At 48.2% G+C, this 72089-nt stretch overlaps 1 pseudogene; it reads left to right on the plus strand.

The window, feature by feature from the left end:
- Positions 1-16440: 16440 nt before the first annotated feature.
- Positions 16441-24495, plus strand: LOC133883988 (inactive TPR repeat-containing thioredoxin TTL3-like; annotated as a pseudogene).
- The last annotated feature ends 47594 nt before the right edge of the window (positions 24496-72089 follow it).

Below are 72089 nucleotides of genomic sequence, written 5' to 3' on the forward strand. Positions count from 1 at the left end.
TTGACGGCTAGAGAGTACCGATTAAGATGGGTCACATTTTAAGTGTGTTTTTATTCTTCAGTTCTAGTTCAAGCTTCATTGTAAACTCGGATGCATGAATTTTCTTCAGTTCTAGTTCGAGGAGGAGGGTGAATGGTAGTACCTTGGAGGGCTGCGTCACCCGGCTGGGAGTGATTGGGATGGCTGCTGTTGGTAGATGAACACCGCAAGCGGGGATCCTGAGGAACCCCCTTTGAGATTCGACCGGGGGCCTGATTCTGGATCTACCTCGTACGTGGGGTTAATGCGTGTGTATGGGATTTAGGCTGGACGAATGATCGTCGGCTAGTAGGAGTAAATGCACCAGAGATTTAGACAGGTTCGGGCAGCACGGAGGCGTAATACCCTACTCTTGTGTGTCTAGTGTGTTATTAATGCTCTTGCAATGCCTTTCTCTGGATCTCTGTGTTACAATGTTTTTTTTTGGTCTCTTGTTCTGCCTGCTTTCTCCGAAGTGCTCCCCCCTTTTATCTACCGGGGGGGGGGGAATCCCTCCAGGGAGTGCCCAGTCTGGGTGCACAAGTTTGATGTTACAGGGGTTGAAAACGTGCCCTTCGGACGGTCCCGTCGGTCTTTACACCCCAACTTTAGTAGGTGCAGGGGGGCCCACCGGCCAGCCACTGAGTATCCTCTCATGCCCGTCCGGTCAGAGTTGGTTGGACATGGTCTGGCGTAGCAGGGCGACAGACGATACGCCTCGAGCCCGTCAACGATATCTTCAAGTCATCTCTCTCCTTGGGCCCCACGAAGGGACATGCGATGGGACCTGTTGCATTAATTGTGCCCACACCTCCCAGGCAGGCGGGCGGTAGGGGCTGGCGTAATTAGTATGACAGGCATGGGGGAGAGTGGTTGGATGTGACCGTCCCTGCTCCCCATTAAATGCAGCATCGAGCCTCCCATCGATTGGCACCTCATCGTGGAGTCCTTGCGGGGTCCATCGGCAAGGGGCTCCTTAGGTCCTCGGGGAACTCTGGGTACTCGGGGACCAACAGTTCCTAGCCCCGAGCACCCCCTCCCAGGCCTGGCTGTTCTCCCAGGCCTGGCTGTTCTTGGATCCTCAGGGAACTCTGGGTACTCGGGGACCAACTTTTCTTGGCCCCGAGCACCCCCTCTCGGATCTAGCTCTTCTCGGGTCCTCGGGGAACTCTGGGTACTCGGGGGCCAACTATTCTTGGCCCCGAGCACCCCCTCCTAGATCTGGCTTTTCTCGGGCCCTCGGGGAGGTGGTCCCCGAGGGAGGGCAAAATGTGGCACTGCGCTGTCCTGGCCTTAGGACTTGGGAACCCCCGATTCGCATATCACTAACGGCAGCCCCCGGGCCCATCGGCAGGCGATGGCCCAGAGACTATGGATGGGGCCCTATTTCTTTGAGGCTGATCACATCATTGGTGCCACATGACTTTCTATCGCCTGGTGCCAAAATCTTTGCGGACCTTGTAGTTTTTTGGCCCAGGCTCTTGGTATAGCCCAAGGAGGAGCCGAAAGGGCCTGTGCCCTTCCGACTTTTGAGGAAGGTGATGATGTGGTGAGAGTCGCCCCTGGCAATCGTGCGGATCGAGGAAGATGCGCCTCATTTATTGCACCGAGGAATAAGGCGTTTGAACTCCCTGCGACGTTGCCATTTCTCGCCTTCGTCATTCCTGAGCACTGGGAGCCTTCTCTTTAGCCCTTAGTGCACTTTGACTCTAGTCTCCTCGAGCACACTTCCCACCCCCAAAAATGACAAGGGCAGGAGCGGCTGTCGGGAAGCGTCGAGTGTCAGCAGCATCCTGCCGAAATCCCGCCTCCTGAACGAGGAGGACGCGGAGAAGGTTCAGAAGCTGATGGTCCCCGCTGGCTAGCGGGGAGCATCGGTGGTGACGCTGGCCACCCATCCGCCCGCCCCGCGTAGGCCTAGGCAGATCGTAATCTTTGCCTTCTTCGTCGTCGCAGGTCTGGTGCCACCGTTCTCGGTGTTCTTCTTGCAAGTGCTAGATACCTTCGGCGTCCAGCTGGCCCACCTAAGTCCAAACTCGGTGGTGACCCTGGCGGTCTTCGCCCACCTTTGTGAGAAGTTCGTGGGGGTGCCACCGTCGGTGGCGCTCTTCCGGCATTTCTTCATCCTTCGAGTGGCTGGGAAGAAGAAGGGGTCGGACGACGTGGAAGCCATGGACTGCTGCAATTTTCGCTTGTGGGAGGGATTTGGCGACGCCTACATCCCGCAGGTGTTGCGTGGCAAGTGAGATGACTGGCGCCGGGACTGGGTCTACATTGACGTCAGCCCCCATGATCGCCTTTTGCTACCCCAATCGCCGGCGGAGCCCAACAAACCGGTCTGGGAGTCCGCCCCCGTGAAGGATGCCCACCTGCGCCCGGTGCTGAACCGCATCGAAGACCTACGTCGAGCGGGGCTTACCTCGATCATGGTGGTTGCCGACTTCCTACGCCGTCGGCTAGCCCCCCCTGAGGGAACGTGCCCGCTCCGCTTGGATATACACCGGGCCTCGTGATGTGACAAGGACGTGAGTAGGCGAGGACGGGGACCTCGACGAGGGGGCCCTGGCGTTGCTGCTTAAGGTGGTGACCGGCGTTGAAGATGTTTCCCGGGCGGTCCTGCCGCATGAGGACTTGGCGCTTTTCTCAGACCTGGGTCGGGCGGCTCTGCAAGCATCGATGCCGGCCTTTGCCGCCCAGGGGCCGATTGACCGCCCGGGGCACCGAGACCCCGGGACACTGCACATCCCCGGGGCAGATGGCAACGGAAGGCGGGGCAGATGACGGCAGGCCGCCGAGCCGGGGCGACAAGGGGAAGCATCACCGGTCGTATATCCCCAACCATCCTCGTCCTCTTCGTCGCCGTCACCTCCGTGCCGAGAACCCCGACTGACGGCTGGCGGTGCGACGACCGGCTGCCTAACTGGCCAGTCCTCGGGAGCAGGTTCTGGGGCCGATGCTGGGACCAGCTCACTATGGCCCGGGGGCCAAAGCCCAGGCCGCAGACCCCAGAATTCCAGATCCCGCAGTCCCGATGGCAGTACCGCGGGCCAAAGAGCACGTAAGCCCCTTTTCCTTCCTCGAGCTCATTTTGCCTGTATCTGTCTTGGCTGGGGGTTACCTGTTTTTGTTCCAGGCCGCCCAAGGACTCTGCAGGAGGCCGGAAGTCCCCGGAGCAGCCGAGGCCTCCCCCTGTCCCTGATTCGAGAGCCCAGGCTGGTTCTGTCCTGAGCCCTCCGACTCGGGAGGAGCAACCGGCTACAGGGGAGGTCATCGCGACAAGGGTGGCATCGACGCGGCCGCCGTCAGGGTCCCCGAGTGCCTCTGCTGAAAGGGCTCGTAGAGGACCCAGCTCTCGGCCATCTCCTGGCCAGGCCCCCAGAACCCCTCCCCGAGGTGCTGGGGAGCGCCCGGGAGGTCATCGGGCGGCTCGAGGCGCCGTTGCGGTGGAGCGGACTGAGCTTGAAGATGAGCGCGCCACCCTAGTCAACGAAAGGGGCCGGCTGGAGGAAGCCCACAAACTCCTGGAGGCTCGCGTGGCCACGGCTTGCTCGGCCTACGAAAAGTCCATGCAGGAGCTGGCCGTCGAGCAAGAGGCATTGGAGGAGGTCCGCAATGAGGCCGTCGCCGCACAGGAGGAAGCCGACCGCCTGGGGCGACTCGCGGCGGAGCGCGACCAAGCATCGACGAAGCGCCACTCACAAGGAGCAACTTGCCCGGCGCGAGCAGTAGGTTGCCTCACGGGAGGGGGCGGTCGGCAAGCGGGAGGAAACCCTGTGGTCTGCACAGGAGGACCTCCACCGCCAAGCCGAGGATCTCGAGCGCGGCCGCACCAACGTTCTCTGTTGGGAGGAGCAGGTCGCATTGCGTGAGACGGATGCTGATTTAGCATCGTCAGCGCTTGCCGCCCGGGAGGAGAATGTCGCCAACCAGGAGGCAAGCTTAACCACCCGAGAGCAGACCATTGAGGCCCGGGCCGAGCGAGTGGAGCAGGCCCCGATCGAGGTGGCCGCCCAACTTCAGGAGGTACGGGCCGCGAAGGACTTCCCTGCCAGCACCACCGACAACACAAGTCTTGAAGCTCCGCTGAAGAAAGCCGTGGAGGATCTTAATGCCGTCCACGAAGAGCGGATGAATGTTAAGGCGATGATGCAAGATGTCCTTCGGCGGGTGCAGGACTTCGTGGAGGCGGCCGGGCTCGGGTTCGTGTTTGTGGGTTCCCAGGGGTTGGAAACGTTAGGCCATCTCACCCTTGGGTTCTAAGAGATCGTGCGGCGCCTTGAGGCTCTCCCTGCCACTGTCCACGGTTCGGTGATGTCCGGGGTAGGACTGACTAGGTCGAGCACCGATAGCCTGCCTCGGGGTCTAGGCTGTCCTGACCACTCATGTTCGAGCAGTAGAACCACCCGATAACCCCAGAGGCTCGGTAGTACTCGGGGTACTGCCATGCCCGTCGGGCACTACAGCCCACCATAAAGGACTCATGTCAGCGATCGCCGCCCGTGTGGTGCACCAACTACCGTTTGTTTTTGTCATTTTGGAAAGCGAACACGAGAGCAGGGTTTTGCGCGCGAGGAGATTGCCTCGCCGAACAGATTAGCACAAGAGGGTCCTGAGAATAACTCGGGAACACAGTTTATTGCATACGTATGAACAAAAATTCACATGGCCTTAGTGACTTACCGAGCCGGTGCTCAGGGCGCCTGGGAACACGGATTCCCTTGTGCAGAGCGCTTTTAGCCCCCAGGTCATCCTTTTAGCACCCGAGCACTGCATACCCGGCAATGGAACCAGGGGCTAGGCGGTCCTGACCACTCATGTCCGAGCAGTAGGATTACCCGACGACCCCAGGTGGCTCGGTAGCGCCCTGGGCACGGAGGCCCTTGTGCACGGGCTGCTTGGTTCTCGACCATTTATCTGTAAGCTTAAAATACGCAAAGATTCTTTGATTAGTGCGCTCTGTTAGTGCGGTACTCATTTTGATCTGCTCTCATTTTTTACCCGAGACCTCTCGAATGCCCGGACCAGCGAAGTGTGCAGGCATAGATACAACCAAGAGGTCCAATGGTTCGGTGATGCCCGGACCGGGACTAACTAGGCTGAGCACTGACATCCTGCCCCTGGGGACTAGGCGGTCCCGACCACTCATGTTCGAGCGGTAGGATTACCCAAGAACCCTAGGGGCTTGGTAGTGCTCGGGGCATTTCCACAGCAGCCGGGCACCATAGCCTACCACAACAGACTTAGGTCAGCGATCGCTGCCTGTGCCGCATACCGACCGGCGTTCGTTTTTATCAGCGAGAAAATGAGAGAGAGCGTATTTTTCTCGCACGAGTCGAGCATCTCACCAAGCAGATTAACATATGGATTCTAGAAAAAAACTCAAAATAAGAGTAACATGGGCGTATATTAATGATTTATATATAAGTAACGAAAATAAGTAGCAAGCGCTAACTTACATGGCTGTTATCAGCCCCCGGCCAAGCTGGGCAGGGGGAAGGCCCCTGGCCTGGTTGGCTCGAGTACAAACACGCTATCCTATGAATAAAATTTGCGAAGATGCTCGATGTTCCACGCATTTGAAAGAGGCAGCCTGTCTTCTATGGCCAATCAGAACGGGCCTTGCCGCGGGGCACCGGTCACGACGAAGGGGCCTTCCCACATGGGGGAGAGCTTATTCTTTCCTTCACGCATCTGAGTGCGTCAGAGAACCAGATCCCCAACCTCGAGTGACCAGGCCCGGACACGGCGCTGATGGTAGTGCCTCAGGCTCTATTGATATCTGGCAGCTCGGACGGCGGCTCGTCACCAACGCTCCTCCAAGTGCTCAACGTTGTCGCGTCTTCGCTGTTCCTATTCGCCCTCTGAGTATGCATTCACACGAGGCGAGCCGAGCGTAAGATCGTAGGGGAGGACTGCCTCGGCACCATAGACGAGGAAGAAAGGTGTCTCCCCGGTGGCCCGACTTGGCGTGGTCCGGTTGGCCCATAACACAGTGGGTACCTCATAGATCCACCCTTTCCCATGCTTTGCGAGCACATCATTGGTCCGGGTTTTGAGCCCCTTCAGTATCTTGGCATTTGCGCGCTCGACTTGCTCGTTGCTACGGGGATGAGCAATAGAGGCGAAGCAAAGCTTGATCCCGAGGTCCTCGCAGTATTCCCCGAATAGGGCACTTGTGAACTAGGTGCCATTATCGGTGATGATCCTGTTCGGGACGCCAAAGCGACTGGTGATATCGCAGATGAATTGGATTGCCGTGTTCTTGGTGACCTTGATGACCGGGACCGCCTCTGGCCACTTGGTGAATTTATCGATGGTTACGTACAGGTACTCATAGCCCCCGATTGCTCGAGGGAATGGACCCAAGATGTCCAGCCCGCAGACCGCGAAGGGCCAAGACAGGGGGAAGGTATGAAGAGCCTGAGCTGGCTGGTGAACCTGTTTTACGTGGAACTGGCACGCCCTGCAGCGCCGAATCAGCTCGGAAGCGTCCTGGAGGGCTGTTGGCCAGTAGAAACTTGCCGAAAGGCCTTCCCGACCAACGTGCGGAACGATGCATGGCCACCATACTCGCCCTCGTGGATCTCAGTGAGGAGCTCACTGCCTTCTTCCCAGGTGATGCATTTCAGGAGGACATCGCCCGTGCCGCGCCTGTAGAGATCCCCATCTATAATGGCATAGAGTTTGGACTGCCGTGCAATCCTCTCTGCAGAGGCATCATCCCCGGGAAGGATGTTTTCTTTCAAGTATCCTCGGATCTTGTCAATCCACGAGGATTCTTGAGAACTACCAGCCAGCGCAGCGCACTCACCTGGCGGTGGCACCTTGACGGGACCTCCCACTGAAGGTGCGGCCTGGGTCCCCTCGACTAAGCTCGAGGGTTCCCTTTCATCCTGGTCGGCAGGCAGGACGGATGGCCGTGTGAGCCTTTCTTCAAAGGTTCCGACTGGGACGAGCGCCCGGGTGGAAGGCTGGCGGGAGAGGTATATGCCGTAGCTCCAGGACGTCGAAGTGCCGCTCCAGCATCCTGACTTCTACCACATACGCCGCCATCTACGGCTCCGCGCACTGGTATTCCTTAGATACTTGGTTGACCACCAGTTGAGAGTCACCTTTTACAAGTAGCCGCCGGATCCCGAGACCCACTGCGGCCCGGAGTCCAGCGATGAGGCCTTCGTATTTTGCCATATTGTTTGTTGCTCGGAAATGCAGCTGCATGACATACTGGAGTACTTCACCTGTCGGGGAGGTGAGCACCACTCCAGCCCCCGCACCATTCAGCGTGAGGGAGCCGTCAAAGTGCATGACCCAGTACCCGGGTCCGTCTTGCCCGGGGTACACGGACAACTCTTCATTGTCGATCTCGGGAACCGGCGTCCACTCTGCCACGAAGTCGGACAGAGCCTGGCTTTTGATCACGTGGCGGTCGACGAAGTGTAGATGGAATTCTGTGAGCTCGACCGCCCACTTGACGATGTGTCCAGTACTTTCTCAGTTCCGCAGGATCGGTCCTAGTGGGTATGTGGTTACCACCGAGACCTTGTGCGCTTGGAAGTAGTGACGCAGCTTCCTGGAAGCGATGAGTACTGCATAGAGCATCTTCTGGGCTTGGGGATATCTTATCTTGGCGTCTCGGAGGACTTCACAGATGAAGTACACTGGTCGCTGTATCTGGTGGGCCCCGACTACGGCCTCGCCTGAGGCCTTGCCACAGCCCCTAGGCTCAGCGTAGTGTTCGTGGCCTGCTGAGGTCTCGGGCTCAACTCCCTCGTCGGGAGTGGTCCCGAGTACTAGAGGCTGTTCGGGGGTGGTCGGGAGCTCGGACCTAGCACTTTGCCCCGAGCACTCATCACGCTCCACCACTAGCACCATGCTCACGACCTGAGAAGTGGCCGAGACGTAGAGCAATAAAGGTTTGCCCTCGCCGGGGGCCACCAATACGGGCGGTGAGGTGAGATACTTCTTCAAGTCTTGGAAGGCCTGCTCAGCCTCCGGTGTCCAGTCGAAACGACCGGTCTTCTTTAGCAATTTGAAGAGTGGGAGCCCGCACTCCCTGAGCTTGGAGATGAAGCACCCCAAGGCCGCCATGCACCCAGTGAGGCGTTGTACCTCTTTGAGATGAGCCGGGGGGCGCATCTGCTCGATTGCACAGATCTTCTCGGGATTGGCCTCGATTCCGTGACAGGAGACCAGGTAGCTGAGGAGTTTGCCCGCTGGTACCTCGAATACGCACTGCTCGGGGTTGAGCTTCAGGCACATGCTGCAGAGACTGTTGAACATCTTGGCTAAGTCCTCCAGCAGGGTGGCTCGTTCTTGAGACTTGACCACGATGTCGTCGACATAAGCCTCGACATTGCGGCCGACTTGCGTGTTAAGGGTAATGCGGACGGCCCGCTGGAATGAAGATCCAGCATTGCGCAAACCAAAAGGTATAGACACAATAAGTCCCCACTGGGGAAATAAAAGATGTTTTTTCTTCATCCTGCTTGGCCATGCGAATTTGGTGATAACCCGAATTTGCATTAAGAAAGCTCAAGAGAACACACCCCACAGTGGAATCGACAATCTGGTCTATGCGGGGTAAAGGGAAAGAATCTTTTGGGCAAGCTTTGTTACGGTCGGTGTAGTCGACGCATATCCTTAGCTTGCCATTGGCTTTGGGGACGACGACCGGGTTTGCTAGCCACTCCGGGTGGAGGACTTCTCGGATGAAGCCGGCGTCAAGGAGCTTGTTGACTTGCTCCTGTATGAACTCCTGGCGCTCAGGAGCCTACCGATGAATCTTCTGCCTCACCGGCCATGCGTCTAGGCGCACAACAAGGTGGTGCTCGATCACCTCCCTAGGGATCCCGGTATATCCGACGGCTTCCATGCAAACACGTCAGCGTTAGCCTGAAGGATGGCGACGAGCGCGCTTTCCTATTTGTCGTCCATGTCACCATCGATTCTGGTGACCTTAGACGGGTCTTCGCCCATCGCGACCTCCTTCATGGGGATGGAGACGTCAGCGGCGAGTCAGGATTTGGATGAAGAGGATCCCAGACCCCCAGGGTGTCCTTCGACCTCGGCCCGAGCGGAGACCAATGCCGAGTATAGCTGCTCGGCGTAGGAGACGGAGCTACTGGTTTCGGTGGGCACGGAGATGGGGTCAGCCGGGCCCGGCATCTTCACCGTGAGGTGGGTGTAGTGTGTCGCCACCATAAACCTGGCGAGCGCCGGACGCCCGAGGATCGCGTTGTAGGGGATAGGGACCTCCGCGACGTCGAAGATGACGTTCTTCGTCCGGAAGTTGTCCAAGCTCCCAAAAGTGACGGGCAGCTCGACCTGCCCAAGGCGCAGAGTGTGCCCCAGCGTCACCCCATAAAAGGGGAGCGATGGCTTCAGACGCTTCGGAGGCACCTGCAGCTTCTTGAACGCCTCCTAGGACAGGAGGTTCAGGCCTGCACCCCCATCGATTAGCACTCGGCTGACCTTCAAATTGCAGATGGTGGGGGACACCACCAGAGGCAGTCGCCCCACCCCTGCAGTACTTACGGGGTGGTCCGCCTGGCTGAAGGTGATCAGGGTCTCCAACCACTTGAGGGGCCTTGTGGCCGCCGCGCTCGGGGTTGCCGAGCACACCTCACGCCTCATTGTCTTGACGCAACAGCGAGAGTAGGGTGTGTACGCACCCCCATCGATGAAGGCAACAGTGTGCTCAGGCCCTTGAAACCTGAGCTCTTCGTTTTCAGGGGCAGCTCCGTCGTCGCCACCCTTACGGCGCTCCTCGCGCTCCTTCTGGCGCATTGCGTGAGACCCTTCACCGACCAGCACTCGGTGAGATCGTGCCAGTCAGTTTGGTGGATTTTGCACCATTTCCCCGCCTCTGGCCTCGTGGGAGCAGGCTTTCTCTCGGCAGCCGCTCGGCGTGCCGGCCCGCGGGCAACGCCTTCCGTGGCAAGACAGGGGCAGCATCGCACTTCTTTCTCTGTTTCTTTTCCCGCCTATTGGAGCGGGAAGAACCTGTTTTGTCGGCTGTGGGTTGCTCGGGGCGCGGAACGTGCCACGCCCGAGCTTCCGCCGCCTTGGCGCACTTGTCGGCCAGCGCGTAAAGCTTCGCGGTGGTCTTGATTTCGTGCATGCCTAGCTTCTCGAGCATCCGCTCATCGCAGACGTCCTACCGGAAAGAGACGATGATGGCATGGGGGGTGATCCGCTGGATGGTGTTGCGGACCTGGCTAAAGCGCTGTATGAACCGCCTCAGCGTCTCTCCCTCCCGCTGCTTGACGGCATAGAGGTCACACTCCAGGCCGGGGCGCGCGAAAGTGCCCTGAAAGTTGGTCACAAACTGGTGGCACAGATCATCCCAGGAGTAAATAGAACCTGGGGGTAAGTTCATAATCCAAGAGCGGGCAGAGCTCCTCAAGGCCACGTGGAAGTAGTTGGCCATCACCTTTTCGTTCCTGCTCATCGCTTGGACGACGGTGGTGTAGATTTGGAGGAATTCGACGGGGTCGATGGACCCGTCGTACTTCTCCGATAGTTTGGGTCGGAACTTTGTGGGTCAGTTGACCCGGCGGAGCTCGCTGATGAACGCCTGGCAGTCCGTGCTGTATCCCTCGGTGCCGGCTGTGGCCTTGGGGGTGAACGCCGGCACGCTGGGGAACCCTAGCGGTCGCGGGCCGGCATAGAGGAAGCTTGGTCCTCCACCTCGGCCTCACGCTGGGACTCCCGGTGGCGCTCGAGGGTGACACGCGCATCCTCAACGGCCCTCCGCTCGTTGAGGTGCAAGCGGAGGTCCTGAGCTCCTGTTGTGACCAGGGCGCGGCACTTCGCCTGGAGCCCTCCCTGCTGGTTTTGCCGCCACCCAAAGATGGTTCGGCTCTTGTTGCATCATGGAGGGAGGTGGCATGGGAACTTTGGGCAAGCACTTGCTGGTGAGTCGTGCCCACCAAGTCGACCACCTCTCATAGCCAATGGCCCTCTGGTGTTTCCCCTGCTACCTGGACAGGCGGGTGCCTAAGGAGTGCTTGCGCCGTAAGCAAAGCACTCCTAGGGCTGGCGTCATCGAAGTTGAGTTTACGCCGTAACGGTGCCCAACGTTGTCCAGACACCGACCTTGCAGCAGGGATGATTACCGCTTGTTGCGGGTTTGGCAGCTCGCCCACGGTGGCCGCGGCCCTGCTGGGCCCGATGCCATTGTCCCCGATGTAGGGAGGCGCCGTACGGACCAACTGCTGACGCTGCTGAGGACCAGCAGGAGCAGGGGCCCCCTGGGCCTCGTTTTCCACCTCTTCGCTCAAGTTCGAGTCAGTGCGCTGAAGATGATGTCTGCCCACCATTTTTCCTGAAAAAAATGAGGCAGATTCAGGGATGCAACCCCCCTATCTGGCACGCCAGCTGTCGGTGGATGAACACCGCAAGCGGGAATCCTGAGAGACCCCCTTTGAGATTCGGCCGGGGGGCTGATTCTGGATCTACCTCATACGTGGGGTTAATGCGTGTGTATGGGATTTAGGAGGGGTGAATGATTGTCGGCTAGTAGGAGTAAATGCACTAGGGATTTAGACAGGTTCGGGCTGCACGGAGGCGTAATACCCTACTCCTGTGTGTCGAGTATGTTATTAATGCTCTTGGAATGACTTTCTCTGGATCTCTGTGTTACAAGGTTTTTTTTTGGTCTCTTGTTCTGCCTACTTTCTCCGAAGTGCTCCCTCCCTTTTATCTAGGGGGGAAGCCCTCCAGGGAGTGCCCAGTCTGGGGGCACAAGTTCTTGTAAGCAATAAATAAAAAACAACCATCATGGGTCTACAGTTTGATGTTACAGGGGTTGAAAACGCACCCTTCGGACGGTCCCATCGGTCTTTATGCCCCAACTTTAGCTAGTGCAGGGGGGCCACCGGCTAGCCACTGAGTATCCTCTCATGCCCGTTCGGTCAAAATTGGTCTGACACGGTCTGGCGCAGAAAGGCGATAGACGATACGCCTCGAGCCCGTCGACGATATCTTCAAGTCATCTCTTTCCTTGGGCCCCGCAAAGGGACATGCGATGGGACCTGTTGCATTAATTGTGCCCACTCCTCCCTGCCAGGCGGTGACAGGGGCTGGCGTAATTAGTACGGCAGGCGTGGGGGAGAGTGGTTGGATGTGACCGTCCACGCTCCCTATTAAATGTAGCATCGGGCCTCCCACCGATTGGCATCTCATCGTGGAGTCCTTGCGGGGTCCACTGGCAAGGGGCTCCTCAGATCCTCGGGGAACTCTGGGTACTCGGGGACCAACAGTTCCTGGCCCCAAGCACCCCCTCCCAAGCCTAGCTCTTCTCGGGTCCTCGGGGAACTCTGGGTACTCAGGGACCAACTGTTCTTGGTTCCGAGCACCCCCTCCCGGATCTGGCTCTTCTCGGGTCCTTGGGGAACTCTGGGTACTCGGGGGCCAACTGTTCTTGGCCTCGAGCACCCCCTCAGGCCCTCGGGGAGGTGGTCCCCGAGGGAGGGCGCCATGTGGCACTGCGCTGTCCTGGCCTCGGGACTCGGGAACCCCCGGTTCCCATATCACCGACAACTGCGGGTGGCGTGATTACCAAAATGGCGGTAGCCAGGGAGGCCACGAGCTCGACACCACAGAGTGGGCAGGCGAAGCGTCCCTAGAGGAGGAGGCGATGGGTGTCAAGGAGGAGGGGGCGCTGGGCATCGAGGAGGAGGGGCGGCCAGCATCAAGGAGGAGGGGACAACGAGCGTGGCAGGAGTCGAGGAGGAGGGGGCATTAGGTGCGGCAAGCGTCGAGAAGGATGGGTCGAGCGTTGAGGAGGAGGGCGCAGTGCATGTCGAGGAGGAGAGCGACAGATATCTCAGGACTTAGGCAAAATCGAGGCTAGGGTTTCCGAGCCCGTTATATATACACAGGTCATTAGTGACGTATGCCATCTCTACCATCACTAATCAATCTAGGCGAGCTGCTCAGTGCAGAAACCCTAACATAGGAATTACTCATTAGGGACGAGAGAGGGATTTGACCCGGAAGAAAAAGGAACAAGGAAAAAGGAAAAAGGAAAAAGGATTTGGGTTTAATTCAATTGGAGTTTTTGAATTTGGATTTGATTGGACTTGGTATAAATTCAAACAAGTAGCAAAGCTCTGAGATTTGGAACATGATTTGAATCCAAAAGATTTGATTTTAACTTAGATTTGAGATGAAAGGAAACTAACAATAGATTCAAAATTGAGAGAAATTCAATTCAAATCTCCACTCAAAGAATCATAAAACACTAAACCAAACGCACACGAATCAATTAATGTATGGAGAAGTTTATATTTTAATTTAGTGCATTTTTGAATACTTAGCCAAACTAATATATATGAATATATACATATAGGTATATATATATATATATATATATATATATATATATATATATATATATATATATATATCTCCTTGATTTTATGTGGTTTAATTAATTACAAAAAATTTAAATAGGAGTGATTTTTGCTATAATCTATATGCTAAACTTAGGATGTTATAGTCATGCTCTTTCTCACCCTTACCCCTCCATAGAGTGTGCGCTGTATCCCTCCACAGACAACAGACGACGTTGTACCAGTACGATCATGGCCATAAAACGGTGATAGAACTTCCAATGCATGAGATGCATGCGCGTTATGCTTCATGCATATGTAAGAACATAACTTCCAACATTGCACATTATAATAAACGAACAACTTTAAAGTGATAAATCTTGCTTACTTCTTAATTCAAGAATTCAAGTAAACTTCAGAAAGCAAATATTAAGATAACAAACTCAAGCATATTGAAGGACATAATTTCCAACATAGGTATATACGTCATGCTTCACATTCGAGGGATATAAACAACAGCAAAAGAGAAGACTAATCTCACTTCCTTTACCACATAATCCAGGGAAAACATAAATTCTTCTAAAAATAGAAAGTAAGTCACATGCTCACATTTAATTTAATAAATTATTAGTAAGTGCAGTAATTAAAAGACGGAGGCAACTAAATAACAAGTTAAAGCGTAGCAATCCGCTACATCCACTAGCCTTCACTGACGACGAAGGTAAGAACTAGCTGTGTCTCGAGGTGACACCACCTGAACAAGTGCATAATTAGCACCAAACACAGCGACAATGCACAAAACAAAAACACGCTTCCTATGACCGATAACCCCACATACACCACTTCTGAAACCTGCTGAAAAGCATCTATCACTTAGCTAGCATAATGATGGGCAGGATCTGCCTCTAGTAGGTCGAGGACCGAAGAACCAAAATAGAAGTCCCAACTAAAGCACATCGGACATCAACATCATTATACCAAATACTCCTAAACCACTTATCTAAATCGAACAAAACTAGCGCCATCAGAATGACATTGATGAGACATAAGACTTTCATTTTAGGCTTATGGTTGAATTCGATACCGATTAGGCCTCTAATTCAAATTAAAGTCGTTGCACGCAACGAGTCAACCAAAACACTAATCTGACGACAAAAAGATCATTTCCACCCATCTACAAGCATCTAAGGACTATTTAGGGATCACCTTTGAAGCGAGATCATGAATCGACAACCGATTTGGTGTAACTCTCGAAATCCCCATTTTTCTCCTTCTTCCTCTTCTTCCTCTTCCTCTTCCTCTTCCTCTTCCTCTTCCTCCTCCTCCTCCTCTTCATCTCATTCTTCATCTTCCTTTTCTTTTCTTTCATCTTTCTTTCCTTTCTTCTTCTCATGGCTGACCGACCCTCTCCTCAGCACCCTCATGCCCCCTGCTTCCACCCCTCCCTCGGCTCCCATCGACTGTCAGCCACATAGAAGACGGCGCGACGCGGCTAGGGCGACGGAGGAGGTGGGAGGCGATGAAGACGACATGAGGAGGCAAGAGGGGTGACGACAGCAAAGGCGACGGCTGGGCTAGGGTTAAAGACCGTGTGGGAGGTGGTGTCGAGGTGATCTAGGTCAGGATCGGGGTGGTGATCAATCCCACCCGCCCTTAACCTTTTTTATTTTTTCTCTCATCCAATAGTTTAGATTTATTGGGCCTGTTATGGATTCATTGAGCGTCCAAACGGGACGTTAGATAGTAAAATAGAATCGTCTTGACGATATCTACACATCCAGGGTCTCCGATCATCCATCCGAGCAATGGTTCAAAAGATCAAATTTTGTACTCCTCACGAGTCCTACAGTCAACATTTGATTTTTTTTTTCATATTTACGAGTATTATAGGAGGAGACAACGATGAGGAGCTGGCCTCAATCACCGCATGATTGGTCGACTAGAGGATCTCGAGCACTAGAGATGGTGACAAGAGCTGGGGTGGGTCGATCTCTGGCAGGGATTTCAATTTTGTTTTACATTTTTTTCGTTCATCAGCAAAAAAGATTGAAATTCGCAAAATTTCACCAAAAAATTGGTCATTTTTTCCTCTGCTCTGTGGGTCCCACATATTAGTGAAAGAAAATTTCAGAATTAGATATTTCGTTCTCCTCCGAAATTTCGCTAAATTTTGTAAAATTTTAACCCTTGATCTCCAGTGGGCATCTCTAGGGTCACCTGTTGGTAGCATCCTCGCTACTCGAGTGGGGCGTTGTGAGGTGGGGCTTGCCACAGTTGGAAAAGGGGGTGCAGGGGAGACTAGAGCTAGAGTGGCGGCCACCTCTATCTAAGTGGTGGGTGGCGGCAGTGACATATGGAAACCCTAGGGTTGGTCACCTCATGCCAAAGATCCCTTTCCACTAAGTTGCTCAGTACCTCTTGCAGCTGTTGTTGATGAGCGCCAACCAGAGGAGGTCAGACAGTGGAGAGGGCTATTGGATCTGAGCGGGATCGATCTCTGGTTGGTGGCGACCTCCTCAGCCATAGGGGACGTCAGTGTCCTTGCCGCCAGAGCAGGACACCATGAGGTGGGGCTGGTGGTGGGTGGGAAAGCAAATGCGGAGTGGCGGCCTGCCGGCAACAACAGCATAGGAAAACCCTTTCGCGGGTCGCCCTCTGTTTTTTTTCTGGTTTTAATGAATCTTACCTAAAATTATAAATTAATTAACCGACCATCCTTAATTCCACTAATAATACTAGTTTTGTAAGCTTAATTTGAGAAAAATAGTATTATTAGATAAATTAAAAAGGGTCATTGAGTACTCTTAGATTAATTAATTTGCACAGGATTTTACCAATGAACAATGTACTAAATTGTGATTGCGTATTGTTCTGTAAATTCACACAAAACGAGTGATGATATGAAATGCGCTCTTGCAGAATTACAGAACTTGTGCGTGTGCCACGGAGGCAGCCAGGCTGGAGGGTCTGGTGGCGTGGCATCTGGCAAGTGCTGTGTAAAGTGGCCAAGGATTAAAGGGGCTGGTGGCGTGGCTGCCTCGGGGCGGTGGCGGATCCAGGTCCTCTAATTTTACGGACGTGAACCGATCCAACGGCTCACAGCAGGGATCCGCCCGGCTGTGGCACGCCGACGCCGAGGACGAAGGCAGCGTGGCGTCCGATCCCTCACGCTGGGGCTCCACGACAACGGCGCTTCGGTCGCTGTTGGCCAGTCACATCACCTCTCCCCCATCTCTCTCTCGCCATAACCACCGCCACCACCCCACTCCATGCCGCCCCTTCCCCTTCGCTGTTAACAGTGCAGCTCGCTCGCCTCGCCCTCAAGCTGCTCTTCGACGCCCTCGCCGCCGCGGACAAGCCCGACTCGCTCCCGCTGGGGCGCCTCTCGCTTGTGTCGCTGCTCACGCGCTCCCTTATCCCCACCACGAGCTCCTCCTCTGGGTCGTCGGGGTCGGTACCAAGAACGCCGTTCGGCGTCCCCTCCGGCCCGCTCACCTATGCGTCCGGCGCGAATGGCGGCGCCGCCATCGGCTCAAGCGCTGCCACGTCGACGGTTACTAACGCTCTCCCGGCGGGCAACATCTGCCCTTCCAGCCGCCCGCCGCGCCGCGACGTGCTCGGCTCCGGCACAGGAAACTGCGGCCACGGCAGCGTCGTCCGCGGGCGGTGTTGCGGCGTCGGCATCTCTGCGGCCGCTGCGGAGAACGAGTCGGTGAGATGACGTGCCATGGCGAGCACTGACGCGGAGGAGGTAAGGCGTGCGGGGAACGAGCAGTATAAGAAGAGGTTCTTCGAGGAGGCGCTGCGGCTGTACGACCAAGCGCTCGCCATGTGCCTTGACAGCGCCGCCAGCCACGCCAACCGTGCTGCCACGCTCATCGGCCTCGGCCGCCTCCAGCGAGGCCGTTGGGGAGTGTGAGGTGGCCCTGTGAAAAAAAAATTCTTCAAAAAAAATCGATAAATCCGATAATCCTGTTTATCGGTGGGGCCTGATAAATTTACTTATCGGCTAAAAATTTTGATAATTTTTGAAATTGACATCTTTTGATTTCCGGATCCAACACGTGAGCAACAAAACATCGATCTGCAGGTCACAGCTCGTCAAACCACCCCTACAACCCTAATTCATTTATGTCTTACTTTTTTATATCAAATGATTTGAATACAATCTATATGATTTTCTAAAGAAATTAAGTCTTTTTTTAAATCTTGTCTGAATTTTTTTTCCACCATCAATAAAATTCCGATAAATATAATAATACTATTTATCACTAACCTCCAATAAATTTTTATTACCGATAAATTTTTTCATGGTGGCCCTCAGGCTCGACCCATCGTATGGCCGCTCGCACCAGCGCCTCGTGTCACTGCAGATAAGGTGATGACAGTTTTCCTCCTTGGATCTCTGGATGTTGCGTGCATGCAATTCCTGTGTTGCATTGTCGGTGGAGACGGCTTTCCTCTATGCACACGCTTAACGACCTAAATTTGTGGGAGCATTTTCGTATGGCTGTGTCCTAAGGGGCCTAGAATGGGATGTTAAATCTGCATTTTGTTCGGCAGATGAGGTAACAGAAACACATGGACTGTTGCTTTGCTGAATTCTTGTTTTTTCTTAGTGACTAGTGAGATGACGTGGTAGAGTGTGATAGGTGCTTCTTAGCTTAATTTGGAACTATGCGTTTTGGACTATTTAGTAACTTTTCTGATTCCGGAGTGTAGTTTTTACGATATTGCAAGGAATGAGCAGAAAGAGAACACCGATTTTGGTAGTAACTATAAAAAGTAACCATGTGACTTATCCATTATTGTTAACGGACACAAACGGTCCACCCGGCTCAACAGCTTGACCACTTCCTCCGGAGCTCGCAGCACACACGCTCGCGCACGACACGCGCTCACCGCGGCCACCTCGCGCACTCACGCACGCCAGCGCATCCGCCTTGTACGCTGCGCCGCTGGCTTAGTCTCCTGCACAACAGATTTCAGTAGAGGCTAAGAGAGATTGTACATATATAAATATTCATGTATGCGATCAATAGAAGTGGGGCTTGATCCAATCTTGTTTCATGGTATCAGTAAGCGCGGCTTGATCCTCTGTCACCTGCGCTCGCTTCCTCTTCCGCTGCTCCTCATGGATTTCAACCCCCTCTTCACCTTCGAGTCCTCTGTCCACGCTGATTCTTCCTCCTCTGCCTCTGTCGCCGATCTCGATGATCACGGCGGCCGTCGGGAATCGTTGCCGCAACAACAACCACCACCTGCCTCCTCGCTTCAGATGGTGAACATCAAGACTCACGTGCCGACGGTCCTTGACATCGTCAACCCCAACTACCCCGAATGGCGCTGCTTCTTTGACTCTGTCATCGGCAAGTTCGGCCTTCAATCCCACATCGCCGCCACCCCCACCGCCGCTCTCCGTGCTGATCCGGAATGGCTCATGGTCGACCAATGCCTGGTCAACTGGCTCTACAACACTGTGACGCGCGATGTCCTGCGCATCGTCCGCGTCCCGGGTGCCACAGCCTACGTCATCTGGAGCGCCATCGTCGACCTCTTCCACGACCACCAGCTCCACCGTGCCGTGTACCTGGAGGTCGAGTTCCGCAGTCTGTACCAAGGCGATCTCAGCATCACAGACTACACCGCCAAGTTGAAGGAGCTCGCCGACGCCCTGTGCGACCTCGGCCAGCCGGTCTCCGAGCCGTCCCAGGTACTCAACATGCTTCGCGGGCTCAATGGGAAATACCGCCACACCATCTCCGCTATCACCTCCAGGCAACCCCCGCACACCTTCCTCTCCGCCCGCTCCTTCCTCCTGCTGGAGGAGCTCTACGACTCCCAGCACGGCAAGATGGCCGCCCACCATGCCATGGTCGCCCAGAGCGGCACCCGGCCACCACCACAACCACCTGGCGGCGTTGGCAGCTCTGGAACGGGCGGATCCGGGCAGGGCGGCTCCAGCAACCCCGCCGGCGGTTTTGGCGCCTCCTACGGCAGAAACAGGTCCAAGAAACACCGTGGCCGCGGCAACGGCAACCCCGGCGGCTCCCAATCCCTCGCCACCGCCGGTGGATCTTCCTCCTCCACGCAGCGGCCGGTCTTCCCCAACACGTCGTGGGCTGCCGGGTTTAACCCATGGCAAGGCATGGTCCAAGCCTGGCCCATGCCGTTCCGGGCTCCCGCGACTGGCGTCCTCGGCCCAAGGCCCGGCACCCCCAACCAGCAGGCATTCGTCGCCGGGACTCCATCGTTCCCCAGCGGCACACATGCAGGGTTGAACGCGGCCCCGTCCGGCTGGGAGCCGAACTCGCTGCTCGCCGCTCTAGCCAGCGCCGGTGTACCTCCTGCCGGCAACAGCAGCTCCGACTGGTTCCTAGACACCGGCGCGTCGTCTCACATGGCCTCCGCCCCTGGTAACCTCCATTCCCTGCGCCCCCTTTCTTCCTCTCCCTCTGTGACAGTGGGTAATGGCGCCAATCTGCGTGTTACACACCTGGCAGCATCATCCATTCCAACCTCTTCATCACCTCTCTTTCTCCACAATGTTCTCGTTACTCCTTCCTTGATTAAAAACTTAATCTCTGTCCGTTCACTAACCCGTGACAACAATGTGTCGGTTGAATTCAATCCTTATGGTTTCTCCATAAAGGATCTTCACACTCATCAGGTGAAGCTCCGATGTAATAGCCATGGCAACCTATACCCACTGCAGCCACCGACGCATCAGGCTCTTCACGCCACCACCACTTCAGTCGATCTCTGGCACCAGCGACTGGGACATCTGGGTCGTGATCAGCTTGCCGCGTCTCTGCGCTCCATCCGTTTTACCTGTGATAAGTCTGCAGCCCATACTTGTCATGCCTGTCAGCTTGGGAAGCATGTGCGGCTGCCCTTTTCTTCTTCTTCCTCAGTTAGCTATTTTCCCTTTCAGTTACTTCACTCGGATGTTTGGTCCTCACCTGTACCTAGCATCTCAGGATATAAAGTTTACTCGGTTATTATTGATGATTACTCACACTATGTCTGGTCCTTTCCTTTACAAAATAAATCAGACGTTGTTCCTACCTTTCTGTCCTTCTGCTCATATGTTCATACGCAGTTTCGCTTGCCCATCCTCGCTCTCCAAACTAATAATGGTCGAGAGTTCGACAACTATGCCTTGCGCAAGTACTTTCAGGACAACGGCATTGCCTTTTGCTTATCCTGCCCGTACACTTCTGCACAAAATGGGAAGGCCGAGCGCACCTTGCGCACTCTGAACGACAGCGTTCGTGCCATGCTTCTTCACGTGCACGTGCCGTCTGAGTTTTGGGCTGAGGCGCTAGCCACAGCTACTTACCTCATCAACCGGCGCCCCTGCCGTGCCACGGGCACCATCACACCCCATGAGCTTCTTCTCGGATCACCTCCAGCCTATGGTCATCTCCGTGTGTTTGGCAGTCTCTGTTATCCCAATCAAACTGCCACCGTCGCGAACAAGCTCTGCCCTCGCTCCGTCGCTTGTGTGTTCTTGGGTTACCCGGCGGACCACAAGGGTTACAGGTGCTACGACATGGAGACACGGCGCGTCATCGTCTCGCGCCACGTCGTGTTCGACGAGACGCAGTTCCCTTTTCGGCAGCCTCTGCGGCCCTCGGCACCGTCACCTGCTCCAACCCACGGTGCCGACTTCGACGCGGTCGTGGTGCCCATGCCCAGGTGCCGCGAGCGGACTGCTTCTCCACCGTCGGCGCTGCAGCCCGGCACACCGGCTGATTTGTCTCGGGCACCATCCGCGGCACCGTCCGCGGCGTCGCCTGGACTACACGACAACGCCGCGACACCAACTGCCTCCATAGCACCACAGCCCGCTGGATCTCCGTCAACATCTTCCCCGCGTGCATCGTCCTCACCAGGTGGCCATGACGTCACGCCGGCTGCTTCTTCAACATCTGCGAGTACGACTGCTACGACGACACCGGGCTCTTCTAGTGTGCCTCCATCCTCGGCCTCGCCGGCGCACCCGCGTCACCCGATGATGACACGAGCGAGGGCTGGTGTCTTCAAGCCCAATCCCAAGTACGCCATGGCCACGACCGCGATGAGCTCTACCGACGTCTCTCCACTTCCCAGCTCCGTGCGTGAAGCGCTTCGTGACCCGAACTGGCGCGATGCAATGCAGCGGGAATTCGACGCGCTGCAGGCCAACCACACTTGGCGATTGGTCCCTCGACCGGCGCGTGCCGCCATCGTCACCGGCAAATGGGTGTTCACGCACAAGCTGCATCCCGATGGCAGCCTCGACCGCTACAAAGCACGGTGGGTCGTGCGCGGCTTCACCCAACGCCCCGGCATCGACTTCGGCGAGACCTTCACGCCAGTGGTAAAGCCCGCGACAATCCGCACCGCGCTCGCTCTTGTTGCAGGACGCTGGTGGCCAGTGCGGCAGCTCGACGTCTCCAATGCCTTCCTCCACGGTCACCTCGACGAGCGGGTGCTCTGTCAGCAACCCGTTGGCTTCGTCGACCCAGCTCAGCCCGACACGGTCTGCCTCCTCTCCAAGTCCTTATACGGCCTCCGCCAAGCTCCGCGTGCCTGGTTCGCCAGGATCACCGGCTTCCTACGCAACATTGGCTTCGTTGCGACGCGCTCCGACTCGTCTCTGTTCGTACTGCGTAGGGGTACCGCCACGGCGTTCCTCCTCCTCTACGTCGATGACATGGTGCTGAGCGCGTCCACTGAGGCTCTTCTCCAGGACGTCATCAATCGCCTATGAGCCGAGTTCGCCGTCAAGGACATGGGGCCGCTGCGCTTCTTCCTCGGCGTGGACGTGCAACGGACCACCTCGGGCTTCTTCCTGTCGCAAGCCAAGTATGCCGAGGAGCTCCTGGACCGGGCTGGGATGACGAACTGCAAGTCGGCGGCAACACCCATTGACACGAAGGCCAAGCTCTCGTCTACTACAGGTGCTGCTGTGCGTGAACCGAGCGAGTACCGCAGCATCGCCGGCGCCCTACAGTACCTAACCATCACTCGGCCGGACATTGCATACGCTGTGCAGCAAGCCTGCCTGCATATGCATGATCCACGGGAGTGTCACCTCGCGCTCGTTAAGCGCATCCTTCGATATGTGCGCGGGACGACTTCGTACGGGCTTCATCTGCGGGGAACGGCGACGCCAACGCTCACTGCATACTCGGACGCCGACTACGTCAGGCTACTGCATCTTCCTCGACGACGCGCTCGTGTCCTGGTCTTCTAAACGGCAAGCCACCATGTCTCGATCCAGCGCGGAGGCCGAATACCGGGCCGTGGCTAACGCCGTGGCGGAATGCATATGGCTTCGACAGCTGCTTCGCGAGCTTCACTGCAATGTTCCTAGCGCAACAGTGGCCTACTGCGACAATGTCTCCGCCGTCTACATGAGCAAGAACCCGGTCCATCACCGACGAACGAAACACATCGAGCTTGATATACACTTCGTGCGTGAACGCGTCGCCCTGGGAGATCTCCGCGTCGTTCACATACCTACAGACCAGCAGGTCGCCGACGTGATGACCAAGGGCCTGCCGACGGCAACGTTCTCAGCCTTCCGTTCCAGTCTCACCGTCGGTGCTCCCGACGCTGCCACTGCGGGGGGTGTTAACGGACACAAACGGTCCACCCGGCTCAACAGCTTGACCACTTCCTCCGGAGCTCGCAGCACACACGCTCGCGCACGACGCGCGCTCACCGCGGCCACCTTGCGCACTCGCGCACGCCAGCGCCTCCGCCTTGTACGCTGCGCCGCTGGCTTAGTCTCCTGCACAACAGATTTCAGTAGAGGCTAAGAGAGATTGTACATATATAAATATTCATGTATGCGATCAATAGAAGTGGGGCTTGATCCAATCCTGTTTCAATTATAATTGGATTTGTATTTTTGGTGCTGCCTTCTTCTGCTATTTTTCGTTTTTGCGCTGGTGCTTAGGGTGTTCAGCATGTGCTGAGTATGGATTTGATTAGCTACATCTATTGATGTTTGCCTCTTCATCTGCATACAGTGCTAAATGTGGTCTTGCTGAATTGTAGGCTAGGGCAATTCATGGATGCCCGGAGGCAAATCTCCTTGGCCGGCTTGCAGCCTGACCTCGAGTTGCACAAATTAGAAACAGTGGAGATGCACTTGGGGAAATGTCTGGAGGCACGTAAGATTGGCAATTGGAAGAGTGAATTAAGGGAATGTGACGCTGCAATTGCAGCTGGAGCGGACTCCTGTGCTCTGGTCAAGTGTCTTCCTTTATTTTTTCAGTTGGTATTGTCTATCAATGTTTTGAACTGCTGACTGAAGGATGCTATTTGCATAATGTACTAACTGCAGCTCTTCGCTTCTAGAGCGGAAGCTCTTCTCAAGATCAATCAGCTTGATAAGGCTGATTTAGCTATCTGCAGAGCATCCAAGCTTAATTTTGTCCTCTCGCACCTTGGACATAAAGTTCTATGGGTTTTTGGCCAATTCGTATATCTACTATGTGCATGCCCAAGTTGACACGTCATTAGGAAGGTAGTGTATTGTTGCGACTTTTGGTTATGACAATTGACAAACAATAAGCGGCTCATCAACCCTTTTCATGTTCCTGTTTTGAGTATAGAATATATCCACTTTATAATGTCTGGAACGTTTATGGTTGCAATAGCAAGTGCAATTGCACAACAGAAGTGGACTGTGGAATTGACTCAAGAAAGCTGACCCTGCAAACTTTAATTTAATATATTACTATATGTGAACTCCTTAGTTTCATACTTATATCGGTCTTGACAACAGTGGACAATTTGCAGGTTTGACAATGCTCTCTCTTCAGTGGAGAAAGCCAGGATAATAGATTCTGCAAATGTTGAAGTAACAGCAATGCTTAACATTGTTGCAGCTGTGATTCAAGCACGATCCTTGGGAAATGAGCTCTTCCATTCTGGAAAATACGCAGAAGCTTGCATAGCATATAGTGAAGGTCTCATGCATCACCCTGCAAATTCTGTCCTCTACTGCAATAGGGCTGCTTGCAGGTTCAAGCTAGGGCAATTCAACCCAACTATACGAAGGCTCTGCAATAGGGCCAGCTCCAGCAGTGGAGGTATCCAGGGTGGAATTTTTTTCTCCCAACTCACCGGGTTACTGTAAGGAGAAGAGTAGTAGAAAGTAGGAAATAGGTAGCTGTTGAAGATAAAAAATAAAAGATACTGTAATAGTGATAGGGGATACTGTAATAATATTTTTGAGAATGAAAATTTGAGATAACTGCTAGAGATGGCCCTATTGCAAAGTAACTGTTTTCACACTCTTGCCTCTTTCATGCATTCTTGATTGTGCCAGGAGAACTTAGATGTTTTGCACTTTTGCTCCTTTCATGATTATCGACTAGATTGAGCGATGGAAGACTCTGTGAACGATTATGAGGTTCTTAGGAAGGAACTTCCAGTTGACACTGAGGTGAGTTTGAAAGTTGAAACACTGTAGGAGTGGAACAATTCTGGATGGCTATAACTTTACCAGGTACATCATGTCACCAGTCTACTCCTGCTAAGATTCGATGAATTTAGTTAATTTGAGTGGTGCCATAATGAGAAATGCTACTTTCTCTACCGATAAAATCGAAAGACAGTAAATATGTGTCATTCTACCTTTAATTTGTAGAAGGTTGTGCTTCTGCAAATGTTTCCGTTGTCCATTTCATGACACCTTTAAACCAACAGTGCAGCAAGATCGCCCCATTTGTAGACGAACTGTGTACCAGATATCCTTTGTTCATTTCAGTCAACATAACTAACGATTGCTCATGATTTTTGCACTTCTGCTTTTCTAGCATGGTCTCTCTTTTGACATATTTCTGTGGATTTGACATAGGTGGATATTATTGAGAGCGCCGCTGTTGCACAATCAGAGAATTTGAAGACTGTTCCAACTTCCAAAATTTATGAATAAATAAATATGGTACAAGAGTGAAGGAAATGGTCTACCATACCATCAGCTGCTGGAGTACTTAGTGAGGCAGTATGACCATGACGCCAATGATTTAATCCTTGCACATCCAACTTCCTGACAACAACAGAACGCAGCCAGAGAGAAGGCAAGATTGTGTTGATCTTGGTGAAAGCAAGCATGATAATCTAGGGGTGAAGCAAGTTTCGCCTTACCTTTAAATCTGTTCGTTTTCCTCGGTCTATTTGTTGTTTGCATACCTTATTTATTCTTTTATTTATGTATCTACTAGCTCAATTCCTTTAGGATAGAAACATCTTCCCATTTTCTTGCAGAGTGTTTCATGTTTTATGAGGCAAGAGGGGGAAAAGGAAGGTATAGGTGGTGTTTTAATCATTATACTCGTACCTGTATACTAGACCTTCATTGTCTTACAAAGCTGATACTTCGCTCGAATCTGCAGCTGCAATTAAAACTATTGTCCAGATCTTACATGATTCATATATACAATCTCTGTGGTTGCTAGTTGGTTCGATGAAACTAATATTATCTCCTCTGAAGAAAATCGCATTGTTATCTTCATACTTCTACAATATATTGTCTCCTGCTTGTATGATTTAGCTGATTAAGCTCATAAAGTAGGTTTTCAGTACCCAGTGGGTGGACTGTCCATGATGCTGACATGTTAACACCTGGCCGGTCCTGTTGTGTGTTAAGGCCGACTGTTTCTTTCTTTCCTATCGTCCAGGTTGGTGTGCACTGTTTTCCTGCCATTGTCTATCCGTGGAGCTATCGGTGGACACTAGACGTTGGACTGGTCTTTCAAGTTTGAATTGAATGCTTGAATGGCAAATAATTAATGGTGAAGTGTACATGCCCATTTGCATGTATTGTTATCCTGTTATCCGTGGAGCTGCGAATATGCACTGGGCTGGTTTTCATTTAATTATTTGTTTCTTTGATATAGTGGCAAATAATATGAAGTTCAAATGCATGCTTGTGTATTCTGACGTCGATTTTTCTGCACTATGCTGCTGATTTCGAATTTTTTTTTATGCAAATCGATGTCTTCTTTTATTTCTCTATGCGGGACAAATTAATATTCATATGGATCCTTTTATTAAAATTTGGATTGGTGCCACGGAGAAACGTCATATGCTGATTTTTCTTGCCATTCCGTTTTGTTGTATTGGTTCCATGCACTATTTTCCAATCTTTCAAATCTCATGGCAACGCATCAATTACCAAACGAAGAGACTGCAAAAACACGAAAGTGTTCCTACGACCTTTTGTCTGGGTCATATATAGCCACAAATATATAGATTAGAAAAATCTTAATTTTTTATACCAATTTATTAACGAAGTGCTTGTCAAGTGCAATTTGAGAAGAAGATATGGATTTTTTAATTGTTCTGTAAGTTCCCCTAGATGGTGGGAAGATGCATTTATGTGCCTCTTGGAGCAAACTGCTACTTTGATTTTCCTTTTGTTAAGCTGTAACTGTTGGCACTTGGTAGTGTGGTCCTGCTAATTGCTGAAGGTGCCCAATCAACCTGGAACCGGTATATATATATCTTTTGAAACATGACATATATGCTTTCGGTTACAGTTGAGCCAGAGTTGTCAAGAAATTATAATAGCTAATCGACAACTAGTGCGTTTGTACGGTCTAGATATACCTTTTTATTTGTACAACCAATAATTTAACAATTCAAACATTGCATCATTTCAGTTCAAGCTATACAAAGTTTAATGGAGAAACTGATGGAGGGTACATGCCCAGTTAAAATGAACCGAGTAAATCCAATTTGGCATCTATTTCACATGGGGTGTTCCTTTCGATCTGAGATATTATCACTGATCCTACCGAAGAATATTTACTACTATTGTAGTCCATCTGTTCACGCTTGAAATCACAACTGTCTGAATTGTAATTCCAAATATCAATATATGAAAATTCATGTTAGTGCATGAACCAATTTGATATAGTTTTTTTAGAATCTGTAAATCCATATTTTTATAAATACACATAGATATGCCTACATGAATCTGTTATACTTGACAGGGCATATCAAATGCTTAGGGCCCAGGTAACCGCAAAAATCCCTCTTTTGGCTTGTGGAACTTGCTCTAATGCACAATGCTACAAGCATGTTCTATATATGATGCATCATAATAAAAAAATTGGGATCATCTCAACCATCTGGCCCGCTCCCACTGTGCCACGTTCCCATCCCAACAGCACCTGTCCATGCTCACGTTCCCACTCCTATCCTCGTCCCCCCTTCCTACTGTGCATCCCCTCTAGCCAGCCATAGGAGTTCCACGTAGGTCTTATGGCCTGCTTAAGGCCTACTTTTGGAGCACATTAGAGCTATTTTTGAAAAAGAGTACATAGTTGATGATGGAGTATAAATTTACTATATACAATTTGTATATGAATCTATGGGTACCCTAGATATCCGGAGCATACGGTCGTATTTAGGAAGAGAATTCCCGGACGTATAAAAACCTTCTGCTGATGTCAAGATATCTAGGATTAAGGATGATAAAATTCTACTTAAAAAGAAGTCCAGATGCTACATGACAACCTCTATATATGGTGCCAAGGGACCTTGCAGAGGAGACATTGCCATCTATCAAGACACAATTGACATCCACAACCACAATCACGATCTACATCGACAACTCGTCAAACAACGCGGGAGCTTTCGACTAGTTTTAGATCTCATCTAGGATAGCCACAACCCCCTTATACCCTATCTCGAAGATCAATACAATAACACATGATGTATGTTTATTATCCTCTGGGAGATCCAAACCTGTATAAAAATTTTGTATTTGATGCTTGATTTGGCAATAGATAGGATCCCTTACTTTCATCACGTATTCGTAAGATCGATAGTTTACTCATCATTGACAGTAGTTTATACATAAAAAAAGATATTTGTGCACTTGAGATAATTGCATCTGACATAGAGTTATTCCAGAGCTCCTAGATCCAGTAAATGGAAATAGTTTCATGCACAAAACAATTTTCTAGAATTTAGTTGACATTGAGTATTTTTTTCTGGAATTTTCAAGCCAACTATTTTATAAATAGAAGTGGATAATAAAAAATTGTAATCTTTCATTACAAATTTCTAGAACGTTTCAATCTGAGTTTTTATTATTAGAAATAGATATTCATGTGCAGATCAATTTTCTAGGATTGTATTTGACAGTGGAGTCTTTCTCTAAAATTTTTAAATACATAAATTTTAACTGTAGAAATAGATCCACATTCATTGCTAGGATTGTACTTGACAATGATGTCTCTGTCTTCTTTTCTTTCGCACATATATATCCACAATCTGAAAAATCTGATGTTAAGAGACAAATTCATATAAGGAATTTGCATCTCACCTATGTGCTTGGGTTTAATTCTCCCTCCAGTCACAAAGAGTATAATTTTGGACAGTAATGAGGTCACATTAGATATAGAGTAAATTTTGCAAAACTATAGATATTTTGATAAAATTATTGCAAAACTACATATTTAAATAATAGTTTCATAAAACTACAAATTTAGTGCCAATTTTATCACAAAACTACATATCTTTGGTAAAATTATCGTAAAACTACAGATTTAAGCAATAATTTTACAAAACTATAGATTTAATGTCGATTTTATCGCAAAACTACATATCTACAGGAGTTATTTCTAACCCCGTTACCATGATGACCGAACCCTACTTGCAGTCTCACAACAACTACCATCTAATAAAATAGACCGTCCGGGAGCTCATGAAACTACATATACTTTGGCAAAATTATCGCAAATGAAAAATTACATATTTAAATAACAGTTTCACAAAACTATAAATTTAACATCAATTTTATCGTAAAACTATAACTTCTATCGTAGACCTATTAACCTAACAAATGGGTCCCACTTGTAATCATATGAACTCCTAGACGGTCTATTTCATAAGCTGGCAACTGTTGTGAGACTGCAAGCGGGCCCCGGTTATCATGGTAACGGAGCTGAGAACAACTCCTCTAGAATATGTAGCTTTATAATAAAATCAATATTAAATCTGTAGTTTTGTGAAATTGTTGCTTAAATATGCAGGTTTACAATAATTTTACAAAGTATATGTAATTTTCTGATAAAATTGACACTAAATCTATGGTTTTGCGATAATTTTATCAAAGTATCTGTAGTTTTACAAAATTTACTCTTAGATATAATTGTAAGCACCGATTCCTTTGTAATAAACTTATGAAACCTTGTAAAATCAGTAATACTATTGAAGTACATTTCTAGACATGTACTATCTTCGTTCTAAAATAGATATCATTTTAAAATATGTGCAGTCAAACTTGAAAAACTTTTACCATTAATATATACAAAATTACTAGGATTCAATATATGAAAATGATATGAGTGGATTTGCCATACAAAATACTTTCATGTGATTATATGTTTAATAAATTTCACTAAAAATAATTATAAAAAGTAACGTTAAAATATGTGTATTAGGGACCGTGTCGGTATCATAAATGACAAGTAAAAAACAGAGTTAGTATATACTAAAATTCCTGTCATTATTTCCTATTGAATGGATAATCAGTCTGAACATTAATAATGGATATAGTCGGGCAGGTACTTGACCGAATGGACCAAACACTTTTCTTTTGACCTAGACAGAGTTCTAATGCAAATTTATCAGCAAAAGCAAGCACTACTACAAAAATAGTCATAAGTGTCGCCTCATCAATATCGATTAAACAGTAACTACAACTAAAAATATATCAGTACTGGTTCTTAATCTCCTGCACGCGTACAATGATTGAGCCTCTAAGAACCGGCACTGAAACAGACTATTAGTGCCTGTTCGTAACTGGAACCAGCACCAAATGCTATTTCCAGTGCCGGATCCATCCACAAATTGCCACCGATGCCCTGACCTGAATATTTGATTCAATTCAGTTTTGGCTCACGTCTGTCGGCCGACTGATAGTTTCTAGCCACTCCTCTCTCGTTCGCTCATCTCTTATCTACTCCACCCCCTCTCTCATCCACACAACAAGAATAGCAGCAAGTGGACTACCTGCTCGGCAAGCAGGCCTACAGCGGCAAGATAGACTCTGAGGTACGTATCCGTGGCGCCTCTTCTTGTACTTGTTTGTAACAGGATTTCGGAAGTAGTCCTCCACAAGTGCCCCCTTCTCTCCCTTGTCTCTCTCCACAGGCGCAAGCGGTGGAGGTGCGAGCAGCAGAGCGTGACGTGACAAGGGTGTCACTGGAGATGCATTCGAGGGGGTCGGACCCGATTTGGAGGCTCTCGAGGGCCTGGTGAAACACCACGAGGACGGCGAGGGTTGTGCTTGTGAGCTCACGGCAACCATCCGCCATCACCTCTTGGAGGTCCCACGCGTGAAGGTCAGTGGTCCAGCGAGCTCCACAGGCACGACGATGACCCTAGACCCTCCAAGTCCTGCATGTCGTCCCATGCTTGCGTGGTTGCGGTAATTGAGCCGTGTGAACAACTGCAACACCGTGTCATCCGGTAGCGTCATCCAGTTCACGCACTCACCATATGATGCATGAGATGAGTACTGAAATATTCAAAATAACATGAAATTGATTTGTTCTTATGTTGTGTTCTTGAGTTGATTTGTTCGTCAATTTGAACCTGAGATGAGTTGGTTTGATTGTGAGATATGTTTGTATGTATGAGATGAGTCGATTTGATTATGAGATGTGTTCGTAAAGATAAGATGAGTCAATTTGAGCATACGGCAGTGGCGGGAGCACCGCGTCAAGCGGTGAAAGCAGTGGCAGTCGTTAATTTTTTTTTTGCTTCGGGAACCTTTTCACTACCGGTTGTATGTACCAGATGCTAATTTTCAGTGCCGATTCTATACCTGGCACTGATAGTCTGTGACTATCAGTGCCGAGTTAGCAGTGACGGTTCAAAACTCGTCACTGATGAAGATTTTGAACAGCCATTGATAGGGTGTTCTGTTGTAGTGAAGATGGACACGTATTGACAGCCTCTGTCACATCGCGCTCTGGCTCTCGAGGGCCTCGTGTAGCACCGTGAGGACGGTGAGGGTTGCGTTTGTGAGCTCGCGGCAACCATCCGCCACCACCTCCTGGAGGTCCCACGCATGGGGTCAGAGATCCACCGAGCTCCACAGGCATGACAATAACCCCAGACCCTTCAAATCTTCCATGCCGCCCCCATGCTCCCGCGGTTGCGGTAATTAAGCCATGTGAACGACTGCAATACCGTGTCATCCAATAGCATCATCCAGTTCACGCACTCACCTTATGATGCATGAGATGAGTACTGAAATGTTCACAATAACATGAAATTGATTTTTTCTTGTATTGTGTTCTTGAGTTGATTTGTTCGTGTGGATGAGATGAGTTGATTTGAACCTTAGATGAGTCGGTTTAATTGTGAGATGTGTTCGTATGTATTAGATGAGTCGATTTGATTATGAGATGTGTTCGTATAGATGCGACTGAGTCGATTTGAGCATACAATAGTGGCGGTGGTGGCAGGAGCACCGCATCAAGCGGTGACAGCAGTGGTAGCTGTTAATTTTTTTTTGGCTCTGGGAAACTTTTCACTACCGGTTGTATATGCCGGATGCTAATTTTCAATGCCGGTTCTATACCCGGCATTGATAGTAAGCAGTGGCGGTTCAAAACCCGTAACTGATGAAGATTTTGAACAGCTATTGATGGGGTGTTCTGCTATAGTGAAGATGGACACGTATTGATCCTTTGGAATTTTTTTCTTTTGGCCGGTTGAAGTCTAACACTTGGACCTAGAAGTCTGTAACCTATTTCTATCTTGTCTCTTGACCTGAATACAAATGATATTTATTAATTGTCTTAGGCCACCAATGAACGAAGATTTTTAAAACACATCTCCATTGAATGAAAATTTCTAAAATAAATCGCAGTCTAGGATTTGGTATCTCGATCTCTCATTATTTTCCTTTTGCTTGTAGTAGTGCATTTCAACTGAAAGGTGCCACTATATATATACTGGTGCAAAGTCTTTGTCGTGCAAAGTACGACAAAAATGTTGAAAAAATTTTGAAGTGGAAAAACTGTTTATATCTTCCCTAAAAAAATATTGCCTGCACAGAAAACCTGAATATAGCGCTCAATATCTTCCAAAATACCAGACCTGATCATCGAAATAGTTATAAAACTGTTAGAACAAATAAAACAACAGAAGTTCAGATAATCCTTTGATTATTTATCTGGTGATAATTTGAACAGTGTTGCTGTTACACTCAATGTGATACTGTAAGGAATGAAGCTAATTTGCAGAGTTACATGAACGTTTTCTGAAGAGCAGGGTGCAAAGATGTTACACTACTATAGAAATGGTCATCAGTGTCGGTTTAAAAACGTCATCAGTAGCAGTTTTTGAACTGACACTGATTACTCAATATTGATAGTAACAAACTATCAGTACCGGTTTATGAACTGGCACTGATAATGAGTATTAGTACCGGTCCATAACAAAGAACCGATACTGATGCTCAGACTATTAATACCGGTCTATAAGAATGAACCGACACTAATAGTCTGAGTACCAGTGCTGGCTAGTGTGACAAGCCGGTACTAATACTTTGTATGCACAAATAAATTATGAATTTAACAATACAACATTCAAAATCTGATTTTAAATTTGTATTCAAATATATGTAAGCATTCATTATAGGGAGATGTGGTAAGCATTCATTACAGGGAGATATATACACATGTATCATAAATAGTTTATCCATATCCACATTCACATATAATCATGAGTTCATCAACATCCACACATAAATATTATCATAGTTCACATCATAGATTAAACATATTGAAAATGCATTCATATCTAATTCTATGGTACATGTCGAATTATATAGTCTTCATAGTTGACATCTATGATATCAACCCCATATATCTCATCCAAATAGCGTAGTGCATAAACGAGCGTACTATCTCGAGCAAGAAAGAGCAGATCCATCACAGTTCTATAAACAGCGAAACCTCCTCCACCGAACTCCACAAAAGTCTGATACCTGCCTTTATGAACTCTCTTCACTTTTAGGCCAATCATTATGAAACCCAACCGCTCCATGAAATAACATAAGAGTGAATCCAAGCTAACATCTAAATGCATCTTATTGTTCCAGTAAAAATCATACAAGCAAAGAGTACAAATATGAAGAAAAAATTTGATAATATATGAAACAATATTATAGACTAAAATTCCTGGCACCAACCATATCAAGTGCATATAACCGCGACAGATTGATAGTCATTGAAGCCGTATCCTACACATTCTGCCCAAGCGCTTTTAATTTGAAATAGCTATAGTCAGGTAAATGTACCTAACTTGATCCTCATCTCTTGCAAAACCACTGCCACCATGTTTTTTGAGCTACATGAATCTCAGGTGATTGGATACCAGAGACAACAATATTGATAGATTCTTTATTTGCCAACATATGAAAACTAATTGATATCTTTCTTGTACCACTATCACCTATAGTGGTAATCACAACTGGTTGTGTATAACCCTTTATATGAGCAATCATTCCATTTAACTAAACTAGAGGAGTAATCACCTATATCAATACATGTATATCTTTAACAACTAAATATTTTTCAATTATCAGTTATCCAACCAAAATAGATGTGAGGTATACAATTTTGATCATCCCTAAGGGCGTCGGGAGGGCAAGCATCGAGTTCATAGAGAAATATGCCTAGAGGACAGGGGGCACAACGCGACGGGATGTAGATGCTACTTTGGATGCATCCATACTAGATCTAGGAGGTATCTACAAAGAGTAAGATATATGTAAACCAACAAATTTTACTTCTGGTGGCACGGGCCAGGAGGGGGTGTTTGGACTCGGTGGTGGCTCAGACCGCGGGAATCTTGACTTTGCGGTGGGCTACGCAGTACATCCATGGCGTGGCGGTGTGGCTATAGCTGTGCGTGCGTCAGCCAAGCGGAGAGCGGTAGCGCACATGGAGGGAGAAAGGAGCGACAACGCTCACCGACGTAGGGGACGGCGGGAAGATGGCGTCAGCGACGGGGACGAGGATGGCAGGGAGGCGGCATCAGTGATGGGGACGAGGATGGGGACGACGGGGCTCCAGGGACGAGGACGGCAAGGCTCTGGGGATGGCGACAGGTACGAGGATGGCGACGGGGATGAGGACAACGGCGTTGGGGAGACTGTAGGGCTCCGAGGACAGCGGCGTCGAGGAGGCAGTGGAATTGACAGACGGGCAAGGGATTGAGAGGCTACGGCTAAGTCCTCATATATATAGGGATCGAGTAGCAGTGTCGGCTCGTAATACGAACCGGCACCGATACTCTGTGTCCGTGTTGGCTCATAGTTACCAGCTGGCACTGAAGAACTAGTACTGGTTTGTTCTAAGAACAACATTCAGACTGAGTATCAGTGCCAGTTCAACCATTCTCGATCAATGATCGAGCGTGAGAAGGTTCATACTGAGACTCACGAAGATTCATGTTCAAATTTGCACATCCTTTTCTATGGAAAAAACCAGATATATGGAACAGACATTTACAATTCAGAAATTAAGGAACCCACGAAGGAAAAAAAACTCCATGTTCATATATTAAAGAACAACGAAAAAGTGCAACTATTTATCAATAGCAACAATGTTGAAACAATTAATGCAAAAGAGAAAGAAAAGAGAAGGAAAGTACATATAACTACAATCAATCAGTCTACGGTGGGCATTGCATCCAAGAAACCTCCTCCTCTCGCCGTTCCGCTCCTCACCGGCATGCCGGTTCGGCAGTGCCTCCCCATCTCCTCAACCACCACCGTTTCCGAACTCCCTGCGGCGACCGTGGAGTCCTTGCCGGTGAGGCTCTGGACGACGGACTTGAAGTCCGCGGCGTCGGCCTCAACGTACCTGGTCACGATGAACTTCACCGTCACGGGCTTCACCTCCTCCATAAGCTAGTGAGTAGTGAATAATTATATTTCCAATGAATCGAAGCACACGAATTACTCTTTTTTGCTGATATACACGCACACCCGGACTTGAAGTGCTGCAAAATTTTGGTGGCATATATAGAGGTGGCCTAGCCGGCCAGTTTGCGTGAGGAGAGAAGTCAAAGGGTTTGACCTTTTTGGTATTTTTCTTGGAATTAACCGAGTATGAGAAGTGATCGAATATTGAAGCATTCCATGTTGAGCAAGCAGCTCGGTCGGAGAATATGGAGGTTGGATGCAGACCTGATCATCGGCCGGTCGGCCCTTATACTGTAACTCATGATCATGAACATTTAGTGGTGGATCTAGAGAAAAAAAATGAGGAGCTCAACTTCTCTTATTCCTCCTTACTTTTTCTTTTTTCTTCTTCCTCCTCTTCTTTCTCTTCCATTTCAAAAAATTATGAGCAGGAAAGAGAGGGTTAAGAGGGACACTCTCAAGTGTTCCCGGCAGGTAGGGGGCACGAGGCCCCACCTCCCAGCCTCTCCCCCCTACCATGGATCCACCGCTGGGAACATCCAACAGCTGAGATGACTTGCACAACTTGTGGCTTGTATACCTGGCTCTGACCTTTTCTTTTGACTTTGTTCTGACTACCTTTGTCCATGAGGAGAAACGTTCACAAAATAGATCCATATAAATAACTTCATATATATGCTGCTGGTCAACTCAGTTGCTGCTGGCTTATGTGCACAGTTTACTTGCATGAGTTGTGTGTACGCTGACTACGCATGCAAAGCTCTATGTCAAAGTCCATGGAGAGTTTGTCACTTGTTCCTGCTTGGTCTTTTAGATTGAACATGCCGCGCGCATTCCAAATAAAAAAACCTAGGTCATCTTTGATTTGCAAAAGGCTAAATCTAGTTGTAGACAGTTTCTTTTAGAAGAACTACATGCCCAATTCTTACCTCTATGACAGAAGTGCGACTACAATTGCTATACATCTTTTATGACTATAATTAAGAATTGTATAACAACTCTATACACAATTATAATATAGCATTACCAAATAAGTAAGACATTCTTTTTTCTACAATTAAACTATGTTTTCTTCGATTTTTCTTATCTAAGGACCACTGAAATCCATCCGTTTTACTTTTTTCATCTAAGAAATTTTCCAGGTGAATGAAACATTACGATTTTTTTTATGTGAGTTTCTATGTTATCGAGAATTTCTAGTTTTCTTTTATCTCATAATTGTTTCTTCTTTAAGGATGGTTGAGTTGTGTTCATTTTCGGTTCTCAGGAATTTTCTAGCTGACCATTTTGCACGTTTGACGGGTTCTCCCGATTAATCCCTCCGGGACTTGGAGAGACCTTTGTTGTGTATCTCTGGACAACCTCAGCTTGAGACCATAGGCCCTCTATTCTTCCACCTTTGGTTCGGCCCACGGGATGTCTCTTTGACCACCACCTTTGGTATCACGGTCGGCTCTTCTCCGAAGGTGGCTTTTCCTCTACGGGGTAATTTCCTTCTTCCTTTCACACAATGAGGCATGGAAAAACTAAAGGAAACTATACTCTTGGGATGAGGTGAAATAATCGCCATGCACCCGCTAAGGTCGGGCTCTGGCATCCTCGTTTATCTCTTAGCGTCAGGCGACGGCGCAAGAAGTCTGCCACCACCATGACCGAGGTTAGCCCGGAGTCGCGCAGGAGTCTGATGCGCTCGAACATCGGCTCCATCCTCGCGTCCTCCGGTGGCGGCACCTCCCACGTCGACCTCCGGGGCTCCGCCACCGCTTCCGGTAGAGCGAGACGATCGTGGGGGTCAACATCGACGAAAAACCAGTCCCGTCGCCATTCCTCCCACTTGCTGCGCAGTACCTGGGGGATGTAGTGCTCCCCCAGGCCGTCTCGTAGCCGAAGGTTGCAACACCCCGCGACGTCCGCCGTGGAGTACCCCCTCTTCTTCCCGGTCGGCCGCAAGACGAAGAAATATCGGAGAAGCGTGGCCGAAGGCGCCACCCCCACGAACATCTCGCAGAAGTGCGCGAAGACCGCCAGCACCACGACGGAGTTAGGGCTCAAGTGCGCCAGCTGGATGCCGTAGGTCTCAAGAACTTGGAGGAAGAAGGTTGAAAACGGCGGCACCAACCCCGCCGCCATGAAAGAAGTGAACAAAATGATTCGCCCGGGAACGGTCGTCGTCGGCGGGAAGTTCGCCGGCGTCACCACCACGGCTCCCTCCTGCCCCTCGGGGACCATCAGCTTCCTAATTTTGGCCGCCACTTCTTCATTCTTCAGACGAGACTCCAGCAGCATGCCATCCAGAGTCCTATCACGACGGCCTCCTCCGACTCTCGGCATCCCGACGGGAGCGCAGGTGTTCTGGTGGTGGAGAGAAAGGAGGAGAAGCGTTCCGATCGCCTGAAAGGTCTCTAAGGGCTTCGGAGCACGAAGGAGGCGAGAGCAAGATAGCAAGAAGGCGTAAAGAGGGGGGCGGATCGATCCCATCCCCCTTTTATATATCAGAGTTCAAACGTCGCCGGCCAACGGTTCGCTCGGCGGGACGGCTTCCTCGGTCGGCGCAACTGCCGGGCGAATCTCCCGCCGATCGTGCGGCATCAGCGGCTGCCAGGCGTATTTTCCTCGATCTGCGCGGCACCCGCGCGTGCCGCCCGTACCGTTGTCATGCCCTTCGGGAGTTGTGTGTACGTGCGTCTACTCGTCTCCCCACTGGGCCGTACCAGAGGCCCGGGTCTAAAGGGCCACCTCTTGAAAGCCTGCCATGTGGCGTCCACGCCAGCCTCGGCCTCGTCCGCGACGAAGGGCCCATCCGCAGTCTCCGTGCCATCGCCTGCCAATGGGCCCTGGGGCTACTGTCGGTGTATCAGGAACCGGGGGTCCCTGAGTCCCGAGGCTAGGCCAGCCGTCCGCCACGCGTCACCATCCCGCGAGGTCCCTCCTGCGGGACAAGGAAAATCTGAGTTCCGGGAGAAGGTGCTCGGGGCCACAGCCTCTGGTCTCCGAGCACCCCAGTTCTCCGATGACCCGCAGAGTCCAAGTACCGGGGGGAAAGTGCTCGGGGAGGTGCCCGGCCGCCCCCGAGCACCCTAGTCCCCCGACGATCAGAAGAGCTAAGTTCCGGGAGAGAGTGCTCGGGGTTGCACGTGGCAGCCCCCGAGCACTCGGTTCCCCGAAGGTTCGTGCGAAAGTGCCCAGGAGAGAGTGCTCGGGGTTGCACGTGGCAGCCCCCGAGCACTCGGTTCCCCGAAGGTTCGTGCGAGAGTGCTCGGGGGAGAGTGCTCGGGGAGGTCAACGGTACCCCCGAGCACTCAGTTCTCCGACGACCCGGGGAGGCCCCTGAGGGGCCCACCGATGAAGTGTCTGCCCGTCAGAGGTCCAAGGCCGCATTAAATGGGCACGCGTGGCCTGACATATCCAACTGCTCCCGCCGCAGCGTCAGCTCCCGCCATGCTTTGGCAGAGGGGCGTGGGGCTATTAATTGCACGGGTCCCGTCCCGTATCTCCCATTGGGTTCTGAGATAGCATTGTCAGGATCAAGGTGTTCCGCCTACCGTCCTGCCGTGGCAGAGGAACAAGACAGGACGGGCACGCCGGGTGCCTCTATGGCTGCCCGGTGGGCCCTCTCAACGGCGCCCATTGACAGGGCGTCCACAGTGACGAGTGACCAGACGCGTGCCGCGCTTTTTTTTCCACCGCCCCAGTCACTTCGCCCAGAAAAAATGATGACGCCCTTCTTGGTCATGGCGTCTTGGAACTTGTACCCCTTCCTTCCCGTTCGGGGTATGTGGTAGCCGGCGAATGCATAAAAGAGTCGACGCACCGGAGGGACAGGGAGGGCGGCGAAGAAGAAGGAGAAGAAGAGAGACAGAGAAGACGAGCCCCACAACGAACCAAGCCAACAGACGAAGTTATTGTGAGCTAGCTTGAGCAGAGCTTCTGCCGAGAAACAAAGAGCCTCAAGCTTTTAGTTAGACACGATATTCTTGTAACCAGATACATCCTCGGGGGATCTCCCTCAGGACAGTTAATTTATCCATACAGGAGGGTATTACGCCCCCGTGCGGCCCGAACCTGTCTAAACTCCGGTGCATTTATTCCTCTTTGCACTAGGTCAATCATCCCCCACCACCGGCCGTCGCATCTACATCCACTTCCATTTATTTCTCCGACGAACTTATTCAGGATCATCCTCCCGGCCGAATCTCTAAAAAGGGGTCTCTCGGGATCCCTGCAGTAGGAGTTAATCCTCCGACAACGACAAACATAAGATTAAACATATGGTGGAAAACATTACATGAGACTGTAACCACAACGGCACGACGAGAAAAAAAATGTGGCATGTACGATTCGCACAAAGACCTTCTTATTAGTGCGCCGCTCCTAATCATAACATGCCTTAGGGAGTGGAAATATGTCGGATTACATTAGATACTCTCTACTGAGTGTATCTAGGATATTTTCCCTTTTGGAGGGCATCGTAACCTACCGCCTTAGTACGGCGTGCTCTCTCCCACTTCCTTGCCCTCTCAGCCTCCCGAGCCTGAGCCACAGTATGGTTGTGTGTCTCCTTCCTCATGCGCTCTTCTTCCTGCCGCTTCAGGCGAAGATGGTCAAAGCGGAGGTTGAGAAGGTGGCAAAGGGAAATAAGACCTAGGATGCGACCCAAAATAGGGACTCTAGCTCCAGCAGTAGCGAGGATGACTTGGATCCGATGTCTTTCCATCCAAATGAGAGGACTGTTGACCACATGTTCGGTACTTCCATGTCCTATAAGTTCAAGTGGCAATACAAGATGGTCACCCGAGAAGTCTTAGCTGTCATCCCCTAGGGTCACTAGGCTATCAAATGGTCGAACATCGAGATTTCCTTTGGCCAGGACGACTGCCTAGAGAACTTCATACAATCAGGATGCTTCGCGATAGTGGTCGAGCCTATGATCGACAACTATAAGGTCTCCCAAGTGTTGATCGATGGAGGGAGTTCTCTGAACATCCTCTTCGCGGGCGCACTCGAAGCGATGCAAATCTCCCGATTTGCCATCAAGCCGGTTATGCAAACCTTCCACGACATAGTACATGGATCCTTGGCAATACCTATCGGTCATATATCGCTCCCCGTTACCCCTGGGAAGCATGACAACTTTTGAACGAAAAATATTCTGTTTGATGTGGTGGACTTTGAGATGGCATACAATGCTATCTTGGGACGACCAACTTTGGCCAAGTTCATCGACATCGCGCACTACGCTTACCAGTACGTGAAGATCCTGGGACTCGAAATGGTCATCACTATCTGGGGTTGCCCCAAGGCAGGTCTTTGCTGCGATAAGTAGAGTCTCGATATGGTGTCTCAACACTAACCCGACAAGGAACCCAAGAGCTCAAGGATCAAGGTGAATGAGAAGCCTTAGTCATAACCATGACCACATCGCCTCGAGACACAAACCCAGGGGCTTGGTTCCACGACTAGTTCAAAACCCATGTAACAGCACCTACGCTACCCCCGACGTGATAGGGTCCCTGCTTATCGGCTTAATCTAGTATGTGTTGTTTAGTTTTAAGATATTTGGTCTACAATAGATAGTTGGTCGTCAATTAGTTATGTAAGCCCTAAGTATAAGTACTAAGAGTACCTTCATAATAATAAAGATCATATTGCCTAGGAAGTCGCTTAAATTGTTTTATTCCTTACTTGTCTTCCCGTGCATCCTAATGCCCCACAATATGAGCTTTCTTCACTTTATTATATTTTTTATTTAGACTATCTACCCGGAAAACCAATTTCGAGCTGACAGACAAGGGTTTAACTAGTACTTAGTACTGGAAACTGAGAATGACATATTGTGTGTGCTCTGAATGCCGATTCCAATGAGAAGGGAAGGATCATTATGTTGGGACTTTGGGGTTGCATAAAATGCTTCTTGTCACGTTCCATGAGTGACTGGGGGATACGACGCCTTCCACTCAAGTAGACCTAAGGTCGGCTATAATAAGCGCTCCAACTAGTGACTAACGCGTCCTGAACTAATCAGTGGAAGAAGCAAGTAAGGAAATCACAATATGTTGTTGAATGCATTCAGTACCGAGTACTCCCATTGTAGCGAAATGAGCCTATTAGGCCATGATTATCATTTTGGTAATTAATGACAACATAGTCATTGGGACTAATATGTTTGTCAATAATATATGTTAGTAGGTTTCATGGATGTAATACATCAAGAAGCTACCGCAGCCGGGATAAAGTTTGATTGAATTGAAAAAGTCCCAGTAAAATTTGCCCCACCGGAAGGTCCAGTGCAGAGGAATTTGCACTCACCGGAGTATTGTATCTAAAGGCAAAGTGAAGGCTGATGACTTCACCAGATAGCCCGGTGCTCTGTGTGTTGAACTCACTGGAGTATTTTTGATAAAGGAGGAGAAGGCTGAGGACCTCACCATATAGTCCAGTGATCTGTAAAAGACTGAAGATCAACCCACCGGAAGGTCCGGTGCTTGGTTTCTGTACACCGGAGTATGGCATCGAAGCATTTCTTGTAAAGGTGATTGCAAGTGCTAAAGAATGAAGATTAACTCACTGGATAGTTTGGTGATTACAAAGATAGTTGCACCGGAGCATTTCCAGGGAAAAGAAGAGAATGTTCAACTCACCTGATGGTCTGGTGTGAATAGAATGAACACCAGATAAATGCACCAGAGAATTTTACACAGAGAGGCTGCAAAAGCTTAGATGGCTCAAGGTAACTCACCAGAAGGTCCGATGATGGATTTGAAGGCACACCGGAGTGTCCAGTGTTCACAGAGGCTGTGAGTGGAGTTCCAACAGCTAATTTCTGAGTTTGTACTCACCGAATGATCCGGTGTTAGTACTACTTGATGATGAGTAATGTTGGCCTGATCTTCCGATAGGTAGCGATAAATCGGTGGGTGGAGAACTCGACGTTGATGATCCAAAGGCTTCGACCCGAACAGATCGTCTCCCTTGCAATCACTACACCACAGCTCCGATGGTTATCAACCGTGTCGCGCGGTTGACCTCGCCAAGAAGGCTCAATCCCTGCCAGCGTACCGAGAACACAAGCAAGAACATAGAAGATGCAATCTGAAATATTACGAATTGAATTCAAGCACTCAAAGTTGGGGTTCCACAAACACTTGCGGCGGCCTAGTCGGTCCGGAACAAGAGCGAAAATCTCACAATTCGTGTGTAGATCAATATCTAAGCAAAACCCAACTCTAATTAGAGCGGCAGCTACTGTATATAAAAGACTAGGGTCGGCCAAGGACCCCTGGACGTGTCCCTAATGGACTCCAACACGTTACACGACCCAACGGCTCAAAAGATGGTAGCGCAGCACCCTGACAGATTCTGGATGTCGCCTTATTTCGACGATTTCTGTTGACTCAGAAAGAATTCTGACATAGGACTAGTTCCGTTGGAAAGCTTATCTCCTTAGCTTTCCAACCATGTGTAGAACGTTGAAAACGGAGTCCGTATGCGTCCTGGGCGACGATTTTAGTGCAGGCTGGTCCTGGACTCCGAAACGGACTCGAACTTGATTGGACCTCCACCTTGGCTTGGGCGCCCTTGCTGTTCTTCTCCCGTGTTCCTAAGTAATAATACATCACAATTATTCAGTAGCATCCCATCCTTATCAAAATATAAAGGAACACTAAGGAACGAGCTCACCTCATGATTTAGTTGACGTGCACGAGCTCGTGTCAATGGACCTATTGTTGGAGGAATACTCAGTGTGTGTGTATCCGAAAGAGTGATATCCTCATCACTACTGTTCACACTGGATCATCCAGTGTTAACAGCTTTTTTGAGCCATTGGAAAAATAGCTAGTTGGCAGGTTTGAGACCGAATGATCTGGTGTTAATACCCCTCCACTCAGTCATTTGAAGGTGTGGCATGCTGCTGGAGTCTAGAGAATCTCATAGACACTTGAGAAGACATCCAAGCCACCAAAGTGCTTGAAGTGATCATCCAAGGCAATTAAGTATAAGATTAGAGAGTGTTTAGTGCTTATAGGCCTAGAGTGAGTTGTAGCTAGGTGATGCAGCTTGAAGAAAGGATCAAGGAGTGATCCTAGCTAATACCGAGTGATACATTGGCACCTTAGAGTCTTGGTGACTCACCGGCATCTTAGGACTTGGTGACTCAAGCTTATTGACCCTTCGACTTGGTGTGAAGCGGTGGTAAGACACGTGTATGGAGACATAGAGACCCCTGCCTTGGTGGCTCAAGCTCCGAAGTGATCATGGTGGCAAGTGACCGAAAGAGAGGCTAGTGGTGAGACTTTTCCTTGGTGGTTTGGTGGCTCATCGTGCTTGAGACCTTGTCTTGGTGACTTGGTAGCTCAAGAGCCGTGACCGAAAGATACTTGACGACCGGGAGCATATCCTTTGTGGAGCTCCAACATAGATTAGGGGTGACATTGATACCATCGATACCACAAGAAAAAAATCCTTTATGTCGAGTTTATCTTTCTATGCTATTTACGTTTTCACATTTACATACTTGCAATTTACCTTGCTAGAGTAAGTTGTAATACTCTTGAGCGGTAGAGTACACACACTAGATAAACCTAAAGCACATTTAGATAGAAATTGAGATAGGTTTATCTTGTGAAGTTTTTGGAGCTAATTTGGTTTAGTCTCTAAGTATCCTAATTCACCCTCACCTCTTAGGATATCACCGATCCTCACACCCATCGAATGCAAAAAGCATTTATGATAAAAATTCCTACAAGTCTAACAAGTTATCATGTTCTTTATTACAGATTGCAGGATAAAAATTCTACAGCGAGGACCCAACTCTGAAGTCCACCGCGTCCACAAAAGCCTTGGCTAGCCTGAGCACCTCCTCCACCCTCTGCGTCGATGCCTTATCCATCTAATCCCTGAAGCCTTCCTGGCAAACGTCGGTGTTGATGTTCAAGTAGTGGGCCTTCAGTGTGCCTGGCGACTAGTCAGGGGGCGTCATCGTCTCCCTCGGGCTCCACCTAGATCCTGACCTCGGTGAGTGCATGTAGCGAACATGGCCCTTTTAGGTCATGTATGTGATTTTAGTGATTAATGAAAATATAGTCAATGGGACTAATATATTTGTCAAGTATATACTTTAGTAGGTCTCATGGATGCAATACATGTAGAAGCCACTGGAGTAGAACTCAAGAAAGTTTGAATTGGATGAGTTTAGGAAAAATTATTAACACCGAATGGTCTAGTGCTCAGAAAGGATAATACATCGGATGGTCTGGTGCCCAACAAGAATTCACACTGGAGTATTTTGACTCAGAAGAGAAAAATGAAAGCCTCACTGAATGATCCGGTGTTGGAGTGATGTGCACACCGAAGCATTTTACAGAACTTGTGCAGATCTTCAGAGAAAAGGTTTGAACTTAGAGGATGGTCCGATGCTCAGAAAATATGTACACTAGAGGCTTCGCTGGAGCTTTTATAGAAGATTTTCAGTGGAGATATTTGCACATGCTGGATGGTTCGGTGATCAGAGGACTATACATGCCGGACAAATGAACAGGGAGAAGTGGCTCAGTCGACTCAAGTCTATACGCTGGATAGTCCGATGATGGAGTTCAAATTAACACCGCTATATCCGATGTTCACAATAAGTTTGAGTCGGGTTCCAACAGCTAGTTTCTACTGCTGTACATGCCGGATGGTTCGGTGTTCACAGTCTTTTTGAGCCATTGGAGCAACAGCTAGTTTGCGTGTTTGAGGCCATAAATACCCCCCACTCGGCCATTTGAGTGTGCTGGAGTCCAGGGAAGCTCGTAGACACTTGAGAAGACATCCAAGCTGCCAAAGTGCTAAAAGTGATCATCCAAGATAATTAAGAATAAGATTAAGGATTGATTAGTGCTAATAGGCATAGAGAGAGAGATGTTGCTAGGTGTTGTTGCATAGAGAGGGGATCAAGAAGTGATCCTACATTGTTCCAAGTGGTATGCTGGCACCTTGAAGTCTTAGTGACTCGTCGGCACCGTGAGCCTTAGTGGCTCATGGTTGTTGACCCTCTGACTTGGTGTGGAGCGGTGGCAAGAAGCTTGTACGGGGACGCAGAGACCCTTGCCTTGGTGGCTCAATCATCAATATGAAGATGGCGATAAGTAACCAGAAGAGAGGCTTATGGTGAGGCCTTATCTTGGTGACTCAACCTACTTGAGGCTTTGTAACACCCTAAATTTCAATTTATTGCAATAGTTTAAAATTTTGCTAGAATTTTTAAATAGGAGTTGCAATTTTGTTCAATAGAAGAAATTAATTTCTAAATTTAAATTTGACATGGGTTATATAAGTTTGATGCATTCATGCTGTCACAGTTGCAATAGGCTTTTATGCGTGAAAAAAATTTGCAAAAAGATCGCTAGAAGTTGCTCGTTTAAAACTTCTTTTGAATTTTTGCTCAAAATATAAAAAGAAAAAGAATTTCAAAATTGATAAAGCATCTCAGGCCGATTCCTTTTCCCCGGCCCATTTCTTCCCTCCCTGTCTCCCTTTCATTCTTCTCGCATGGGCCGCTATCCTTTTCCCCACGCTGGGTCACGCCAGAGCCAGCCTACCTCAGCATCGAGCCACCCCCTCCCCGCCCTCTCTCGCTGCCGCATGGGCCCAAGCCGAGCCAAGCCGTGCAGCTGAGCCGCCCGCCCGAGCCGCCGGCTCACTTAGACCGCCCCCAAATCCCACGCGCCATTCAAAACCGCCACCTCCCCGGGCCGTTTCGCTCCAATTAAAGCCTGTGACCGCAATCCCCGCCCACTAATCACTCATTCCCGGCCATTTCCCCCTCCTTAACCCCTCTCAAATGTGGAAACCATTGCATTTAAGGAAATCAAGGCCGCTAGCCATTTCTCTTCAAATCCGGCCGATGCCCTTCCCCTCTCGCGCATACAAGCTGCCCATTTCATCCCTTGGAAGCTTCTACACCCATTTCATCCTCTCTCACCCCGTTTCCCACTCGGTTTCGCCACCAGTGCCACCTTCTTCCCCGACGTTGGTAAGGAGCTCCGCCGCCTTTTTTCTTCGTGGCCGAGCCCCTCTAACTCCATTTTCTCCCCTCTACGATGTCGCAGGGTCCCCGAAGAAGTTTTCCGCCGCTCCTCAGTTCTTCTCCGCCACCGGACACCGCCCGCATCTAGCTTCAACCCTGCCAACCGCCCCTCTCCATCACCGGCCACCCTCGGTCCTTCTCCGGTGACGTGAAGCCCACGGTGATGATCCCCTTCACCTCCTCTCTATTTTGTGCTTATCCCCATCGTGGTCCATGGTCGCTAGCGCATTTTGCGCTACTCTGGCGATGTTCCAATGACCCCGCCATCGCCTCCCTTTTCGGCGCCACCCGACCAAGCCCCTATTGAAACCCGACCGTCCGATTTTCATCTGTCGGCTCAAATAGAATACCCCTTCGTTTTATGATTTCGGTCCACTGTGGACCCATGGACCAGCCTCCAGGCCATGGTCCATGGGCCCATAAACCTTCTCCACCAGTTTTCCAATTGAAAAATAATTTGGTATTTGATTTATGATGTCATAAATAGAATTTTTAGTATAAAATCAATTCGGTTTATTCTCGGAAACCAAGTAAAATTTGCAGATTAGCCCCTAAAACTTTAAAAGCTTAATACTTTTTGCTCGTAGCTCCGTTTTGGGCGATTTTCGTGCTCAAATTCTCATAGCGTCTTGTAGAATCTTTTTATAGAGTTTTTAGCTAGTTTTAGTACTATTTGATGTACTATTATTAGTAGTTTCCATTGTGTTCTTTCTCCGGTATGTCGATTAGGAGGTGAGCAGTTCGGGAATCTTCAAGATCAAGCTTTTGAGGACTTTGAGCAACCCTCCACTAAAGGCAAGTGTCCTTGAACATGTTGCCCCTATTCTAGGAATCATGTGTATCTATTTTATTCCTTCTATGCATGCTTGTATAAATTGGAATCACAGGTTAGAGTTTACTAGCTTTGTATGATCATTCCTTGTCATCATTGCTTAACCATGGGTTAAAATGGGTAGTATATGCTAGTGTAGTCATAGTTGGTGAAAATGTTAATCTTAACTAATGCCTATGCAACATAAATCGGGAGTGGTAATCTTTTGTAGAAACATGGTATAGGGATTCTAACAGGATGATTGGTTTGCGGTGGTGCTATACAGCAGGCTTGACTTTGTTCCTGTGTGGGGTTCTAAGGACCGGTTCTTGAACATGTAACCAAGTGAATCCACACAACCACGAGGCCTATATGGGTACAGTCTGGCCAACTAATTAGCCACCCCTCTAACTCTGTGGGCATCGTTGGACGGTTGAGTGGTACAAGAGGGGGCTTCTGCAACGATATAATCGTCTGTTAGCGGTGAAACCTCAGTGGGTGTCTGTAAGTTGGCAGGAGTTTTGTAAAGGCCTGTAGTGAGACCCCGACTCCACACCCCAGGAAGTGTGAAGCAGCACGAGAATCACGACTTGTGGGGAAAGCTATACAAACTCTGCAGAGTATCAATTTGGTCAGTCAGCCATGCTCACGGACAAGAGCGGACTTGAACTTCTTTAGGATTAGATGGGATCAAGGTTGGTATGGTTGGTTGGGTAGCCGGGTAATGGAATTACCTGGTGAGTCTTGGTGGTTGGATGGAATCCGATGAGTCAATCTTTTTGTTACAGTGGCGTCTTCACACTTAGCAAATAGGATGCCTATTGTTGGAGTCATTAGGTTAAAATTTGCTCAGCGCAGTTAACCGTGTCTAACCTTTCCTTGACTTAAGCCCCATAGCATGTTTTCCCTTCACTTGCGGAGTACATTTTTGTACTCACACCCGTTGTCCCTTCTCTTGCATTCTACCGCTGTTCAAAAGCCATCAATGAAGCTACAACCCTTGATGAAGATGACTTCGACCGGAGTTACTATTCTAGGCTGGAGTGCCCCCGGTTGACACCTGTGGAAGATGGAAGCCCCGCTGACGCTGAAGATCTTTAGTTCCGCTATGTTTTCTTTTAGACCCTCGAGTCCTTTTGTATTAAGTTAATTACGTTGTTGTAATAATAGCACTGTGATGATACACTGATGATGTAAACGCATGTATGAAACTTGATCCTGGCATACATGTGTTGTGCCTAGTTTTGTTCCTTTAAAACTGGGTGTTACAGGCTCAAGTGGCTCAAAGGCCATGATCGGGTGCCGTCCAGGAGCTTTAGTCTAGGTGGTTGCTCCAACGTGGACTAGGGGTCATGTTTATGCCATCGATACCCTGGGATAAAAATCCCTTGTGCCTAGTTTGCTCTCTCTACCATCTTTACGTTTTCGTATTTACATACTTGCAATCTATCTTTGCATGTTTATCTTCCTAAAGTAGTGTGCTAGGATTGGCTATAGGTTGCAAACCTTTATAAACGGTAGAGTAGACACAGTATATGAACCTAGAGCTCATTTAGATAGAAATTGATATCGGTTTATCTTGTGAAGTTTTTTTGAGCCGATTAGTTTTAAGTGTCATAATTCATCCCCCCTCTTAGGATGTTACCGATCCCTACATTTGGTATCAAAGAAGGTTCTCTCAACCCTACATTTGGTATCCCTCGTGCTCTTAATATTCTTAACATCCTAGAGAGTTGTGACATCCGGGGTAGGGATGGATATCAGTAGTGCTCCATATTTTGACGCCACTTGTTTCTCCCGTTGAGAAATTCTAATGACTTGTTATTTACAAGCTAAATATTTAGATGTTTGGAGAGTCACCGAGAAGGGGATGAAGCAACATCTCACAAATAAGGAGAGGTAATTCGATGCATTAGTGAAGAGTATCATATTATCATCTCTAAGCATTGATGTATTCAATTGAGTATATTCTCTTATCAATGCTCATGATATTTAGACTAACCTCATTGAAATACATAAAAGCACAAAGGATATGCACAATGCGAAATATCATGAGCTAGTCTCTGAGCTCAATAGCATTAAATTACTTGCCCATGAAAGTGTTAATGATATGTATTTACATTTGAATATTCTTATCAATGAGATCAATGAGCTAGGTTTGATGCCAATTAGAGATGATCAAGTAGTGAGAAGAATACTTCAAGCTCTTCTTCTACAATACAAGTTGATTGTGTCCATCATCTATGACAACAACAACATTAGCAAGATGACTCTAAGCCAAGTTATCAGCAAGATCACTGCCTATGAGATGACCATGAACATGAAGGTTGAAAGTTCATCCTCATCCGGCACCAAAAATCTTACCCTCACAAGCAACCAAGCTCCTTTCCCACACATGAAAGAGAAGATGAGAAGGCAAGAGCAAGAGTCAAGCTCAAGCGAAGATAAAGAAGATGAGCATAGCACCTCAAGTGATTAAGAAATGGATCCCACGATCACTAAGTTCATCTTAATATTAGATAATGACCTCAAAAGGATAAATGCCTAATCTCCATGAAAGATTTGGTCAACACAATTGATCATATCAAGGAGAAGAAGACTAAGAACAAGAGGGAGACAAGGAGAAGAGGCAAAGCATTTGCAAGCATAGAAAGATAAGTGAGTGAAGAGGAAGATTCAAACTCAAGTGATGAGAGCTTCACCATCCACTCCTCCAAGAGAAGCTCCTCCTCAAGGTTGTCATCACATAAGTGCCTTATGGCCAAAGTTATAGAAAGCAATGTAAGTAAACATGAATCCAATAAGAATTCACCATTTCTAAGAAGAACTTCTTGAATTGATCAGTGAGCAACAATGGGCATTAAAGAAACAAGCTAAAGAACTTAAGAAATTCAATGTCCTTAATGACATTCATGATATCTTTGTTTCTAATTATAAACAATTAATGAGCAAATTTGAATTGCTAAACAATGAGCATGAAGTGCTTAAGGCAAAGCTTGAGGGTATTGAATCTCAACCTAAGGTCCTTTTGAAGCAATCTACATCTCCCTTTAATTTTAATCTTAAGATAGATGTTTCTACTTCTTGTGATGATTTGATTGATCTATCTAGCTCACCCCTTTGCACTAAGACATGTGTTGAGAATATTATTGTAGAATCATGTAATGATCTTATTGCACAAGAGAATGATGAGTTCAAGTAAGAAGAGAAGCTCAAGAAGAACTTAGCAAGATTGAAGGCAAAAATCATGTCCAACCTCCTCAAGATAGCCGTACCAATATGGTGAACAAGCTTGCAGAGGGATCTACCGTGACATGCTTAAAATGTCATCAAGAAGGCCACAAGTCCTTCCAATGCAAGCAAACCAAGAAAGATACCAAGGAGAAGAAAAAGACGATGAACCTCTCAAACACGACCTTCAACATCTACACCAAGTCCAACTATAAGATCAAGACTAAGAGCAATCACTACTAGCTCAACAACAAGGATATGGTAAAGTGGTTGCACACATGGTTGGGAGAAAGGAACGGATGTGGAACCAACTTATTTGGGTGCCAAGGAAAGTCATCACCAATATGAAGGGCCTCAATCGGTTTGGGTTCCAAAGAAAACTTTAAGTCCACAGGTTGGCTCGGGGGGTTTGGATACTTGGCATATAAGATGAAGTGAAGGTTCAAGCAAAGAAGTAAAGTGTAGAAGATTGGGCGCATTGATGAAGACCTTGATCATCATATACCTAAATTTATCGTCCAAAAGGAAAAGATGTAATGGTAGCTAGATTTTTGTTCATATTTTTTGTTTTGCATCTAGTACCTTTGTCTTGTCTAGGATTGCATGTGCATATTTCATTTCCTTGTAATGCCTAGTGTACGTTCTTCATATGGTAGGTTGCTTGTATTTCTCTCTAACCCATGAGCAACCTACATGATTTATTAGTTATAGGTTCTTTACATGGCATATTTCTTCAAGTGGTATACTTTATGTAACATGAGTCCAATCTATAGGATAAATTACCTATAATTATCAATGACAAGTGCATATCTCTTACAAGTGTTAGACACTTGTATGCACACATATTGTGGGAGCATATCATATGGGTTGTGATTTTGAGACTAATATGTATTGCAAGTAGTATCTTTTGTAGTCTCATGGAGTAATCTACAAGTCATCGGAAGTGTGCAATACATATTCATCAATTGGTATTATTGTCAATTTATTCATTCATTTGAGCTACCTCCATGTATGGCTTAAACTTCCTATCTCTTCATATCATCTAGTTGTGTATATGTTTCACTCTTATCATATGTATACACACATATAGGGAGAGTTTAGATCATATTATGTGAGTTTCATGAATTGTGATCCATGTTTTTTATTTCAAATGATATCCATATTACCTTTTCAATTGAATTCCTAAAATTGATATAATTTATTATCGGATCATGATTTATGAAGCTCTCTCCCAAGTGCTCTAATGTTTTCCCTTGAGTTCAACATGTGTTTGTAGCCTTTTTGAGATTGTTGACAAAGGGGGAGAATTTTGATGACCAAAGCAAGATGCATGATTGTTAAGTAAGATGCAAGATTGTTCCTCGGATGGGAGAATTTTTCATGGGTCACAAGGGAGATAGTGACAATGGAGAAATGAGAGAATTGTCTCCATAGCCGTCACAACAAAAGGGGGACAAAGTAAATATAAGAACAAGGTATGACAAAGATGGTATCTTTTTCTTACAATTGGTTCATTTTTAATTGGTATCTTTAGGGCACTTTCAATTGATATCATTAGTTTCCTTACAATTGCTACCATTGGTTGTTGTTACCATGCATCCAAGCAAAGTAGTAAGACTTTGTGCACTTTACAATTATTGCTATTTTTTTGTGCGCTTGTGCACTTTACATTTAGTATAATTTAGGTTTTGCCATTTGCTTTGGTTGTATGTCATCAATCACCAAAAACGGAGAGATTGTAGCGAACATGGCCATTTTAGAGCATATATGTGATAACACACTGGATGGTACGGTGCTCAAGAAAAATTCACACCAGAGTAATATGACTTAGAAAAGAAAATTGAAGGCATCACTACATGGTCCAATGTTAGAGTGATGTGCACACCGGAGCATTACAAAACTTGTGTAGATCTTCAAAGGAAATGTTTGAACTCACCAAATGATCAGGTGCTCAGAAGAAGTGTACACCAGAGGCTTTGCTGGAGTTTTTTCCAGAAGATTTTCAGTTGAGAGATTTGCACATGCCGGATAGTCCAGTGATCAGAGGACTATACACACCAGACAAATGAACAGGGAGAAGTGGCTCGATCAGCTCAAATCTACAGCCGGATAGTCTAGTTATGGAGTTCAATTAACACCAGTATATCCAGTGTTCACAATGAGTTTGAGTGAATTTCCAACAGCTAGTTTCTACTGTTGTACACGCTGGATGACCGAGTGTCGTCCGGGAGGTACAGCTTAGGTGGCTACTCCAACAAGGACTAGGGGTGACATTTATGTCATCGATATCACATGATAAAAATCCATTGTGTCGAGTTTGCTCTCTCTACCGTCTTTATGTTTCTGCATTTACATACTTGCAATCTACCTTTGCATGTTTATCTTTTTAGAGTAGTTTGCTAGGATTGGCTGCATGTTTACAAATCTTTATTTGGTAGAGTAGACACACTAGATGAACCTAGAACTTATTTATATAACATTGATATAGGTTTATCTTGTGAAGTTTTTGGAGCCGATTAGTTTTAGATGTCCTAATTCACCCTTGTCTTAGGACGTCACCGATCTCTACAGTGCCTCCTAGAAGACATCGAGGGTTGTGGCAAGCTTTTGTCGGACAACGGACATTCGGGCGCTCTCTTGGGCTATCACGTCACGATTCTTGGAGAGTTCTGCAGAGCATCATGTTTGGAGAAACAAGGTGAAGAGGTGGCATATTTAGGTTGCCAGAGGCTTACCCTTCGTCCGGCCCTCTAGATCGGCGCATGCCTTCTCCTTCTAGGCGATCTCCCGAGAAAGTTGGTGGCGCATCTTGGCAGCCCCCCTCTCGAATTTGGCTACTCGAGCGGTTGCCTGTTGAGCTTTCTTGCAGATTCTCTGCAGCTACACTGCATACAGGTATAGGATCTCAAGTCATTACTTGTCATTCCGGTGACTAAATGGCTGTTTTGTAGGAAAACACTCACCATGAAGAAGGAGGTGAAGATGGTGTCTGGGTCATGGACACGGGAACCTTCAACGATCTCCCTCCAAGTAAAATCCTCGGGCAACCTATGCACCAGGTTTGGACAAGCTCGGGGTGACAAAAGCTCCTCTTCCTAGCTATCGACGACCAATTCTAGGGGCTTACTGGGCTTGCTCTCACCTCCCTCGGAGGATGAGACATCCATATTCTGAAGAGGTTGGGGCTTGGGGGCTAGAGGTAGTGCTCCGAGCAACCTGCGAGAAAAAAGAATATAAATCTTGTGCTTCTATCAACATAGGCAAGACGTCCACAATGATAATGCATACCTGGGTCATTTCCTAGCCAGGGAAGGCTTCAGTGGGCCTAGATGGATGCCTGCATTTTGAAAGTCTTCTCGGGGTCATCACCTCCTAACCCACTTTTGACATGGCTAGGGTTCCACCGCCCAATGTACCCACAACAACAATCACTTTTCCATGATCCAGGGCTGGTGCCTAAATGTACTCTAAGTTAAATATCATAACTACAAAGGCTCTAGTTAAATGCTTAACTTACCAAAGTTGGGATGGGTGCTCCGGGTGCTCGGGCTGCAGATGGATCCACAATGGTTGTAGTCAGGTACGAATCTTCGATGGCTAGGGCCAACACTAGATCTGTAGAAGGCTGGAACGTAGGATGAAGCCCAGAGTCGCTGGCGTTGGCGGCCCAGAGTCGCCAACCAGCAAGTCAACCTCCACGAAAAGGTCATCCTCACCTAGTGCCTCGCTGCCAACGTAGGATGAAGATTGTGATGTGGCGTCGCCGCCACAACTCCTACTCGGGCCTCTAGTCCTAGTAATCTAGACCTCATCCAGGTCCATATTCTAAACACCCACGTTCTTAGCTTCCAGGTTAGGCTGTCCTCACTAGGGAAGCTTCATGAATTCGTGACAGCCATCATTATGGTCTATGACTACTCAGAAAGAAGAGGAAATCAAAAAATGAGAAGGTTTGTGAAACTTACTGACAAGATCCTCTCTTGAGCATCCGCCTCCATCTCTACTATAGGGATACAAATGTTTGAGTGGCTAGAATCGGAGGTTGAGTAAAATAGGAGCTTGGTCCTCTGGTCCACCACCTTCGACAGAAGCTCTATGGAAAATGAAAAGCAAGGATGATTCATAAGAAACAAGTCCTCAATTTCCTCAAATGGCTACTCAGGATAGATCGGTAACTATCTCACCTTCTCGAGTCGAGTCCATCTCAGTCATGTACTACCAAGCGTCGGAGATCCTCGACTTCAGAGGACTTAGACAACGTTTGAAGAAATCCCTTGCGACGTCGTATGCTATCAACCCCTTCTCCTCCAGATACCAGATCTTGTTTATGAGAGTCTGGTGGATGGTTGTCTCCTTCGGTTCCTCCGTCCATGCAGCCCTCGATAGCAGAGCTAGGCCCTGATAAGGAAGTCCCGGTGGGCTAGGTTCTCAATAGAACCACTTCTTGTGACACCCCTAACAAGGAACTCTTGGCAGCGAAATCAATATACTTCGCCATCTTTCCCTCCTGAAGGCAACATCTGGTGCCATCGATGACTTTGCCTTTGAACCCCTTCAAGAGGTAGAAATACCTGAAGAGGTCGAGGGACGAACGCATACCCATAAGGCTTTACACAAATATGTGAAAACGCTAAGCATAACAATGGAGTTGGGATTGAGGTGGATGAATTCAAGGCCATAAAAAGCGAGCACCTCAAGGAAAAAGCTGGAAGGGGAAGCGAAAAACACAGTGGAAGAAATCAAGGAAACCAACGGTCTTGGTGGTCTCTAGACTTGGGATCGTCTGCCCCGCCTTGACCAAGGCCTCCTTAGAAATATCAGACTCCTGCTAGGCCGAGATCGCTCGCCATCACGCGGTAGCACAGCTCTCCACCTTCTCGATCTTCTTTCGGCCCATGGCACCGGAGGAATCACAGGTGGAGGGTTTTGGGGTTTTTTGGAGGCATATGAAAGTGAGGGAGGCGCAAAGAGATGACGGAAAGCTGAAATTTGAGTGGACTCCCCCATCTTCTTTTATACAGGGTGGCAGTTCTCAGAAATGGCTCCTCAACTAATATGTGGCATGACTCAAGGCCACGATCTCTTGCCTTGCCTTCATCTCATGTTTAATACCCGATGCATGCGAGAGCAGTTGGAGCAATGACACAAGGAACCTGGGGCACCACACTGTCACGCGCATATGTTTTCCTAGCGTAATCATGATCTCCTGTCAGGTAAAGTATTCTCACCACTACCCAAAATCTCCACTGCGACAGCCCAACTTTCGAACCCGACCAGCAACAAATATTGTCTTCCCTATCCTTTCGCAATGATGGGGTGATAATTTTTTGGGTGACTCATAAATCCTACTCAGATGAAATATCTTCTCGATAACTCGCTTGAGAACACGGAGGCATTTGGAACCCAAAATGGATGATATGAGAACCCGGTTGGAGGCATCATCATAATCGGAAATCCGAGTCTCACTCGATGGCGCGGTCGGTCAAAATGTGTACCTTTTGAAAGTGCATCTAGGCCCCCTAGTGGGTTTTGGTGGTTGAATGACAAAACAATTAAAGGACTAATAAGTTTGTTGAGCTTGAATAGGTTTTTACATGCAAATGACAAAGTCAAGCTCATGTCATATGAAGTATGCAAAAGTAAAGAAATGATGAGCAAAGATTAAAAATTGCAAAAGAGACAAGGATGTAAGTGCAATTGTATGGTCCCATTGGTTGTTTGCCTGCATAATCAAAGGAAAATTGAAAGTGCATAAAGATCGATCAAGATTGCAACACTAAGAAGAAAGATGATCAAGGGTTTAGTATTTCAAGAGCTTTGCAAATCAAAGAAGATTTAGTTAAGAGCTTGTTTGGTCATAAAATTGGTATCTTGATCAAGAAAGAAGACAAGTGATCAAAGGCTTAGTTGATCAAGAAGAGTTTATATGGAAGCTTTCTTTGTCACAACATCAATATGAAGAAAGATATTGAAATGAAGATTAAGTTGAAGAAAGAGAATACATGAGTGCATATAGATGATGAAGATATATGTGATCAAGAGCAATGGTAAATCAAAGGAAATTGCAATGATATGTTACTTGGTCACATGGATGGTATTCTTAATCAAGAAAGAAGAAAGTGTATCAAGGGCTTAGCAATTCAAGGAAAGTCAATATGGAAGCTTGTTTGATCACAAGATTGATATAAAAGCAAATATTCAAGCAAGGATCATGTTATTGAAGAAATGAAATTCAATGAATGCATATTGTTGATGTGAGGCCATGTGTGATTCAAGATGGCAAGATAGTGAAGGGGTGGCAAATGGCTTGGCTACGAAGGACCATGCGAGTGGAGAAGGACAAACAAAGGGTTTGGCGTCGAGGGACCCATGCGATGGAGAAGGAGCAAGTATTGGCCTAACATCGAGAGACCAATCAAGGCCATAAGCAGTGATATGTTGTCAAGCATCAAATCATTATTGAATCATAAGGTTTAAGGTGGCTTGAGGATGTCAAGTTGATCCTTGACCATATGTGTTTAAGAATCCCAAGTCACAAGCTCAAGGAGGATGTGCTTATAAATAAGTGACAAGAAAAGGTTGCACCCTCATGAAGTGAAATTAACAAGAAGTGGCAAGTTCAAGTTGACCAAGCTCAAGAGGTTGAAATAGATTTCATATTTGACCTTGAGTATAGGTATGCCACTCTATCAAGAGGGATGCAACATAGAATGGTTTGACAAGTATCGATGCTCAAACTAACCAAACTCAAGTACTAACTTGAGAGAAACACATATCACAATACTTGCACCTGGTTCTCTTGGAGCTTGTTTTTGGTTGGGATGGATAGCCCTTCAAATAAGCTTTCCGTAGAGTCCAAGATCATCAAAATCGGAGTTTGTAGGAAAAAGTTATGGCGTTTTCACTACGGTGACCTCAACTGTTTTGTTAAACTGCGGAGTGTCTGCACATTTTTGCGGATAGTCCATACTTTTGCAGAGGGTCTGTAAATTCCAGGTCTAACGGCTAGTTTTTTAAATTACGACTAGTTGTGTTGAAGTCCGGAGGGTCCCCAAATTTTTGTGGAGACTCCGCACCTTTCTGATTGTAATGGCTAGTTCTTGTGTGTGGCGCATTTATACCCCCTCCCCTTCATTTGGAGGTGGCGCTGATGCTAGTGCTGGTTGTAACATCCGGTTTTAAACGAACAAAACCTGGCACAACACATGTATGCTAGGAGAAAGTTTCATACATGTGCTTACATCATTAGTAATATCATCACAGTGCCTTATTAACATAATACAAAAGGACCCGAGGGTCTAGAGAAAACACAGCGGGGAAACTAAAGGGTCTTCAGCGCCAGCGGCTCCATCTTCCACAGGCGTCGACCGAGGGCAACACAGCCTAGAACAACAGTTCTGGGTCGAAGTCGTCATCGAAAGCTCCAGCTTCATTGCCAGCTTCTGAACGGCGGTAGAATACAGGGTAGGGGACAACAAGTGTGAGTACAAAGATTGTACTCCGCAAGCATAGGGAAAACATGATATGCGGCTTAAGTCAAGGAACAGCTTTGACACTGGCTAACAGCACTAAGCAACTACGATCTGCCTATGACTCCAACATCAGGCATCCTATTTACTAAGTGAGGAGACACGACTGTATCCAAAGGTTTGACTCATCGGACTCCATCCGACTACCAAGACTCACCAGATAATTCTATTACCTGGCTACCCCAACCCACCATACCAAACCCTGACCCCAACTAATCCTGAAGAAGTCCAAGCTCACTCTTATCCGTGAGCACGGCTGATCGACCAGATTGACACTTTACAGAGTTTGCACTGCTTTCCCCACGAGTCGTGATTCCCTTGTTGCTCCAAACTTCCGGGGTGTGGAGTCGGGGTCTCACTACAAGGCCTTTACAAAGCTCCCTCTAACCCGCAGGCACCCACTGAGGTTTCACTGCTAACAGGTAATTACATTGCTGCAGAAGCCCCCTCTTGTGCTACTTATACCGACTTATGGTGCCCACTAAGCTAGAAGGTGACTAATTAGTTAGCCAGGCTATACCCATATAGGCCTCGTGGTTGTACGGATAAAACTTGGTTACATGCCCAAGAACCGGTCCTTAAGACCCCACACAGATACAAACACAAACATGCCATAGGCTCCACCTCAAACCATCCATTCTGTTGGGGACAACATATACCATGTTGCTACAAAAAGAATTACCATCTCCCAACATTGTTGCATAGTTCATTAATCAATATTAAGATTTCCCAACCAAGACTGCGCTAGCATAAACTACCCATTTTCATAACATGATGAACAACGGCGACAAGGAAAATATTGATTCAAAACTAGTAAACCCTAACATAGGATTCATGTTTAGACAAGCATGCATTTTGAAGGTTAAAAACTACACCTGTAAATTCTAAAACAGGATAAATATGCTCAAGGACACTTGCCTTCGACAGGGTGCTGCTCAATGTCCTCAAAAGCTTGGTCTTCGAGATTGCTGAACTGCTCAGCTCCTAAACGATAGACCGGAAAAGCACACACAGAACAAACTTCTAAGAGCAGTACACCAGACGATACAGAATCTAAGCAAAAACCCTATAAAAAGATTCTACACGTCGCTCCGAACATTTGGGCGATTTAAAATCGCCCAAATGGGAGCTACGAGCAAAAAGTATTGAGCTTTTGAAGTTTCAGGGGCTTAACTGCAAATTTTAAATGATTTTCAGAGAAAAACCTGAATTGATTTTATACTGAAAATTCTAATTATGATGTCATAAAACAAAACAATATTATTTTTCAACGGAAAAATCGCATGGAATAGGTTTATGGGCCCATGGACCACGGCCTGGAGGCCGATCCATGGGTCCACTGTGGACCGGGCCGAAGGGGTATGCGCCCCTCTGATCTGGGCCGTCCATCTAGGATCGGATGGCCGAGGTTCAAAATAGGCGGCGACCGGCAGCACGGGACGGAGCGGACGGCGGCTGAGGGCGGCGGGGCACCGGAGCTTCATCGGAGATGCGCCGGAACACGCATCCGGCCACGGTTCTTCACGGGACAAAGAGCAAAAGAGCGAGGAGCTCGCAGGGATTCTATACCGAGGCTTCACGGTGACGGAGATGGTCCAAGTGATGGCCGGCAACGGGGAAGAACGGGCAGCGGCCTTGGGGCTCAGTGCGACGGCGTCCGGCAGCGAGAGAGACACCGAGGAGCGTCGGGAAGCGTCGCCCGGGGTCCTGCGACACAAAAAAGCGAAGACCAAGGTCAAAAGGGGTTCAGCACGGTGAAACAAGGCGGCGGTGAGCTTCTCACCGGCGGCAATGGAGGAGACGGCGTCAGGCTCGAATTCGAGTGGAAGAAAAGGGGGAAACGGGTGCAAAATGTGCAGAACGTCACAAGGGAGACGATGGCCGGCTTATATACGAGAGAGGGGAAGAGGATTGGCCGGAATTTGAAGAAAAATGGCCGGCGGCCATGGCCTTTAATGGCGTCGGTTTCCCGCATTCAATCGAGCTATAGAGAGGGGAAACCGTCGGGGAGGAGGGAATAGGGGGCATGGAACCCGGCAACGGTGTTTAATTGGCGAGATAGTGCGTGGGGCGGCTCGGGTGTGAATCGGCGGTGGCTGATTTTGGGGAAACAATGGCCGGCGGCGGGAGGTGGGAGAAGCAGAGCCACGGCTCGGCGCTCGGCTCAGGCGGGGCTCGCTGGACAGAGTCCGTCTCGGGCTGGCTGCTCGGGGTTGGGCCCGTGCGCAGAGAGGGAGCGGTGGAGGGGGCCAGCTCGGGAGCGGCTGCACACCGGCTCGGCCAACGGGCCGGCGCGGGGAAGGAAGAGGTGGCCCACGAGAGAAGGAGAAAGGGGAGGGGAGATGGGCCGAGGGAGAGAGAATCGGCCCAAGGGCATTTTTCGTTTTAGAAATTCCTTTTCCAATTTGATTTTCAACAATTTTCAAAAAGGGGTTTGAACAAGCGATTTCTAGCGAATTTTAGCAAATTTTTCCACACAATAAAAACCTTAATGCATCTATAATGGCATGAGTGCATCAAACATTATCCTAGGACAATTTAAATTTAGAAATTAATTTTCCTGTTGAACAAAATTGCAACCACCTATTTAATTTCTAGCAAAATTTTAAATTATTGCAAAAATTGAAATTTGGGGTGTTACAAACCTACCCCCCTTAGGATGAATCTCGCCCTCAAGATTCAGAAGGATCAGAGAAGAGATAGGGAAACTCTGTCTTCAGATCATCTTCTCTTTCCCAGGTTGTTTCTTCTTCTGAGTGATGCTTCCATTGCACTCTGCACATTCGGACTCGCCTGTTTCTGGTGATCCATTCTGATGTCTCAAGAATCTTGACTGGATATTCTAAATATGACAGATCTTCTCGCACATCAAGTTCTTCTACTGGCAACTGTTCTTCAGGAACTCTTAAACACTTCTTCAACTGTGCTACATGGAACACATCGTGTACTCCGGAGAGTTGAGGTGGTAACTCAAGCTGGTAAGCTACTTCTCCTCGTCTGCCCAAAATCTTGTACGGACCAATAAACCGAGGTGAAAGCTTGCCTTTGACTTTGAATCTGCGTAGTCCTCTGATCGGTGATACTTTGAGATACACGAAGTCTCCTACTTCGAAAGTTAGTTCCCGGCGTCGATGATCTGCATAGCTCTTCTATCTTGACTATGCTATTTTCAAATTATCTCTGATCTCTTGCACTTGTCTTTCTGCTTCTCTTAGGACTTCGGGACCAAAAACTTGACTTTCCCCGGTCTGATTCCAGAACAGCGGGGTTCTACATTTCCGTCCGTATAGGGCTTCGAAAGGGGACATCTTGAGACTAGCTTGATAACTTTTGTTGTACAAGAATTTTGCATACGGTAGATTCTTGTCCCAACTGTTACCATTCTTCAGAGCACATGCTCTCAACATGTCTTCAAGAATTTGATTTACCCTTTCTGTCTGTCCATCAGTTTGCGGGTGGTATGCTGAGCTAAAATTCAATCTTGTATCCATAGATTCATGCAATCGTTGCCAGAACCGTGAGGTAAACTGGCTGCCATGATCGGATACAATTATCTTGGGTACTCCATGCAGACACACAATTCTGTACATATATAATTCAGCTAACTTCGGACCTCAATAGGATTCTTTGACTGGAATGAAGTGAGCTACTTTTGTCAGACGGTCAACAATGACCCATATAGAATCATATCCTGATTGCGTTCGTGGTAGACCCACTACGAAGTCCATGCTGATTTCTTCCCACTTTCATTCAGGTATTTTCAATGGTTGTAGCAGTCCTGCGGGTCTTTGGTGTTCGGCTTTGACTCGATGACAGATATCACACAAAGCTACATATTCTGCTACTGCACGCTTCATTCCGTACCACCAATACTGATCTTTGAGATCTTGATACATCTTGGTACTTCCAGGGTGGATAGAATACGCTGAATCATGGGCTTCTTTTAAGATGGTGTCCCGAATAGACTTTATGTCCGAAACACAAATCTTGTGCTTGTACCAAACTGTTCCTTGCTCATCCTCAGAGAAATCTAGGGCTTTGTCAACTTTGATCAACTGCTTGATTTCCCAAAATCTTTTCATCTTCAAGCTGACCCTTTCTTATATCTTGTTCAAGTATTGAATCGATTTCCATTGCAAATACCTCGGTGTTACACACCATACCTAGATTCATTTTCTCGAACTCCTTGCATAGCTTGGGACTCATCTCTTGAAGAGTCATTGCATTAATTTGAGACTTTCTGCTCAAGGCATCAGCTACTACATTTGCCTTTCCTGGGTGATAGTTGATTCCCAGATTATAGTCCTTGATAAGCTCTAACCATCTGCGCTGCCTGAGGTTAAGATCCGGTTGAGTAAAAATATACTTCAAGCTTTTATGATCAGAATAGATCTCACATCTCTGACCAATCAGATAATGCCTCCAGATCTTGAGTGCATGAACCACTACGGCTAGTTTCAAGTCATGCGTCGGATAATTTTCTTCATGTTTCCTTAACTGTCAGGATGCATATGCAATGGCATGACCTTCTTGCATGAGCACACATCCCAAACCTTGACGGGATGCATCACAATACACCGAAAACGGCCTCTGAATATCCGGCAGAATCAAAACTGGTGCTGAGGTCAACCTCTTCTTTAATTCATTGAAACTAGCTTCTCGAGCTGTTGTCCACTTGAACTCTGCTCCTTTTTCTAGCAGTTCTGTCATTGGCTTCGCTATTTTGGAGAAACCTTCTATAAAACGACGATAGTATCCTGCTAGACCCAGAAAACTGCGAATTTCGGATACATTTTGCGGTGGCTTCCAATCCAGAACATCACTTACCTTGGACGGATCTACAAACACACCACCTGCTGATATGATATGACCAAGGAAAGGAACTTCTTTCAGCCAGAACTCACATTTGCTCAGTTTAGCGTACAACTGGTTTTCCCTAAGCTTCTGTAAAACCATCCTTAGGTGTTCCTCGTGTTCTTCTTCATTCTTGGAGTAGACCAAGATGTCATCAATGAATACCACAACAAACTTGTCCAAATATTCCATGAAGACCTTGTTCATCAAATACATGAAGTATGCTGGGGCATTGGTCAGTTCGAAAGACATCACTGTGTATTCGTACAGACCGTACCGAGTAACAAATGCTGTCTTGGGGATATCCGAAGCACGAATTTTCAACTGATGGTATCCAGATCGAAGATCAATCTTGGAAAACACATATGCACCTATCAACATATCAAATAGATCTTCAATGCGGGGTAGAGGATACTTGTTCTTGATTGTTACTTCATTTAGAGCTCGATAGTCTATGCACATCCTTCGTGTACCATCTTTCTTCGGAACGAAGATTACTGGGGCTCCCCAGGGTGAAGAACTGGGGCGGATAAACCCTTTGTCTAGGAGCTCTTGGATTTGTTCCTTGAGATCAGCCAACTGATTGGCATCCATTCTATATGGCCTCTTGTATATAGGAGCCGTTCCAGGTACTAATTCAATGATGAATTCAATTTCTCGATCAGGGGGCATACCTGGCAAATCCTCCGGGAAGACATCCGGAAATTCACTGACCACCCTGCTATCTTCCACTGCGTTGGCTTTGTTTAGACTGGCGTTGATAGCTGACTCTGTCGTGGCCTGAAACTCCACCTTGGTTCCGTTTGTATGGGTTAACTGAACCGTCTTTGTAGCACATCTGATGACTCCTTTGTACTTGGTTAGCCAATCCATTCCCAGAATGATATCAATACCCTTGGACTCCAGAATGATGAGGTTGGCCAGAAAGTCTACCCCCCTTATGCATATACCTATTTTAGGGCATACATGCCTTGATTCCATTTCTCCTCCAGGAGAACTTACTAGCACTTGATTTTTCATTAATGCTCTTGGCAATTTATATGTATTCATGAACTGATACGATATGAATGAATACGTAGCACCGGAATCAAATAACACTGTTGCAGGATGAGAGTTGGCAGAAAACATACCCAGAACCACGTCAAGAGCTTCCTGGACTTCCTCCATTGCAACATGGTTGACACGACCATACATTGCATTCTGGCGAGGCTGCTGCTACTGATTGTTGCCCTGGGCCTAGCCTTGCTGCTTCTTGGGACACTTGTTGGCGAGATGCCCAAAGTTGCCGCAACTGAAGCATGGACCAATGTTGCTTGACCCTTGGCCGTTGCGGTTCTGCTGTTGTGGCTGGTTGTTGTTGGGTCGCTGCTGCTGCTGCGGGAAGCTGGGATGAGACTGCTGCGGCTGCACTGGCGGCTTGAACGACCCTGTACCCAGATTCTGCATTTTCTACTGCGGCCTCTGCGGCTGATTCTGCTGCTGCTGGTTCTGCCCTCCATGGCTGAACATCGGTCCAGTGGCAGGGGTGTTGAAGCGGGGGCGGGTGTTATTGCCAAAAGACTGACCCTGCAGATAGCGCTTACGCTCTTCACCCAGATTCTGGCGCTTCTTCTCCATGATGAAGGCCCTATCTACCAGCTTCTGGAAACTGGGGTACTCATTGGCGGAGAGGAAATACTATAGACCAGGGTTAAGACCCTCAAGAAAACAATCTTGCTTCTTCTCGTCCGTGTCAACATCATTGGGGGCGTAGCGAGATAGTTGAGTGAACTTGGTGAGGTACTCCCTCATAGACGTGGGGCCTTGCTTGAGACTGAGGAATTCCTTCCTCTTTAGTTTTAATTCTCCGGCGGGAACATGATGGGCACGGAAACTGTTCTTGAATTCTGTCCAGGTAATCTCCTGGGGATCCTCGTGAGCAGCGGTGTAAGCAGTCCACCATTCCTGAGCTGGCCCGCTTAGCTGGTGGGATGCAAAGAGAACTTTTTCCCTTGCATTGCACTGAGCTATCTGAAGCTTGCTCTCTATTGTCCTCAACCAGTCATCTGCCTCCATAGGCTCCACTGCCTGAGAAAAAGTGGGTGGTTGAGTGCTCAAGAAAGTCCTGAGCCTGGACTGCGGCTGCAGCGGTGGTGCTTGCTGAGCTTGAGGTTGCTGATTGATGGCTTGGACCAAACCTTGAAGAAGAGTCAGGACTTGGTTGGCGTCCATGAGGGGTGGCGGGGGAGGAAGGTCGTTGTTGTTGGCAGCGTTGTTGTTGATGTTGTCGTTGTTGTTGGCAGCGTTATTGTTGATGTTGTTGTTGTTGTTGGCAGCGTTGTTGTTGCGCCTAGTGTTCACCATCTGTTGTTAAGGTATGGAAAGCATAAGAGAGAGGCAAGGGCGGAAAGATAAGCCAAGAACAGATAGGAACTGAAGGAAACAGATAGAAATGACTCCCAACTATAATTTATTAACTGATGAAAATGTAGAGGAGAAACCCCTACATCACACCAACACACATGCAAAGATCCAACTCATTACAAGGCTCACGCTAAACAGACACAAGCACACACAAGGACAAACAACACGGGTCTAAACGATTTATTCTGCTAGGGACAACTTTCTAGCTCGACTCTACTCCTGACCGGCGGTGCCTGAAGGGCCTGCAACATCTGCCTAACGGAGCCTCTTGCGCGAAGGAGAGCGGGGCGGTGCAGGGGCGGAAAACGGTGCTGGGGGAACCTCGTCGAGGTGCTGGTCAGGATCCTGCAGCATCATCTCCAGCTCGTAGATCATCTGCTCATGCTTGGCGTGGCGCTGGTGAAGATCCTCCAACTCGTCGAGTGCTCTGTCCAGCTCGGTGTAGAGAGCGGCGGTGAGGCAGACCTGCTCTTGCAGACGGAGATCCGGCTCGCTGTTGACGGGCACGAAGATGACCTCCAGACTACCTGACGGGCGCTGCGGGAACTTCCCGAACTGAGTGAGGCGGATGTCCTGTCTGTTCTCCCGGCAGAGAACAGCCAGAGCCTGGCGAGCAGCGTCCTCGATCCTTGCCTCGAACGTAGCTCTGAGGGCGATGGCGGTGTGGACTCGGTGAACTCGGCGAAGATTGTCATCGGAGGGCTTCTCGAACATGGTCACCTCCACTGACCAGGAGTAACCACGTCCTCCAAGCGGAACTCTGACACCTCTGAAAAGGGGAGCGTCGTGGTAGCCGAGACCCTGCAGCAGGTACCACAGCGTACGGGCGAAGTACCCGGCCAGCTGTCCGTCGGAGTAGAACTCAGCTGGGGGTTGGTGCCTCCAGACTGCACCAGCAGGTACCTCCATGTCTGGGACCAGCACGCGCTTGCGCGGGGTGATCTTCGACCGGGCCATCTAAAATTTTGAAGAGGACAGAAATTAGTAACCATTTTATAAAGAGCAAAAGACAGAGAAAGGAAAAACTGGAAGAAAAACAATTTTGCTAAAGTAGTTTGTACAAACATAAGTCCTTAGCATGTCCAGTCTATCTAGGCTGCGTCCTACGGTCAACACGGCTCTGATACCCCTGTATGCCAGGACACCTTCTGTAACACTCGGTTTTAAACGAACAAAACCGGGCACAACACATGTTTGCCAGGATCAAGTTTCATACATGTGCTTACATCATTAGTAATATCATCACAGTGCCTTATTACAACATCGTATTTAACTTAATACAAAAGGACCCGAGGGTCTAGAGAAAACACAGCGGGGAAACTAAAGGGTCTTCAGCGCCAGCGGCTCCATCTTCCACAGGCATCGACCGGGGGCAACACAGCCTAGAACAGCAGCTCTGGGTTGAAGTCGTCGTCGAAAGCTCCAGCTTCATTGCCAGCTTCTGAACGGCGGTAGAATGTAGGGTAGGGGACAACAAGTGTGAGTACAAAGATTGTACTCCACAAGCGTAGGGAAAACATGATATGCGGCTTAAGTCAAGGAACGGCTTTGACACTGGCTAACAGCACTAAGCAACTACGATCTGCCTATGACTCCAACATCAGGCATCCTATTTACTAAGTGAGGAGACACGACTGTATCCAAAGGTTTGACTCATCGGACTCCATCCGATTACCAAGACTCACCAGATAATTCCATTACCTGGCTACCCCAACCCACCATACCAAACCCTGACCCCAACTAATCCTGAAGAAGTCCAAGCTCGCTCTTATCCGTGAGCACGGCTGATTGACCAGATTGACACTCTACAGAGTTTGCACTGCTTTCCCCACGAGTCGTGATTCCCTTGTTGCTCCAAACTTCCAGGGTGTGGAGTCGGGGTCTCACTACAAGGCCTTTACAAAGCTCCCTCTAACCCGCAGGCACCCACTGAGGTTTTATTGCTAACAGGCAATTACATTGCTGCAGAAGCCCCCTCTTGTGCCACTTATACTGACCTATGGTGCCCACTAACCTAGAATGTGACTAATTAGATGGCCAGGCCGTACCCATATAGGCCTCGTGGTTGTGCGGATAAAACTTGGTTACATACCCAAGAACTGGTCCTTAGGACCCCACACAGATACAAACACAAACATGCCATATGCTCCACCTCAAACCATCCATTCTGTTGGGGACAACCTATACCATGTTGCTACAAAAAGAATTACCATCTCCCAACATTGTTGCATAGTTCATTAATCAATATTAAGATTTCCCAACCAAGACTGCGCTAGCATAAACTACCCATTTTCATAACATGATGAACAACGGCGACAAGGAAAATATTGATTAAAAACTAGTACCCTAACATAGGATTCATGTTTAGACAAGCATGCATTTTGAAGGTTAAAAACTACACCTGCAAATTCTAAACCAGGATAAATATGCTCAAGGACACTTGCCTTCGACAGGGTGCTGCTCAACGTCCTCAAAAGCTTGGTCTTCGAGATTGCCGAACTGCTCAGCTCCTAAACGACAGACCGGAAAAGTACACACAGAACAAACTTCTAAGAGCAGTACACCAGACGATACAAAATCTAAGCAAAAACCCTATAAAAAGATTCTACACGTCGCTACGAACATTTGGGTGAAAAAATCACCCAAATCGGAGCTACGAGCAAAAAGTATTGAGCTTTTGAAGTTTCAGGGGCTTAACTGCAAATTTTACATGATTTTCAGAGAAAAACCTGAATTGATTTTATACTGGAAATTCTAATTATGACGTCACAAAACAAAACAACATTATTTCTCAATGGAAAAATCACATGGAATAGGTTTATGGGCCCATGGACCACGGCCTGGAGGTCGGTCCATGGGTCCACTGTGGACCGGGCCGAAGGGGTATGCGCCCCTCTGATCTGGGCCGTCCATCCAAGATCGGATGGCCGGGGTTCAAAACGGGGGGCGGCACGGGACGGAGCAGGCGGCGGCTGACGGCGGCGGAGCACCGGAGCTTCGCCGGAGATGCACCGGAACACGCATCCGGCCACAGTTCTTCACGGGACAAAGAGCAAAAGAGCGAGGAGCTCGCGGGGATTCTATACCAAGGCTTTACAGCGACAGAGATGGTCCGAGTGATGGCCAGCGACGGGGAAGAACAGGCGGCGACCTTGGAGCTCGGTGCGATGGCGTCCGGCGGCGGGAGAGACACCGAGGAGCGTCGGGAAGCGTCGCCCGGGGTCTTGCGACATAAAGAAGCGAAGACCAAGGTCAAAAGGGGTTCGGCACGGTGAAACAAGGTGGCGGCGAGCTTCTCACCGGTGGCAATGGAGGAGACGACGTCAGGCTCGAATCCGAGCGGAAGAAAAGGGGGAAATGGGTGCAAAATGCGCGGAACGTCACAAGGGAGACGATGGCCGGCCTATATACGAGAGAGGGGAAGAGGATTGGTCAGAATTTGAAGAAAAATGGCCAGCAGCCATGGCCTTTAATGGCATCAGTTTCTCGCATTCAATCGAGCTATAGAGAGGGGAAACCGTCAGGGAGGAGGGAATAGGGGGTGTGGAACCCGGCAACTGTGTTTAATTGGCGAGATAGTGTGTGTGGCGGCTTGGATGTGAATCGGCGGTGGCGGATTTTGGGGAAACAATGGCCGGCGGCGGGAGGTGGGAGAAGCAGAGCCGCGGCTCAGCGCTCGGCTCAGGCGGGGCTCGCTGGACAGAGTTTGGCTCGGGCTGGCTGCTCGGGGCCGGGCCCGCGCGCAGAGAGGGAGCGATGGAGGGGGCTGGCTCGGGAGCGGCTGCAGGCCGGCTCGGCCAACGGTCCGGCGCGGGGAAGGAAGAGGCGGCCCACAAGAGAAGGAGAAAGGGGAGGGGAGATGGGCCAAGGGAGAGAGAATCGGCCCAAGGGCATTTTTCTTTTTAGAAATTCCTTTTCCAATTTGATTTTCAACAATTTTCAAAAAGGGGTTTGAACGAGCGATTTCTAGCGAATTTTAGCAAATTTTTCCACACAATAAAAACCTTAATGCATCTATAATGGCATGAGTGCATCAAACATTATCCTAGGACAATTTAAATTTAGAAATTAATTTTCCTATTGAACAAAATTGCAACCACCTATTTAATTTCTAGCAAAATTTTAAATTATTGCAAAAATTGAAATTTGGGGTGTTACACTGGTGTTCCTCACGTTCACAACTAAGGTAAAAGGCTTGTAGAGCTCTTCTCAACCCCTCTTTGTGAGGTGTGTGAGTGATTTGTGAGAAATCCTTAGAGTTGGGTTGAGAGATTGGTGGTTGAGAGCACAAGAGAGAGTAATCCATCCTTGAGTACTTGTGGGCTTCGTCAAGCAATTTGTGAAACTTTTGTTACTCTTGGAGGTAAAGCCTCCTTGATGGCTAGGCATCGCCTGGCGAGCTCCTGTGCTTGTGGTGAGTCGTGGGAAATTTTGTGAAGGTCTATCTCACCTCTACAAGGGAAGAGAGTAAGCTAGTGGATCGAGGATAGCGGTTGAAATAGACCTGGCTCCTTGGAGCTTCCTCAATAGAGACATAGGAATCATGGTGGTGAATCCAAACTTCGGGAAGCAAATCTTTGTGTCTCCACTTCGGTTTGTTTACTTTTGAGTTCTTGCTTTGATTTGTGCTTTCTACTAGATCTACTTGGTTGTGCGTACTAGTGAGTACAGATGCTTTGTGGATCTACTAGTGGACACCTCTAGACGCATATCTCCTTGTTTGGTTTGAGCAAGAACTCATTAGACGTAGTTTACATTCGAGCTGCCTCTGTTTTTGCGAAAGGTCCACAAAAGTGCGAAGGCTCCTCAAAAGTACGGAGAGTCCACAAAATTTGCGGAGACTCTGCTTTTAACTAATCCACTGCAAGTTTGTTTGAGTTGCAAGAAAACACCAACCCCCCTCTAGGCAACATCTCGATCCTTTCACCTTTGCTGACCAAGTATTTGACCCATCGAAACATCATTTCACGTACTGGTAGGGGGCTTGACAATGACTAGTATGTAACAACCATATCCGGACACTCGCAAAGTTTTTTTTTCTCTTTCTCAACGCATATCTTTATCTTCGAGAATATGATCCCTGGATGAATGGAAACTGCTCATGGGCACCCAAGATATCTCGTAAATAGGAAAGTTTATCTCCAAGAGCGGGAAGGAAGAATCCAGATGACGTATGATGCCCATATATATACAAAACTTGGGGACCCTGCGGAGGACAATTCAACACAAGTCATTAGAAACCAAGACATGAATCATCATCTGCCTGCGGAAGCTCTGCATCCACCAAGTCTTTCGCGGTTAGATCTTCTTTGACTATACGCAAGAAAGCTGCCCGACTAGGTTAGGCTAGCCACACACCTCCTTGTAACAGTCTCAGAGATCAATAAAAGGCAGATATAACATAGAACTATTATCTTAAGGGAGGCATGAACCTATATAAAAACCCCTATATGTGCTCTTTGATTAGTCTACTCGAAGCATATCCTATTTCTTCAATAAATTCGAAAAATCGACGGTTCACCTATCATCGACACTACTACTCCCACCTTTAAGAAGAACAAGATAGGACAAGAACAACACATAAACTGAACCAGAGACCTGCACAAGAATTCTAGCTGTGGTGACCCTGACACTACCGATATCTGTAACAAAACAAGAATACACGAAACAAGGAGCAATCAAGCAATCCATCTGTGCATATGAAAAGTGTGGAGAATCCAATATCTACAACTATTGTATGATAACTATTTTGTTAAAGTTGAAAATTTATGGGCAAATCGGATATATCTTTGATCGTCCCTTGCTATCACAAACCCTATCTCTTCAGTGAACAATGCAACAACACTTGTCGTCACTTGCTCATGGCTGTTGCCATGCTCCATCTTGACTCTTGACTCCCTCCTGCGTGCGACTGTAGGTCAAGCTGTTGAGTGGTGGAGACTTGAGAGTGGACACGGTCATGGACTTTACTGCTAGCTGGGATGTTGGGGCAATGGGGCACCGGGCATGTTTAGTTTGGGTTGTTGGAGAGTTGGGCTCGCTGTCTCGATGCAGGGGCGAGGGGCCAGGAGCTGACTATTGGAGCCAGCTAGGCCGACTACATATACAAAAAAAATTGTATAAAATTTTAGGTGTTCATTTGTAGACCTATGACCCTTAATGGGCCCACCCCTAATCATATGTTTACCATGGTTCTTACTATTGTGGTAGCGGTTAGCATTTTGGGTTCAATAGGCCCGTGAGGGCAACAGTGGTGCTAGCCACCAAGTTGGGTGATGGACTTGGTGATGAGTGTAGTTCATTTATGCAACTAAGAATTTGAGTACCAAGCGCTTCGACATTCCATTACATCAATTTGGTATGTCCTTTGTTCACAAATAAACACTTGAATCATGATTACAGGAAAATACCACACCACCTTAGCGAGGTCTTTAATTCTTACACTTCACCCCAACATCATCGCTATCATTGAAGTCATCATTGTTGTGTTTGTACCGCAATGCTCTGCACACCAGACAAACATCCATGTCTACATACTCTTTCCGATACAAGATACAATTGTTTGAACATGTATGTATTTTTTTTACTTTCAATCCTAATGGGCAAACAACCTCTTAGTACATTGTTTTTGGCAACACGTTCATCTCTAGAAACATGTCCCTGAACAAACATAACAACTCTATACAATTCTTATCAGACCAATCATTACTTTCCTTCAATTACAATAGTGAAAGCACGATATGAAACTTTGTATACTCCTTCTTGTAGCCCTAGAATAATAGTATTATAGAGTCATGTAACATACTCTAGAAATTTTGCAACTCTCTTTCATTGGTGTAGTCTCCCTCCCCATAGAAAAATATCTAATATA

The sequence above is a fragment of the Phragmites australis genome, chromosome 11, assembly GCF_958298935.1.
Source record: "Phragmites australis chromosome 11, lpPhrAust1.1, whole genome shotgun sequence".
Lineage (NCBI taxonomy): Eukaryota > Viridiplantae > Streptophyta > Magnoliopsida > Poales > Poaceae > Phragmites > Phragmites australis.